Source organism: Rosa chinensis, chromosome 7, assembly GCF_002994745.2.
Source record: "Rosa chinensis cultivar Old Blush chromosome 7, RchiOBHm-V2, whole genome shotgun sequence".
NCBI lineage: Eukaryota > Viridiplantae > Streptophyta > Magnoliopsida > Rosales > Rosaceae > Rosa > Rosa chinensis.
The window spans coordinates 7174417-7245368 of NC_037094.1; the positions used below are offsets into that span (position 1 = coordinate 7174417).

Here is a 70952-nt window from a genome sequence, read left to right on the forward strand (position 1 = left end):
GCAATAATATGATTATTGGGGGCAATAATATAATTACCTAGTATTATTGGGGGGGGGGGTAATAAAATCAGACGCAGGAATCTGGTCATCGGAGTCCGGCAGTCGGATTCGGGATTCTGGTGACTGGTTGTTGGATTCCAGTCACTGGATGCCGGACTTGGGTCACCGGTCACAGGAGACCGCGGTCGGCCACTGGTCACCGGACCACAGCAAGGTGGAGGATGACTTCTCTCTCTAAGTGAGAAAGAAGGATATGGCAAAAAAAAGTCCCAAAAATAAATAAAAAGAATATAAAAAATTAATTGGGTATTAGGGAAATAATCCCTTATAGTGTTTTGAGTAAATGAGGTTAAAAAAATGTTAGTGGAGCAAGTAGACAATTTTTAAGCTGAAATTGGGTAAATGATCATTTCCCCGATGATTTATTTTGACGTCAGGTTGCCTTTATATAAGGGATAACTTACTTGGAGGATAAGTCGCCATTACTCCCGCTTTTATGATCGCATTTGCTTTCACACTTATGATGATAATTATTGTTGCATTGACGACGGTTAATCATGACTCATTTATGATGGTCATTCATCATGCATTCATAACTGTAAGCATTGTGCATAGTTATTATTATAATAATCACTGCATTCATGACTGAAATTTAACGCCGTACTAGCTACGAAGTTAATCGCCTTGCGGGTTGCAGGCCCAGCAAAAGTTGACCACTCCCACATTATAATTGAGCAAGAATCTAAGAGGGAACATCTGATACTGATCCTAAACCAAAGCATGCTTTTATGAGAAAACATGAAAAAAAGAAAATGGGTGTTCTTCTTGTTTGAGCCCAAAAGTATTTTTGGCAAGATCCCTTAGGGGGTTTAGCACAGCGGGCCAATACCTGCGGCCCAAAAATAAACTTACTTGGGTTTGGGTTACAGCTTCACTCATTCTGTGATCCATAAGGAAAGCAACTCCTTATTTGAGTCAATTAGCGGTGATCGAATAAGAAACTTCAATCAATAATCCTTCTATGGCAAGGAACAGTCGAAACTCTAGGTATAAATACCAGGTTTCAAGGACAAATACGACACAACTCTTCAATCAACTAATCTCAACGATTATTAAAGTCTCTCCGGAGCAAACCTACCTGCAACCCAGCGAAGCTAAAGATACGCTTTAGCAAACCTGTGCTTTCTCCAAACTTTCTAGTGATTGCTCTGCTCAACCTACAACGTTGAGTATCGATTCGGTGACGCAAAGAGATCACAACCAAAACCCTTACCCGTAAGGCAAGAAGTCTTTTTCCGAAAGGCATAGAAAAGAACCCTGTGACGAGATTGGTGCTCTCCTCGTCCACATCGTTTGATAAAGAAATCAGGTCAAGGGATTCTTCGACGACTACACCCCACGGTGCTGGCACGCCTACGTACACGCTCAAAAGAGACAGTTTGCACCCATACTGGTTTTGGAGTCAAACACTTCTAACCACCACTAGATCATGTACCTGTGTTCTCTGATCCAAACTTTTCTATGATTATTTTCTCAGCACATGTCAATTCTTTGGCATTTGATGGTACTAGGCCAAAGTAAATAGGCCAAGAAATCCTATCAGAAGCTACATGATGAAAAATGTTTTCTCAGATTAATTACCAATGACTGTAATTTCCATTGGGTACTTCACCACTGAAATTTGGGCAAATATATTAAAGTTTCTTTTTTGCTGAAAGGGGAGTAATTTTGATGTTAGTAAGTAGTCCATGCCATCTTGTCATCTAAGATGATATGTTGGTAGCAATCAACAAATAATTGGATGATCTTATAGACCAGAACCAGCAGAGGGGACCATGAATTGAAAAAACAAGGAACAAATAGGGAGACAACCATGTGGATCCGCTAGAATGAAATACAGTTGAGGTATGAGGGTTCATTTCATCAATTTGTCTTCTGGAGTCCCATCAAAAACACAACCAGCAAAGCAAATTTAATTTTATTGCCAACAAAATCTCCCACTAATTACAACATAAAACATTCCACCAACTACTGAGTTACTTCAAAAGCTAGGAGATGAAATAGCTAATTTTATTGTCACTCTCCAACTTCTTCCCTCTTCATGCTTTTGCTGTCAATTTAGAAACAGAGACATAGATTACTTAGGCTCTGCAAAGCTACTGATTAATCAGTTTTACTGATCCAATCTGACTTCCTTAAATTCTGTTGACCCAAAGGACAGGGTTGGTTGACCAAAAAAACAAAAAATGACAGTGTGGTTGGAGGAGAGGTGAAATTGGACCAATTCATTATTAAGTTGGAGCAGAGAGAAAGAGAGAACCCAAGGCCACCTCCAGTCCTCCACCATGATATTAATGAGTATTAGATCCATGTGATCATCTACCTTTTTTCTTCCAGGATCAAATGACCCTACCTCCATTTCTTTCTTTACAGAGCAAGCCCCCATTACAAGCAAAAGAGAAAGGTGAAAGGAACCCCCAAAGATAGAAGGAAAAAGACCTCACCTTTCAAAAGAAAAGCACCCACCCATTAGAACAAGACATGGAGGAGAAGATGATGATGACTACCAGTAGCAGCCCAGAAACTAGCACAAACGAAACCACTACCACTTCAACTTTCCCAAGCTGGAAACTGTACGAAAACCCATTTTATAATTCTCAACCTCAACATCAAAACCACTCAGAAAAACAACCACAATGCCAAATTAGCACCACCAAGAACCAACATTGCCTTCACCTCCCTATCTCTGCTCGGAAGCTCGCTGCTTCGTTCTGGGATCTCACATTTTTCAAACCCGTAATGGAGACTGAAATGGATTACACAAGAGCCCAGATCATGGAACTGAAAGCTGAGCTTGAATACGAGCGAAAGACGCGAAAGAAGTTGGAGGTGATCAACAAGAAGCTTGCCAAAGATTTGGGTGAGGAAAGGAGGGCGAGAGAAGCATTTGAGAATGTGTGTGAAGAACTGGCGAGAGAGATTTCAAGTCGAAATTCAGAGATTAATAGGATGAGGAAGGAAATGGATGAGGAGAGGAAGATGCTGAGAGTGGCTGAGGTGATTAGAGAAGAAAGAGTTCAGATGAAGCTCTCTGAGGCCAAGTTTCTTTTTGAAGAGAAAGTATTTGAGTTGAATTCCAAACCTATACGAAATGAGAAGTCTGCTGCTTGTGTTGACAATGATGACCCAATTTGTTCCAATGTGGTTAGGACTAATTCGAAGTCGGGGGCCTGCAGTGAAAATAGTGGTGGATTTTCGACAATGGCGATTCAGAGAAGGGCTTCACCGGAATCGGAGAATCCACACATAAAGAGAGGGATCAAGGGGTTTGTGGAATTTCCGAGAGTGGTTCGAGCAATTGGGTCCAAAAGTAGGCATTGGGGTACAAAGCTAGAGTGCCAGAAAGCTCAGCTGAGGATTCTACTGAAGCAAAAGAGCCCCATCAGATCCAATAGTCTCATTATCAGTTAGTTCCTCTTGTTAAGCCTCTGTCTTTGTTGATTAATTTGCTCTATGTTCTTCAGTGTATAATGTGTTCTATATCATCTTAAATATGATTTTAAACTTGTAAAAGTTGAAAGAGTACTGGAATGATGTTGAAATTTTGTGCTCAAGTGCATTTTTAGTGTATGCAATTACAAAAGTATTGTTTTGGATCCGATCAAGCGCGTTGAAAAAATTGTGCAAACTTTTATCTATATCTAAAGATACATACACATGCACATGCTTCATTCTTGTTCAGTTTGACTTTTGAAGAAATCTACACATGCTAGCTGAAGCATGCTTCAAAAGTTCAAATTATAGACGCAGCAAGTCTCCTTGTTCTAGGTGTTCTATAATCTATAGAACTTTGGAGTTGTTAGATTACCTCATTGAGTGGAGCACACCACGAACAATTTGCAATCCAACCGTTCCCACTACAGCACCGTAAAACATTCTTTCTAATTCCAAGTGAAAATAGAGGCCGGAGTAGTAATAGTTGGTTTTTACTTTTCTAAAAAGGGACCACGGATGCCTTATCAACTAGAACGGACCCTATACGCGGTGCATTGTTTCTGATCAATGGACCACATATGGTCCTTGTTCTGGCTACCAAACTTTCAGATCCAGATATGGGGGAAGAAAATCTGTAGGAATCTGTGTGTATTTTTGTGCTGTGATCAATAGTGTTTAGTTAGCGAGAATTGTCTAGTGTACTTCGGAGTATTAAAACTCTGGAGGCATGAAATATTAGATTAATTCAAAGTTTAAGGAATCTGAGGCAATTAATGTTCGTTGTTCCAGTCTAAATGTAGTGTGAGGCATTCTCCCTGTGATTTCAAATTTTCATAGGGATTGTTACCATCTTAGTGAAACATACTCGGTACTTGGGTTTAATCTCTGATTTGTTGAGTTCTTTATAGTCTTAGAAATGATTGCCATTGATTTATTAATTCTGGTGGGGATTAGAGAAAAGCCATAACATGATTGAAAACCATGAGCTTTGCCACCTTAGAAAAATGCTACAATCATTCCTTACAGAGCAAAAGATAGCGGCTCTGATATGCATTACACCCTGGAAATGGAATCTAAGCACAAAAACAAGTCTAGCCTAGCCTTTGAGGGTCCATAACTAACAAGTAACAACAATATATAAAGCAAAGAACCAAATAGACCTGGCAATAGGCAACAAGAGAATGTCTTTTATTACTAGCAGCCTCTCCCTTTGAACTTTCTCGTTAATCTTTTTTCTTTCTTCTCATCCCATACTGCAATGTCAGAACTTAACTGCTAATTTTGTAGATTGCTCTTTGAAGACACCTTTACTAGGAATATATAAAATGGTTTACCGACACATTCTCAAGACCATCTGTCTATCTATTTTCGTTATTCTAAAGATGAATTATGTTTCAGAAAACATCAATTTTTCATTGATATGTAGCGGTGGTAGCCTTTGAAGATTGTCCAGAACGTGAATTGCTCGTCATAAAGTATCTCTTTAAGTTGGGTAAACGAAAATGATTGATTATAAATATGCTTACGTTGTAGGAGAATAGAATTGTGTGTTTATCATTGATAATAGGAGCCCTTTAAATAGGGAGTTACAAGGTACCCAAAAGGTAATAGAATCCGATTACAATTGAATACCTAAAACACATTCCTATTACAACTCTAAACCCTAGTTTGTAGAGGCACACATTATGTCGATATCCTTCAACACTCCCCCTTGTGCCGCTCAAACTTGGTGATGACGCTTTGATTGTTGCCTCGTTAAAAACCTTGCCAGGTAACAAAAACGCTGTGGGACAAAAATAACCCTAGTCGAAGGACAAAAAGAGCACAACACGTCCTTCACTCTTCGAGATCGAACATGTAGACATCATGCCTCCTCCTGATGTCAATATCTCCCCCTGATTGCTACAATCATGGGAGTTCGGATAACTTTTTCAATCCGATGCTCTTCACATGTTTCTCGAAGGTGGATTTTGGTAACGACTTAGTAAATAAGTCCGCTACATTATCCTCTTATCGGATTTGGTTCACTTCAGTATTTAGAAGTGCTTGTTGTCATTTTGATGGAGGGGAGGAGGAGCACGGAAGGTGGCATTCTGCCTTGTGGGGTCCGATCCCACACTTCCGTCATCTCTTTTCTCTGTAGGGATAGAACAAGCCCATATCAATCGTACCTCTCAAATATCGAAAGATTGTCTTTATACCAATCTAATGGCGTTGCGTTGGCGTGGGGCTATGTCTAGCCAACAAGTTCATAATAATTGAGGTGTCCAGTCTTGTATTGTGCTAAGTACAATAATGCGCCTATTGTACATAAGTAAGCACTTCTGCTATTAACACGTCTTCGTCATCATCCCTGGGACGAAACGGATCCCTTTTAGGGCCAAGACTACCGACGACCATGGTGCATCTTTGACTTTATCAAAAATGTATCTTGACACGGTATACCAGTTCTGAATTTAGAAAAAACTGTGTTCTCCCAAGGTCATTCCTCTCAAACTCGGATTTCAGGTGTTTAGCGGTTTCCCTTAACTCTCAAGGGTTCCAATTATGTTTATCAACATAAACCGCGACCATTGCAAATCCGGAACTTGTCATGGAAACACGTGGGCATAGTTCATCATATCCCTTCCCAATCAAGTAGTCATTTTAGTGAGTATTTCAACCTCGTTGAAAATGCGCTCCGTGGTCTAGAGCCACTTGACTTGGGTAAATAAAGTCCACAAGAACCTTCATTATATTCCGTATCTAGATCCCCATAGAGATACGTAGTGACCACATTCGTAAGCTGCATGTTCAGTTATTTGGAAACTACCAAACTGACAAGGTAGTGGAGTGCAATGACATCCATTACGAGAGAATATGTCTTCTCATAGTCGATTCCAGGGCGTTGTGAGAAACCTTGCGCCATAAGGTGAGATTACCATCTCTTTTTCTCATCACGCTATCTAACGAAGACCTATTAATGTCAATAGGTTTTATGTTAGGAGGTGTTGGCATCTCAGGCCCGAAATCATTCCTCTTCGTTAGAGAATCCAATTCAACTTGGATCGCATCTTTCCATTTAGGCCAATTTTCTCTACGTTGGCATTCTTCAACGGAGTAAGGTTCGATGTCATTGGTCTCAATAATTCCACGTCCTCATGTACACTAGTGTAGTTCGTAGAGATCTCTATATTTTCAGGAATTGGTTCTAACATTGAGGCGTCCCCCAACGATGTCTCTCAGACATAACCATAATCCAAAATATTTTCATGAGACAGATTATGAGTATCAATGATCAATGGATCAATTTGTGCCAAACTCGCTCTCTTCTTATGGCGAGAATCCATCGAACCTATGGGTCTCCTACTCTCTCTAGCGGAACCCATGGCCTATGACGCCATTATGCCACCTTTGTGGCGTCACGATACCACCATCCATGGTAGTGGTGCAGTACCCATCTTCTCTGGGTGGCACCATGTCCTCTTGTGGGGACATCAATCCTTGCAGGCATGTTTGCAGCAGGTATATGTGATCTCGTCACTTTTAGGGGATCAAGATGAGACATAGTGGGGACAGACCACGACAATTCCTGTCGTTCCTGTTGAACATTGACGTTCTAATCTCCCCCTAACGACGGGAAGACTGTCTCATCAAAGTGACAATTCGCAAATCCAGCGAAATAGAGATCGCCTGTCAAGGGTTCTATATAGCGGACTTATAGTTGGAGACTCATATCCAACAAATATATGTATATGCATTCGTTACAATGACTCATGTTGATGCGCTGTGGCGGCGCAATTGGCACATGAACCGCACACTCAAATATGCATAAATACGAGATATTAAACTCGAACCCAGTCACTAGCTGTAACGCAAATAAAAGTTGAGTGACTGCTATGAGTCGTAGACGAATTAGCATAGCTGCATGTGATATTGCATAACCCAAGCGGAAATATTGGTGAGCATTACCAATGTCCGGGCTACCATCATAGTCATTTAATGGTGGCTTTTCCGCGAGACCAATTGGGTGTGCACATGGGAATATGATACTTGCTATCAATACCCAATGATATGCAATAGTCATCGAAAATTGTCGATGTAAACTCTCTAGCATTATCAAGTCAAATTGACTGAATGGGATGATCTGGGTAGTGAGCCTGTAGCCATATATTATGTGCTAGGAGTGTAGTATAAGCAGCATTACGAGTGGATAATGGCACAACACGTGACCAGCGTGTTTGCGTATCAACCAACACCATAAAACATCTATATGGTCTGCAAGTTGGTTGATCAAATCCATAGAATTCCCTTAGATTCTTTGTGAGAATGGAATTATTTCCTCAATCTCCTTTGCATAGGATGGTCTCAATCCTAAATAACAGGCTTTACAGAACGAAACATGGGCTTTATAATCAACCAATAAAGGTTTTGGTGAAGCCATAGTGTCATAATAGACTTGAGAAGTAGAGAGAGGAGTTTACGGCGTCAATTCCATGTATTTGCCGCAGGGGTAGGCGACACCGGCCATGTATGGCCTGTCTTTGCATAATCATGGCGCCATGAGGCGCATGTGCAGCTCCTCGAACCAATTCTTGGTTCTTACTTTTCTTCGTTCTAAAATTGGATGTCTGTGTAAAGTCTTTAATACACGGAACATCATGTCAAAGCCTATATGTGTCAAAATCCCATAAGTCGTCTCTCATGACATAGTTGGATTCAATAACTCAAATAGTGGTTGCATACAACCCACTAGAGCGACACATAAGTTTCTCTAATACTCGTTTATTGTCCGTAGTCATTAGAGGTGATGCAAAGGAACTCTGTCCATTCTCATAATGTTTTCCACATGAAAACCATTGGCTCTTATATAATAAAGTTCGAATTAAGGTATGTCCAAGACATTAAGTAAAAGAATTGACACTTTATTAATAGCCAATGATTACATCAAAGTTTCCAAAGTCTAATCCAAAATAAAATCAAAGTAAGACACATTGTAGTCACTCTATCCATTTGGTAACTCCAATCAAATATGACCAGGAAAGTAGAGAGAGATGTTGGTGGAGCAAGGCTCTCTTAAGTACCAATAATCTCAATGACTTTCCTAAACATCACATTTTATTGGGTCCGCCACATAAGAAAGAGTTCATACAATTGTCATTTATTGACTAAGGCAAATTGCCATTACAAAAGTTCTTGGAAAAATAAAAAGGACTAATCTAATCAAAGTCTGTTGCATCCATGTGCACTTCATCTTCAGCTTTGAAGTCCTCTATGGTGAGATTGACATCTCCACCATCTTCTTCTTCTTCTGCAAGGTACACTTCTTGCTCTCTCAGGTCCCTATATGCCCTGTATCTTGCAGCTAGTTCCTCACTTGCCTTGCATTTCTTGAACCAATGCTCAATTGATCCACATCGATGACACTCATCATTGCGGCTGCCTCCCTTTAATTGAGGTGCACGTTGTGCACGTTGCGGGCGTTCCCTAGGAGGGTTGGTGCCACCACCGCGACCCATTAAGCCACCATTATGGCTAAGGATACCACGACCCCCTCTCCCACGTGTGGCATTACCACCACGTGTATCCACACCAAACTTGCGGTTTCCTTCCTGGTTAGGGCGGTTATATGGGCTCATACGTCCCTCATGTCTCCCATTCTTAGGGTACCGCTCCTTGCGCCCTCCTTTAGGTGCATTATAATTCGCCTCATGAACGCTCTTAGTTCCAATGGGCCTTGAATTATAATTCCTCACGAGTATGTTATCATGTTTCTCGGCTACAGATATAATATTGATAAGCTGATGAAACCTCGTGATCCGTCCAGCATTGACTTCAGTACGGTATTGCTTTGATACCACAATGGCTGAAACAGGGAAGGTGGAGAGAGTTTTCTCAATTAGCTCTTGCTCTGTGACAGGTTGTCCACAAAATCTCAACATGGATTGTAAGCGAAAAGCCTCTGAATTATATTCAGCAACAGACTTGAAGTCAGCAAAGCGCAGATTGTTCCATTGAACCTTCAAGTCAGGGAGGAGGGAATCTTGGACATTGCCAAAACGCTCTTCTAGCGCTACCCATAGCTCTCTTGCATCCTTGATCGACATATACTCCAATCTGAGTGCCTTGTCCATATGGCGTCGCATCAAGATAACTGCTTGAGCATGCTTTGTAGATGTTCGGTTGAACACAAGATCTGGGTTAGGTGCCTGGATTATGGGTAATATTCCCTTGGAAGTGAGATGATTCTCAACATTGGTTACCCAACTGTGGTCATCTGAGCCTGTTGAGTCAAGCATGGGAAAGTCGAGTCTAGGTTCATTCGACATCCTGAAAATAAGAAGAGAAAATATATTAGTTTCGGAGTTAAACTTCCACGAAAACTAAAATAATAAGATTTCCGAGCTATGCTACCAAGAAATCAATTTCCAAGAATCTCTTTTGGATTAGACCAAACAATAATGTTTTAATATGGTCACAATTTGATGCTTACGGACGCTCTTAGTCCAAGCATTGTGAACGCTCTTAGTTCACACGAACACTTTTAGTTCGTTTAATTATGAACACTCTTAGTTCATACGAACACTCTTAGTTCGTTAAGCGTGAATCCCCACAATTCCGCTTTGTTAAATATCAAACTCATTTGGCAACATATATTCTAATATTTGCAGAAAATAAAAGGAATTTAAATACAAGAAAGCAGGAACTTTAATCGTAAAAACTTACTTGATAATTTGAAGTTTTGCTTCACGATTCTTTATACACGCGCGTGTTGATGCAGGCGTGTAGCTAAATTAGAATTGCTGTAATTTGGTTGGAAATTGGCAGTTGGTGGGCTGCCCTTCTCCCTTCCTCCTTTTTTCTTTTTCTTCCTCCTTTTTTTCTTTTTCTTTTCTTTTCTCTCCCTTTTTTTTTTCTCTCTGGGCCGGCCGGGTCCTTTCCTTTTCTTCTTTTCCTTTTTTTCTTGGGCCGGGTCCCTTCTTTTTCTGTTTTTTTTTTTTTCGGTCTTCCTCCTTCTTTTTTTCGCGACTTCCTCTGGTTCTTCTTCTTTCTTTCTTTCTTTCGTTCGTTCTTCTTCCTCTCTTCTGGTCTTCCTCTGGTTTTTCTTTCTTTCTATCGCAAGACAGGCAGGCGGGCTTTTGCAGGGACGTAGGCAGGCAGCTTCGGCAACGGGGCTTCTGGGCTGCTCGGCTGCAGGTCGGCCCGGCTGCTGGGATGGCTGCAGGTCGGGCTGCTGGGTTTGGCAAGGCGCGGGGCTGCTGGCAGCAGGTGTTGCGGGGCAGCAGTGGTGCCCAGCGTCTGGGCGCGGGGGAGCTGGGGAGGAGGCCGGGTGCGGCTGGGCAGCGGGGAGGCGAGCTGGACAGGGGACGTAGGCGTGTGTGGGCTGCTGCGGGGAGCTGGATGCGTGGGCTGCTGCTGGGTGCGTGAGTGCTGCAGTGAGGTTGGGTTGTGGCTGCGTTGAAGCTAGCAGGAAGCGTGGCAGGAGGCTAGGGCGGCTGAGTAGGCTGCAGGCTTTGCAGTGAGGCTGCTTGGGGCAGGAGGCTGCTTAGGGTTTTTTTTCTTTTTTTTTTCTGAAGCTAGGGTTAGAACTCGTGCTGATAACGTGTTGTAGGAGAATAGAATTGTGTGTTTATCATTGATAATATGAGCCCTTCAAATAGGGAGTTACAAGGTACCCAAAAGGTAATAGAATCCGATTACAATTGAATACCTAAAACACATTCCTATTACAACTCTAAACCCTAGTTTGTATGTAGAGGCACACATTATGTCGATATCCTTCAACAGCTTATGCCCGAACCAAGCTAGTTTATTGATCTGGCATGAATCTATCTCGACACTAGCCCTTTGGATTATGTGATGGGCCGGCCTCAACACGACCCGAAGCCTCATTACAATCAGTTGAGAGTATTCAAATACTCCGTGGATAACAGAAGGTACTCTTGGTACCGAAAGCATTGACAAAGGTTCTGTCTACGTGATTTGAGCTCACACATCACTCCAAAGTGGTGCCTTTGATTTGATGACAGCCATACCAGCACCACACATAACTGCTCAATGAAGACATAACCAATTTCTCAATGAATTTATCACCAGGGAGTACTCTGGATTCATGTATGTAATATCTTGTGAAGACTGACAACTACATTCATACCACGAATCAAAATAAAATCTCATGTCTTTATGATGATGACAATTACAGTATCAGTCCAGATAGAGTGCAAGTAAAACCAATTCTGTAAAAGCATGGAGTTCTATCCACTTTGCCAAACGCAAATTGGTACCACACTCACCAGTCTAATTATTTGTTCATCTACTTTCTACTCCTTTAACAGCTGTATCTCTTCGAAATGAAATTCAGAAATCGTACTTTACATTCATCTGAAATATTAACTCTGCCATATTGCCAGTTTAAGTAATTACCTCCTTCATCAAACTCGGTGGCATTATGTATCTCTCATTCTCTCTCCCTTAAACCCTAAACCCTAATCTAATATACCAAATTGGGTTTGCTAAGATTAGATGGCTGAATAAGTTGTTTTGCTCTGGTCCGGTAGTCCACATCAGAGAAACAGAGACATGTATGATTGGCATCCACCCAGATTACAGATCAGATTAACCAAAAACCACCCTATTAATTAATCATAGAACATTCTCCCTTCCAAGATTGTAAGTCCAAATCCAAAGTCTTACATTCTCATTACCAAAGCTAAATTAATGCATTCATTCATGGGGTCCAAATTTCTTGTAGGAATTAGTTACTGCATCAACATCTCAATTCTCAACAGCCTTTGGTCCCCAAACCTCCACATAAACCCTAGGGGTCCCACAGAGTTAACGTCGTTAAAGACCATCAGTCACTCAGTCAAGCTTAGTCAAAGTACTGAACAAAGTGAAGGACTGAGAACCAATGAGGCTTTGTGTTTGCTATGAAAACCAAGAGGCAGTACTAATCTCTAACCAATCGTCCAATCCTATGCAGTGGCGACTATAATCCACTATATTTGGGAGCTAATGGTGTTAGACATGACATGAAGTAAACGTTTATGTCTCTGTGTCTGTGCAGTGCCAGCTACTTTGTACTAGTTCTTTGTCCTTATTGCATAAAAGGAACAAATGTTGGACGCTTGGGAAGCAAAGGAAACCGCCACACTATAGCAAAACCCACTAGACTAGAAGAGCAATAGCAGAAATCAAAACAGTGTGAGAAAGTTGGAGTGTCAAATAAGATAGAGTAAGAGTGTTGTTGAAGCTGTTTCCTTTTTGGGGTTTTTGGTTGGAGAAGTGAGTGAGAAAGGTAGCATCTTTCTGACTATATATCATGAAGAGTAGGAGAAATGGGTTTGTGGAAACAGAAACAGAGTGTTGTGATATTGGGTTGGGTTTGATGATGGAAACCCATCACCAATCATTTCCTTGTAAGAAGATGAATCAGATGGTGACGGTGATGCCTCATCATGAGCCTCAATTTTGCAGTGGTGGTTTTGATGGAGAAACAGCTAGTAGTAATAGTACACCTTTGTTTTATAACACAAGCAACAACAACAACCCAGGGATTACTGATATATACAATGCTGCCTCCTCTGATTTTGGTTCAGTTGTGGTGCCAAAGAATCTGCAGCAGCCTTACTACTCTGATAGTTTGTCTTTCAGTTCCTCAGGTAAAGTTCCTTTCTTTTCACTAAGCCAATCTTTGATTGCACATGTGGTGTTTGCTTTAATGTTTCAGCTAGTACATGGGTAGAAAGTAGAATCTTTTTGACGAACATGTTCTGGTCTTTGTGGGTTTTGATCAGTAGGTGGAATGGTGAATGTGAATGTTAGAATTCCTTTTACTCCAGCTCAGAGAGAAGAGCTTGAGACACAGACTGTGATTTACAAGTATATCATGGCATGCCTCCCTGTCCCTCAACAGTTAATTCTTTCCATCACCAACAATCCATCACCAAATGGTAAATCTTTTGTGCTCTTTCTTCAATTTTTTGTTTCTTTGCTTGTCTCTGTTCTATAAAGCTGGGGAAGAAGAATGATGGGTTTTGTATTTCTTTTTGTTAGGAGCAAGAGACTCATCAAGAACAAGAGGAGTGAGAGACATGTTGGTGGGATTTTCTAGGAGCTTGGATCCAGAGCCATGGAGGTGTAAGAGAACCGATGGTAAGAAATGGAGGTGCTCCAGAGACATAGCTCCTGATCAGAAATATTGTGAGAGACACTGCCACAAAAGACGTTCAAGAAAGCATGTGGAATCAATCCCCAACTTACTCAACAACAAGAATGCTAACATGCTAAATCCAAAGCCTTCATCTTTCAAGAATAACAATCAAACTCCATTTTCAAGTTCCATGGTGACTCCTGCTGCTGCATCACATGGCCAACCCAGGTGGGTTAAATATTCAAGTTTTCAATTCTCTTAATTCCCTACTGAAACTTATGACCAGATGCCATTAATTCTATACTATTTTATTGCTTGTTCTTATCTATTTGCATTTAAATGTGTCAATGTGATGTGGGTCTTTACTATATATTTTTGTTTGGGGTAATAAATGTACTTTTTGTCCCTGACTGTGAAGAGCATTGGACTGGTTCGTGAATGGAGAAAGCGCCTCTGTTGCTGTTTCTAACCAAGAATGGGAGCAATTGATGCCATTCAAGTTGGGTTTGAACAGCCACACCAGCAAGCGTGACACAGATGTGGATTTTCCAAAGCAACAAAATGAGAGCTCACTCAATTTGTATGGGGGTGGTAGCCAAGGTCTGCAGAGTCAGAGGTCACATGACTATTTGGGAGGAGCTTTAAATTCAAATCAGGCACAACAGACAAGGCATTTCATTGATGCTTGGTCCACTGAGAGAGATGGTAATGGCATTGATGAGCTTGGCCAGAGGAAGAGGGGCTCTGTTGCATTAAACCAGAAGCTGCCCCTTTCATCCCTCACTCTATCAATGTCTGGTGAGAATAGTGAAGCCAATGAAGAAAATGGAAATAGGCAAATGGGTGTTGGGGTTTTCGGTTCAGAGAGGCAGAATGTAACATGGATGAGCCCACTTTCATGGATGAGCTCAACACCTGGTGGACCTTTGGCTGAAGCTTTGTGCCTTGGCATTGCCAGTTCCACAAGAGCAACAACAGCCTCTAATGGCTGTAGAAGCTCAAACGCAGATGTTAGACAAGAATTTGATTTGATTAACTAAAATCAAGCAAAGGCACTTTTACACCAAAATGGTAGAGGTTTGAGTTTTGCGGAGAAGTCGGAAGAAAAGAAAAAATGAAACTGTTTTGATTCATTTTGTTGCCTGCATCCAATAGGAGGTTGCCAGTTGATTACCTTTAGTGTACTTTTCTGTATTTTGTTTAGAGAAAGATGAAAAGAAAGTGCACCTGACATATGACTTGCGAGTTTTAACCATATTTGAAGTTTCACAATAGGATTTTTCATTCTGATGCCACTACCAGCTAGGGTGTTCTATGACATTGAATTGCCATAGCCAAAGTTAGTGATGCTGAAAATAAACATCAATATATAGGTTTTCGACTTTTGATACACGTATAAAACATAACCAGAATGAAACCCAGGATGTAACAATGAACAGTGATTTTCCCCAACATAACCACTGAAATCTGAAGAAGCAGGACACTTACAGAAATGAAGCTCATCTATGCAAATCGTTTGCCCACCCCATCATGGATCTTCTGGGCCTCAAGCAAAGGCCTGATTGTAGAGGTCCTCTCCATTTATAAAAATACTAGGATGGATAACGTTTAAGCCTAGAGGAGGGTGAATAGATTTTGATGAAAATTATGCTCAATTTTAACTTGAATAAAATTACCAAACTGCAGTAACTGTAGGGCTGGGCTCGGGCCCTGCCCGTGAAAAATTTGAAAGGCCAGAGCCTAAATTGAAAATTTTCTGGCCGGGCCCAAATTGTGTGTTTTAAGTTCTGGGAACGAGTTAGGACCGACTCGTTTTCTAAGGGTTTCGCCGTTTCGGGCCGAAAGATGCTCCCCAGAAAAAAAAAATTAAAAAATTAAAAAATCTACCTCCAACCAAGGAGCACCAAATCAGAACAAACCAGATTTCGTTACTCATTGAACAATTTGAAGAAGACGAGTTGAGCAGCTTCTAATCTCCTCGTCATCTCCAATCAAGGAGATGTAAATTTCAATGCTTGAAGCCCTAATTAATTGAAATTCGAAAGGAAAAGCTTGGGATCGGGTGTAAAATTGGCTCAGAGGAGTGAGAATTCCTTTGTACCTACAATTGATTATGTGAGAAGAAGGAAGAGAGATGATAGGAAGAGAAAGCGGAAGAAAGAAAAATTGAAAAAGAATGAAGGTCTGAAGGAGGAAAAGAAGAAACACATGGAGAAGAATGGAGAAATATAAGAACAAAGGGGGAGACAGCCTAATACTTAATTAAAATACGGGCCCATCGGGCTTTTTCTTTTTCATTTCTTTAGGCCCGGGCCTGAACCGTTTCATACTATTTTCAGGCCTAGCTTTGTAACACTGGTAAAAAAAATTTAAAAGCCCGGACCGTTCAGGCCGGTTTCGGGTTTTCGGGCTAAATGCCCAGCCCTAGCAGTAAGGGATTGTAGATGCCTATCAATCCTTGCGACCCAGATTTTGTGTTTTCAAAAATAATCGTGAAGAGAGCAGCACACAATCAAAAGGCACAGCGGAAATAAATAACTCAAACACAAGAGATTTGCTTATGCAGTAAAACCCTCAAATCGAGGTAAACAACTGCGGGTTTTAACTCTTGAAGGCCAAGTGTAAAGCCACTCACTAGATGAATATGAACAAACAAATATGAACTTACAACCAACACAAATAGCTCTGAACTCGAATATTTCTGACTAGACTCCTCTAGACGGCTGCACGAACACCACATTGTTTTTCTCCACCTTCAGAACAGCTTCCACTCGTCTCTCTAACTTTGACACATGAACTATGCACGACACTTCCTCCCAACTGATCTCGTGGGGTTCTCGGACGTGCAAATGATATGAATCATATGAGAGTGTTTGATTGACTTATCAATTCACTTCAACATGAAACAAGTGAATTAATAGTTCTCAATGAAACTCATGAGTTTTTCTATGAATGAAAAAAAAAAAAAAACTCTCTCAACTAACAATGGATGCACAATATAATCTTCAGAAGCGTCCAAGAAAGAAAATATTTTTCTCCTATTTGTATGCACAGCCAACATCCCAAGACATCAAGAGAATTTAAAACTTTTTACCTAATTGATTTCTATTAGGAAAGAAATATTCCTAAAGAATATCTAGGTAATAAAAACTGATTTTCATCCCTAAATAAGATGTTATGCATAACTAACCAAATCAATCAAATAAAATGCAATCCTATAAATTAGACATATGATTGATTTCAATTTGAAACTCGTCCATAATGGTAAACTAACATTAATCACGCACAACTACCTTTCAGACTACTTCGGGATTGAAACACAGTTTTCAATCTCTTCATGCAATCACACAAGAAACAACCATGCTATATGAGATGCAATGAATGAATTACCTTTTCAGAAAATCATCTAGGATCAGCTGGGGTCTTTTTTTTGTTTTTTGAGAAAAGCGGGCAAACGTGCCCACTATTTTATTAAAAAGATAGTACAAGTAATGAAGGGGACAAAACCTGACCTCCCAAATCTTACAATTCTCTAACTAGAGATGAGAAACAAATGCTGACTTAATTGTGCATGCATGCCAAACCAACAGCAGCTCCTTGTCCTTGGGTTCCATAGTACAGTTGTTCCTTTAAAGCCATAAAAAAACCTGCGCTGCCTCTTAAGAATTAAAGCATGGAATGAAACTGGGAGCAGTGGTTGACAATTGCGAGATACCAAGAATAGAGCAAATAGAAACGTCCACATGTTTATTGTAGGGATGGAAGGAATGCATAGCAGATTCCTTGAATAATCCCAGAAGATGACGTTGGGCATCCAACACATTAAAATCCTCACCTTCAAAACGCAGCAGATTCCTAGTAATCCAAATATACCAAATTAGGCTGCAAGTTACCAGAAACCAAAGCTGATGTTTATGCTTAGAGAGAGCAGAAACAGAAGCTCCAAAAAAACACGTCCTCAAGAGCATTCCAAGGGGAGAAAGGATGAGAAAAAAGAAGGCAAACCAATTTCCATAACTCCACAACTCGAGGACAGCGTAGAAGAAGATGCACATCCGACTTGGCATGACTACCACATAAAGTGCAACGAGATGGGAGGGAAAAACCTTGCCGTTGTAAAGCATCATCGGTTAGTAATTGGCCATGAAGAGCCTTCCAAACAACAAGACTTCTGCGTGGTTGAATTGTTTTGTCCCAGATAACCTTACCCCAATTTTGACGATCAATATGATTTGAAAAGAACATAAAGGCTTCCTTAGCTGTTAGAATTCCTAAGGAGGATCTTGGCCATAAAAGTGAGTCAGACATGTCTTCCATAGGCAAAGCAATTTGATGCATTTTCTCTGCAACTTGAGGGAATGAAGCAATAAAATCTGTCGGGAAAACCCAGTGTGAATCCACAATAAACTCGTGCACCTTGGCTTGAAGAGGAACAGGACCACTTGCTCCAATAGTAGAAGCCAGAGGCTCACCCACTGTTCTAACCTTGGCTTGTGATTCAATCGCTTTAGTCTTTACTTCAAATACTCACACAGTTCTAACCTTGGCTTGTGATTCAATCGCTTTAGTCTTTACTTCAAATACTCACACAGTTCTAACCTAGGCCTAAGACTCATTGTTTTGTATAGGGAATTCCAATACACAAAATTCTTATACTAACAATTTATATTCTTATGAACCTGAAGCAAGGCCTGATTGTAGAGGTACGCCCCATTTACATTCTTCTGAACATCAAGCAAGGACTGATTGTAGAGATCCGCCCCATTTAGAATATTTTGGACCTCAAGTACGGCCTGATTGTACAGGTCCGCCCCATGTTTCTTCTTCTTTTGGTCCTTGAGGCCAGTTGAGTCCCTTTTATTGCTTCGTCTTTTGGTCGTTGAGGCCGACCACATCCAATATCTCTTTAACAATCTTCTCGATAAAATCAGATTCATACCTGTCAATTTGAAAACATATACAAAAAATATGTGATCAGATGTGTGTGTGTGTTTGTATAGGTGATTAACCAATGATATTTTCTTGAAGAATGTATTGTAGTATTTCACATACCCGTCCACATAAGTCCATCCAGACAAATTTGCTACTTGTGTAAGAGCTGCCTTCCATCTGGGGACCTTGTCCTTGTTGTATTTCACCCTGGCAAGGGCTTGACCAAAACTACCAGTTTGATGTCGTACATGTGCAGGATCCACTTTGTAAAAAACTGGGATAACAATCTGCTGCTTTGATTTTTGACATTCAAGGATCTTAACAAGTTCATCCAAGCACCAACTTGACAAAGCGTAGTTTTCAGAGCATATAACCACAGAAATCTTTGAAACTTCTATTGCACGAAAAAGTGCTGCTGATATGTTTTCTCCTCTCTTGAGTGTATGATCATCAAAGAAAGTCTTGATTTTCTCTCTATCTAAAGCCTTGTACATCATGTGTGCCTGGACGAGTGAGAGAACTAGAGGAAGAAGAGGCTTCTTTGTAGGCCATATTTTGAAGGGAAGATCCGAGTTCTTACATTACTTTTCAGACAACTAAAATCTCTCAAAAGAGTTTTAAGCCAGTCTTTCATGCTTGGCCCTATATATGCGCTTGGCAGTTTCATCTACCATGTGAACTGAAATAAAGACAGTCCATCACAATTCTCTATCTCAAATTATCTCTTCTTCCTCTTCTAGAGACACCACCCAAACAGAGTTTGACTTCAGCTGTGTCCGCCTTTTCAGAAAGGAAGGAGCCCTCTCCTAACTCCTAATGTTCTCTTTGGAAAGATTAGCTAATTAGGTGTCATGTTTCATTCTAACCCTCACAGCTAGGCCACGTTCACGCTTATTTGCAAGAGCACAAAACGTTGTGATTCCATTCACCTCCGTCTAAGTTTAAGCAACGACCCATTGTTAGCGTGAATCACTCTTCTCCCCAAATCAAGAGTGATTCACCAATCTTAATTGAGTCCTGATTGTATGCTCTGTTCATAATTGTATTTAACGTAGAATCCTTCTCATAGTCAACTCTGTGTGTGTGTCTCTGTTCATAATTGTATTTAATGTAGAATCATGGGTTAAATACTGTTTACTCTCTAAACTTTTATTGAAAAAATACTTCAGTCCCTCACCTTTTAATTTGATAAGTTTACTCCTTCATCTCTCAATTTCTCACCCAATAGGTCCAATCTGTTAACTTACCGTTAAATTATCCGTTAAGTGGCTAATCCTTTGATGTTAACTCAGTTTCGTGGGACTCATTTCAGAAACAAATACCTATTATAGCCCTGACTTCCTCTCTATTTTTTTTTTCAATTATTTTATTGTTCTTTTTTTTTTCTTTTTCTAAGAGCACCAAAATGGAAGCCCAGAAATCCTCCTCCATCACTTCCGACGACCGGACCGCCGACTCCCCCCTCCGCTACCTCTCCCCCATGCGATCGGACGCCCACGACCCCTTCGAAAACCCGCTCTACACCTCCCTGGATCTATCCCCAAGCCGACAACTCCAATTCCTGAATCTCTCACCCAAATCCTTCTCTCCCCTTTATTCAATCACCACAGTCCTCTTCTCCACCTCCACCTCTGCTATCGATTTCCTCCACTTCTACACCACCTCCACCTCCGCTGTCCCACTTCTAGACCTCCGTCGTTGAACTGCACCACAAACCTCCCCACAGAAAACCCACATAGCAAAAACCAAACAAACACTATAAACCAAACCCACATAGCAGAAAAGATCGAATTTTTCACAAATCAAACATGTTTCTCACAAGAGAGACTCTTTTTTCTTGAAACCCAGATCAAGAACGCTCACGAAGATCTGCAACGATGGGGACAAGGGTTTTGGGCGGCGGAGCAGTGGTGGAGGTGGTAGATTCGAACATTACCAGAACTTATCGGAAACCAAGTGTGATAGATTCGCCGGAAAGTTGAACTTGCACTTGAAAGTTTGACATTCGAGAAAAGGATGATGACCCCTGACGCTGAAAGGGATTGATGATGGTGGGTTGCAGGGTGCGAGGGCAGTTGAGGTCGTCCGCCGCCAATAGCCTCTCCGATATGCTCTTTGTCGAGCCCCTGCAAATTCCTCTCTCTAATGTTGGAGTAATTGCTCAAACTTGGAGATGATGGGTGTTCTGCATACAGATTTGAAGCTTGGAGATGGTAGTGTTCTGCTTCATATTGATTTGGTTGCAGGAAAGCGGCGATTAGGTGGCTTTGCTCTTTCTTGATTGTGAACGATTGCCCTGACCTTGAGGATGTTCCGTATCTGAAGTGATGGTGGTGGAGGTGGCGAAGGCAGTGGCGAGGATGGGGTTGGAGTGCTGTAGCGATGGGGAGGGGGAGAAGAGATGAACAAGAAAAAAAAAACAAGAAGAAGATAAAGAATACATATAAATATAAATAATAATAAAAAAGAATAAATTAAAAAAAAAGGAAGTGAGGGTAGAATAGACATTTTAGCAGGAAAGGAATTGCCACGTTAGCTACTAACGGAGGTTTTGGACGGAGTCTAACGAAAATGACCTATTGGTCCAAAATCTGAGAGCACAAGGACTAAACGTGTGAAATTAAAAGGTCAGGGACTGAAGTGTTTTTTAGTTCAAAGCTCAACGAATAAACAGTATTTAACCCTAGAATCATTCTCATAGTCAACTCTGTGTGAGTGTGTGTGTGTGTCTATATATATATATATATATATATATATATATATATATATATAGATCCTATCTAGAGTGAGGCCTCGCTCTAAAATTAAAGAATTAAAGTGCGAGGTTGGAGTTTAGGGTCACTTTTCGGTCTCATATCCACATCTCAACCATTCAGTTTTTAGGTATTAATTTATAGATCATCTCTGCAAAATTTCAGCCAAATTAATGATCTTTATAAGGTATCTAACTCGCTTAAACCAATGGACGGACTGAATCTGTCCAACCTGAACCGTACTAGCTTTAAGGCAGTTATCAATGCTTTAATGACCATCAATTTGGCTGAAATTTTACAAACATGATCTATACATTAGTACCTAAAAACTGAACAGTCGAGATATGGATATGAGACCGAAAAGTGACCATAAACTCCAACCTCGCACTTTAATTTCAGAGTGAGGCCTCGCTCTGGATAGGATCTATATATACAGATTTGCTCACCTAAGGGACAGTTTTAAAGGACTATAAGGGACAAATGCATCTCAACCACATGTATTAAATATAAAAACAGAAATTATAACAACTTAAAACTGTGCATTTATTTTCAGCCGTCAGATTCACTTGTCCCTTACAGTCCCTTAAAAACTGTCTCTTAGGTGAGCAGGCTATATATATATATATATATATATATATATATATATCAATTGTAATATATAGATCCCACATGAGAAAAATGAGACCTTGCATATGAGTTTATAATGGTTTGGGCCACTTCATCCATTGTCAATTGGTTTTGGATGTGAACCCAACATTATTTTATCATGATATCATAGCAGGTTATTGATTACACGTATTTCTATGCACATAATTGCACTCTAAACACGTTAATTAAACTAATCCTTAAGTCAATTATTATGTAATTAATCCATTTTTATTTATTTTGTAGAAAATAAGCGGAGTCACAAATATCGGAAGAAAATGGGGCAAAATCGGAGCAAATAATGAAGAAATTGAGAAAATAAGAATTTATGTTAATTAATTATTCTTCTCATTAACTAATCATTGGATAATGATTAATTAATAGAAATTTTATCATCAGAGTATCATCTCATCACGTGCAGCATGCAACAATTAAACAATTATTTGTTTAATCAAGTTGAGCAACTTAGAAGATGACAAGTGGCTGCAATAAAATTATACATTATGGGTTAATTATGAGAACGGGCTGCAACGTTTCTTTCTTTTCTTTTCCCCCACGCACGCCAGCTCGGTTGCACGTGCCCATTTCTTGGTGAATAGCAGACCTCATCCTATCTTCTCTTTCTTGGATTCATCGAGACCAGAGATATATATACTCTCATCTATCCCTTCTATCCCATCAACCCTTCTACAGCAGCCGCACTACACCAAAATAGGGGGCAGCCTTTGGGCTGCTCTCATCCTCTTCTCCCATCCTCTTCTCCTCCATTTTCCATATTTTCTTTAGTTTTATTTTAGGGTCTTTCTAAATGTACCCAACAAATTATTTATATCAAATAATATTTAATTAAACCCAGCTAAATTCGCTAAAATACCCTCATCTTACAAAATGTTCAAGTCTCTTTGCCTGCAATTGATCCTCCAATGCTTCCTTTTCTCTCTTCAAATTATCATTTTCAGCTCTTAGTCTTTCAACTTCTCCAGTGTCCTCAAGAAGAAGTGTTTCCTTATTGCTTTCATATTCAGTTGTTGTGGTCTCCATCGGATCACTGTTACCATTGCCATTGACAGTATCAATTTGATTGGCCATCATCAATTGCTTTCATATTCAGTTGTTGTGGTTTCCATCGGATCACTGCTACCATTGCCATTGACAGTATCAATTTGATTGGCCATCATCAATTGTTTTCCCCAGTTATCATCAACTTTATCCATAAGGACTTGGAAGATCTGACGACATATCATCAAACCATTTCCATTTGTAACATCGTGCGTTGCCCTTATCCAATGATTTGTTGTTTTCTTCTTTCAGTGCCTCTACAACTAGCAAATCCTCTTCCCTTGGCCATCTATAATTCTCATCTATTGGTGGTTCTTCATCAATTTCAGAAGTTCCCAGTAAACACACCCAGCAATTCAGAGCCTCGGTTTCGTTGTGTTGGGTGCCTGGGTATAAGATTTTGGAAGAAAAAATTCTGGGCAAATGTTTAGCGATGGGGGCTTAATGGGAAAATGAGTAAAATTTATTTATATATTTTTAATATAAATAGATTGCTGGGTGTAGATAGATTTCTGCTGGGTACATTTAGAAACACCCTTGTTTTAGGGATTTGAAGGATTTACTCACCCAAACCTTCAAGAATTCATCAAAGGCTTCTACCTCTACAATATTCAAGACTTGGGTAATTGTGGGAGTTGTAATTCAAGACTAGTCATGCTAGCTTTTTAGCTATTTGTGATTATTCTTGTTTTCTCCTACACTTCTATACTCTTTTCCCTTTGAATTTTGTATCTTTGATGTTCATAATTATGGGTTGTGAGTAATTTCCTTGTTGGGGGTTAGGGTTGTGTCCCTAACCCAAATTTTGTGTAAAAGATGTTTAATTTAATGTAATGATGCAATTTTCATATGATGGATGCTTATATCTATTTTTGTTGGGTTAAAATGCATGTCTAGGAGCCTAGTCAACTCTAGAGTGTGTATTTTGAGCATATGTAGGACGGAGTTAGAGGCTTGACCCCCTCTAATCCCTAAGCTAGAAACCTTCAATTTCGTATTCGAGGGGTTATAAGCATGGTGATTTACACCCGTTCCGTGATTGCGCGGGCGGGTCACTTAGTACTCTAATTCCTCGATATCTACGCCTCTCGATGTGAATTATTGACCCTTGAACCGGCTCTAATTCATGTCAAGTGAGTTCCTACGGCTCTTGAACCGGAGTAGGAATACCATGAAATGGAATTTCAGTCCTTGAGCCTTGAACCGCCTTGGATACGACTACCGCCAAAGTAGTGATTTGCATCTACATTATATTAGCTTCCAACAAATAGAATTTGGGTGAACCTCCCTAACACCCGGCATTCCCATTTATTTGGTTACACTTTTATTAATTTATTTTCATTTTTATTAATTGCTTTACATTTCATTACATTTTGTTAATCTAAAATCATCTCTCAAAATATTGAACTCCAACTCATTGTAAATATTCATCACTAGGCTCTTAGTTTTGATTAGGATTTGGTGAAAATCAAAGCCGAGCATTACTAAGGCTTGGTGCCTTAGATTAACATTTTTATTTATTTTCTTTTTCTTTTTTTTTGTTTTCTAAGTGTCTTTATTTTCGATTACCCAAGGATTGTGGGTTAGCCACTAATCCCCGTGGTATGATAAACTTTGGGCATAATATTTCTCTATCTTGACAATGATACGTACGCTTGCGTAAATTTGTATCAAGTCAGTTATCCTACGTGTGGATGTCTCATGGCCACACGAGCTACGTGTCACCCAAAGTTGTCCACGTGTATGGCTTGAAAATTAGTCATGCAGGGGCGTGTTGAGAATATATAGAGCCCACATGAGAAAAATTGGATCATGCCTTTGGGTTTATAAGGGTTTGGGACCCCAGATCCATGTTTTGTAGGTATTAAGATATGCATCAGAAAATGTTTTCGTGCCGTTAACAGTTGGACGTGGTATTAGAGATTTTACCAATGCAACTAGCAGGTATTTTCATGGGTGCTCAAATTTATTCGGCCAGATTTGCTTTACATGTATGCAAATATCTTCTATTGTTTTTCTCCGGAGACACTCAATCTATAGCTTCCGCTCAAAATTTATATGACCTGTCAAATGTAGCACGATATGGACATGTATTTTATAATTTAGTTCTTCTTTTTCAGTCACTATTCTAGCTTGGAAGTTGCTTCACAATATTTCAAATGTGGGGCTGATAAGATCTCCATCAGAAGTGATGTAGTTTATGCTGCAGAAGAATATTTAAGAACTCAATTGTCTTAGGCTCATTGGTGCATTTGCTCTTATACTAAAATATTTTTTATGTAGAAATGGTCAAGATCAGTGTGCTATAGGCTATAGCTTAAATAAAAAATGTAAACCGATACATATGCATGGTTATTAAAATTTGAGACTAATACATTATTGCAGAAAAATATGTAGCAAAAGTCAACTGCTGATTGATATAAACTTTTTTCTTTCACCAAGTCACCATGGGTGATAAAATATCTGGGGTCCCAAACCTTTATAAAGTATAAACTCATAGGCAAGGTTCAATTTTTCTCATGTGAGATCTATATATTCTCAACACGCCCCCTCATGACTATTTTGACCATTTCTACGTAAAAAAAAATATTTTAGTATAAGAGCAAATGCACCAATGAACCTAAGGCAATTGCTGATTTGCCTATTAAATTGGTACTTCTAGTCTACTATTCATTCTAAATTGGCAATTGCCTATAGTCACACAATGCACCAATTAAAGACAATTTCTATCAATTCAATATTCATTAATTAATTTACTTATATATGAACAAAACTAAATTTGTAATTTGATATATTAATTAATCTTAAATGATAATAATGGTATACTAATTAATCTATCCATTTAATAATGACAAAGTATTTATGAGAATTTGAACGGTAACATTTGACAAAATAATTAATGATATTTAATAAGATTCAAAAAAGATGGGCAATTATAAATAAATTATTGTTGAAATAATGGATAATTCGAGCACTTGCTTTAGTGGTTCAGAGGCTTTGTTCAAAATTTGACTGAGAGGGAGGGAGTCGACTCTCTACTGAATCAATTTTTTCCAAACTTGAAGCCAAGTTTCTTTTCAGACCAAAAAGGATCAGAAGAGGACGTCCGCAATGTAGCAAAAGTGCGGACGTCCATGCTTTCGCCACAATTAGGCACCAACGGCTAGCATTGCTCTTGCCAAACGGAGACCATGGGCACCCAAATAACGTCACCATGAAGATGAAGGCCAAGGTGATCGAGGTCGAAGGTCTGAGCGGCAAGCTCACTTGAAACTTCAAGCCCGATCAAGATCGAACGCCGATAAGTCCATCGGCAAGAAGAAGCGCTTGATCGAGGCCTGGTCTCCATTCGACAAGAGCACTTTTGCTGCACTGCAGAAGTTTGCCTCAAAATGCTCCCACACACACACACACACACACACACACATATATATATATATATATATATATGTCAAGAGAGAACCATTGATCTTTTAGCTTTCTATGCAAGAATTGTGTTTATAAAAAAATAAAAAAATCAACCAAATCCATAAGGGGACTGAAATTCACATTCTCTAATTTATAATTCATACTCTCTATTTTCTATTTTGGTCAAAATTATCATAAAAAGACTGAATTGTCATTTTAAAGAATCATTTGTGAGACCCAATTAGCATCTCTCTACATTACATTAAATTGATTTTACTTTGAATATAAAACAAATAATTAAAAAAAAATTTTGATTTGCTCAAAATTATCATAAAAAGACTGATTTGTCATTTAAGAATCATTTGTGGGACTCAATTTTCGATCACATATCAGCATCTCTCTACATTACATTAAAGAGAAATTCTTAGGTGGAGGTTTCTCTACCACGTGGCTTTAGGGCCACCCAATCAAAAGAAAGAAAATTTTTCTTTTTTTTCGAAACTGCCCTTGCTCCCTAAATGTACAATACCCAAAAGACCCCTCTGCTGGGCAGTGATTGGTCTGCCGCACAACGTGGCGGTGCAGGTGCCCCACACAAGTCTTTCTCTACATTAAATTGATGTTACTTTGAATATAAAAAATAAATAAAAAACTGAGTCGATCATATCTATATAATTTTCTGGGTAACTAGGGAGAAGATTTCTTCTGCATGAAAGAAGGTCCCCTTAAGCGCTTGCTTGTTTTGCAGTCTAAGCGGTACTAGTTTAAGATTTAGTTTGGGATTGTTGTGCTGTGAATCAATTTTAAATTTGCTGTAAGAGGAAGCGCTTCTGATTTTGTTGTGACAAGAAGCAGCTGAGTGTTTGGTAAATTGTTTTGGAAAGTGCTGTGAGAACAAAAAACAATTTCTTAGTGCTTGGTAAACTGTGAGTAAAAAGTACTTTGACGGTTTATAATTACTAAAAATGACATAAATGTTGAAAATACCCAAATAAATACCACTAAATAAAAATTATGTTCATAATTCTTCTTATATTTTCCATTGATTTTTCCTTCTTCTTTTTTTGAGTGTATCTCTCATTAAGGGACCAGCCCAAAGAAACAAGGAATGAATTACCCAAAAAAAAAACAACAACAAATAAGCTTAGAAACAAGAGATCCGAACATAAAACAAAAAAGAAGACCATTATCCCTCCTAAATCACAAGTCCATAACGATCAGGGCAGAAGGAAAAAAAGCCAAATAGCCAATTTCATCTTCATCTTGTTGATTTTTCCTCGTGATCTACCTTTCCACTCCGTTTCTTCGCTCAATTTCATTTACCCATATTTGTTTCCCCTTCTTTTTTTCACTTTCTCTCTCTTCACTCTCATGAATTCTGGATCTATGCTTTGTTTTGGGTTTTGAAATTTAACGATAGTGAGATGCTGTGATGATTATGTCGAGTTTGTTCCCAGATGGGAATGGGATTTTGAGTCGGGTTTTCATCTTACAGGTGCCATTATGTGATTCTGAGTTTCTTTTCTAGGCATTTTGAGATGGTTTTTGTGATATCAATTTCGATGTTGATGAGCTCTTGAGATATGGAGATGGGTCTGAGTCTACTTTGCTGATTGATTTTGATAGTTTGGGATTATGGGTCAGATGTTTTACCTCTTCAAAATTGGGAGATGATGCTTTCTTGAATTTTAGTGAAGAGAAAGAGGAAGAGACAGAGGTGCTATAGATGAGGCTGTCGAGATCTTTGCAGATGGAAGAGTGCGAGAGAGAAGGATGTAAAATTGAGAAAAGCATGAGGACAATTCGGATATTCATCAAAATTTCATTTAGTCTTCCTCGTCCAGAGTTGATTCCCACAGAAGTTGAAATTAAAAGCTAAGAATTGTGGCTTCTTCAATTCGGTGGTTGGGAGAAGTGCTTCGAGTCAGAAGCTGATTCTCCATAATTTACCAAACACCACCAAACAATATCAGAAATGCTTTTGAGGTCAAAAGCATTTTCAAAATTAGTCCCAAACTGGACCTAAATGTTCTTAAGTCGTTGAGCATATGCCTATATGCTGATCAAGGGGGTTATGGGTACATAGAAATAAAATGTGACCCAATGGATGAGCCCACTTTCATGGATATTTTAGTGTTCTTTTTTGTATTTTGATAAAAGAACTATGAAAAAGAAAAGTCTAATTGTAGACGTCAGCTTCTTCTATATTCTTCTAGAGCCAAAGCAAGGTCTAATTGTAGACGTCTTCCTTCTTTGTTTTCTTTTAGAGCGGTAGCGGATCCAGGATTTCAAGTTCGAGTGGGCTAGAACAAAAAATGTATTTTTTTTCATGCTAAAAGCACGGAAATTTCAAAATGATATATTGAGTTTTATTTTTAATACCTGTATGATATTTATTTTATTAATTACCAACTATAAATAAATGAATTTAGAGAAATGCAGCTCATTTACCATACTCAATCCTATTATGAAAAAGAATAGATAAAACTGGAAACAGTTTCATGTATAACTAGTAAAAACAATAAAAGTAGAAAAAAAGAAAATGAAAATTAGTAAAAGAAGAAAGAAAGAAAAGGAAAATAAGAAGAAAAAAAAGAAGGAAGAAACTGACACCACTAGTGATCGAACCCAAGTGTGTGTATATATATATCTGTGTGTGTGTGTAAGACTATTAGAGAAATTTGGGTTGGGCTACAGCCTAGACAGCCTTCTACATGGATCCGCCCTTGTTTTGGAGTCGAAGCAATGTCTTATTGTAGATGTCCGCCTCCTCTGATTCCTTCTGGAGCCGAAGTAATGTCTTGTTGTAGACGTCCGCCTCCTCTGATTCCTTCTGGAGCCGAAGTAATGTCTTGTTGTAGACATCCGCATCCTGTGATTCCTTCTGGAGCCGAAGGAAAGTCTTGTTGTAGACGTCTGCCTCTTCTGATTCCTTCTGGAGCCGAAGGAAGGTCTTGTTGTAGACATCCGCCTCCTCTGATTCCTTTTGGAGTCGAAGGAAGGTCTTGTTGTAGACGTCTGCCCCATCTATATTCTTCTGGAGCTTAAGCAAAGTCTGATTGTAAACGTTGGCCCAATTGTTGTTCTTCGTTTGGTCATTGAGACCGGTTAAATCTGTTTTTTTGTTTTGGTGGTTGAGGCTGGCCACATCTTCTTTCTTCTTATAGTTGTCGAGGCCAACCACATCTAATATCTCTTTAACAATTTTCTCAATAAAATCAGATTCATATCTGCCGATTTAAAAAAAAACATATAAAATATTCAATCCATCAACATTTTTATGCATATTAAAATAATGAAATATATATATATATATATATATATATATGTGTGTGTGTGAGTGTCATATACATATATATGTCTATATATATATGGCATTTTTAGTGAGGGTTTCCTGTTTTTTGCCATTTTAAGGAATTGCTTATTATACCAACTTTACCGTTCAGTTTTTAAGTCTATATGAGTGGATCACTTTTGTAAATTTTCAACTAAATTGATAATCGTTAAGGCATTCATAACTGTGATTTACAATTATAAACATAAACGGTTCAGATTAGACAGATTTGGTTCGTGTATTGATTTAATCTGGTTTGAAATTTTAATGTTTAGCAACTTAGATTTGGTTCGTGTATTGATTTAATCTGGTTTGAAATTTTAATGTTTAGCAACTTAACTGAAAATTTGCAACAGTGATATATTGAAGAAGTCTTAATAACTTAACGGTCGAGATGCCGATATGTGATCTAAAAATGGGTCACTCAAAGAATATCTTAAAATAATAATAAATAAAAAAATTGATCCCTTATATATATATATATATATATATATAAAGGCTTTCTATCAAGCGATCACTTCTTTTGTCTAATTATATAGAACTTATGAGACCATTTTTTTTTATCACATATCGGCATCTTGACTGTTTAGTTTTAGGTCTCCATGAGCTGGCAACTTCTGCAAAATTTCAATCAAATTGCTAATTATTTAGGTACCAAACTAGATAAAATCAATTGACAAACCAAATCTATTCAACCTGAACCACTCATGTATATAATGGTGAATCACAATTGTAAATGCCTTAATGATTTTAGATAAAAAAAAATTACAAAATTAGTCTATTTACGGAGACTTAAAAACTAAATAAGAAATGCTCATATGTGATAGGAAAAAAAAAGTCCTACAAATTATCCTTTAAAATGAAAAACAAAAAATGGATCCCGAGTGAAAATACGTGTGTTCTCCTTTAGAAAACAACCACATCTTCATATTACCTTTACAAAATATGAGAATATACGTCAATTTCTAAAATCTTTAAATTTCTTGTATTTAACATACCCGTCCACATAAGTCCATCCAGACAAATTTGCTACTTGTGTAAGAGCTATCCTCCATCCGGGGACCTTGTCCTCGTTGTATTTCAAGACGGTAAGGGCCTGACCAAAACTACCAATTTGATGTCGTACATGTGCTGGATCCACTTTGTAAAATACTGGAATAACAATCTGCTGCTTTGATTTTTGACATTCAAGGATCTTGACGAGTTCATCCAAGCACCAACTTGACGAAGCGTAGTTTTCAGAGCATATCACCACAGAAATCCTTGAAACTTCAATTGCGTGAAGAAGTGCTGCTGATATGTTCTCTCCTCTCTTGAGCGTACGATCATCAAAGAAAGTCTTGATTTTCTCTCTATCTAAAGCCTTGTACAGATTATATGTAAAACCGGAGCGCGTATCTGTACCTCTAAAACTCAAAAACACATCATGTCTGCATGAAGGGGTGAGAGAACCAGAGGAAGAAGAGGCTCCATTACAGGCCATATTTGGAAGCGATAGATCGATCTAAGAGTTCTTAGATTGCTTTGCATACAACTAAAATTTTTCAGAGAGTTGTAAGCGAGCCTCGATCTCCTTCATCTGGAGACCAAGCCTCTTTTTTGTAATCACCAGCCAAAGAGAGTTGACTTCAGCTATACTAGTCTGTCATGATTCATTCTGACCCTAACAGCTAGCCCACACGTTCATTCTTATGCTCAAAAAATGGTGTGATTCCATTCACTCCAGGCGACTTTGTCAAAGAAAAAAGTTTATATATTAGTAACTCTAGATTAATTTAGATTCACCATATTTATTTTATGTAATTGTCTGGGTTAATGGGGAGAAGACTTTATTGCATGCAATGTATTAGCCTGAAATTTTAATAATCACGAGTACTAGTGTATATTTTTAATTCAATTCACGTTATAGCACACTGATCTTGACTATTTCTGTACGACCACTTGCAAATTACTGAAGCCTATTCAATACACAATTACACAGCGAATTAGATGACCATTTTCTAAAAACTCCTCTTGATCGAGCTAGTGTGCTATATTGGCAATGCCAAAACGTAATGCACAACCCAAGCTTTGATCTCGTCGCCAGCTACAACTGAGAGAGGAATGGAGATTTACTGATCCAATATCCTAGCAGTTCTACTGGGTTTGGAACTTTGGATATAGGACATTGTCAGAGATCAAGAGGGACCTAGAAAACCGCCTCTTAATATCGGGACTCAACATGAGGTTCTATTGTTCTAAGACATGGTCAAGTACTCAAGTTCATAAAAGACATTAGTGTTTCAAAATACGACTAAAAGTCTAAAACCAATAATTAGTTTTTTTGATAAAATATTTGAAATTAATGTAACATTTATTCATAAGAAAGTTTCTCTCTTTTTATCTTTTTGCGTGTTCAATAGAACCTTTTTTAGTGTTCTTTTCTGTATTTTGTTAAGAGACAGATGAAAAGAAAGTGCACCTGACATATGACTTGTGAGTCATGACATACTTGAAATTTCACGCAATGGTTACTTGCAGTGGGTCTGCAGCAATCCCAGAGAAAGGTCGCTGCCTTTATGATACTGTTCGTCCATAACAGATAGATGCAATATAAAGGTTCTTCGCCCCCTTCTCCCTGACATGTGTACTAGGAAAAGCAGAAGTACGAAGTGTCTCCTGCGGTTCATCTTGAGGCTTCTTCCTTGGCACACTGAGAACAAAAGCGGCCTGATCACACGTGCTGCAGTTGCTGTTATACGATATCCAGAATTCCATCGCTGATGTCTTCCTTCATTAGGATAACGGAAATCTAGTTCAACAACTTGGTCTGAATAATTAGAACCCCGAGACATAACAATGGCCCATAAACTTCCTGCAGCGGCCATTGACGTAACAAAAAAGCCCTCTTTCCACTTTTTGTTAATCCACTTAAAGGGAAATGTATCACTGACTATATATGACTGCTTTATAAAATTTGTACCCTTGGACATTACTACTAATGAACTCCCATTAGTAGCTCCGCTAATGCACTAATGTAATAGTTTTTCTCCCACAGCTCCATTATCCATTCCTTGTGAAGACAAGTCGGAGCAAGTTCGTAAACTTGGGAAGTGAAACCAGTGCCTGCATCCATAATCAAGGCCCACAAATTTTGAGAAGAAGCCACACTGCTAATATATAAACCATCCTCATTTCCTTTCTCAATATGCTGAGCAAGCCTTGTAACAGCTACATTATAGTGATACCTTTGCTGCATCGGTCTCCGACCATTATAAACACTGGTCCATTGTGATGCTGGCATACCCATTCTAATTCTCTTCTTCGGTTGTTCATCATCTTCCTCCATTGTCAATCTTCCTCTCTTACGACCAACCAGATTGATAAGCTTCTGTGCACCCACTACACCAAAAACAGTCTTTTACCACCCACATTGTGCTCCGTAAATACCCTTTTATAGCGCACAAAAATAGGCTGTAAATGACGGAGCCGTAAAAGACATTCCTCTTTAACGGCATTCATAAGCAGGCCATAATTGTGCATCCAAGTAGGCCATAAAAGACATTCCTCTATAATCCAATTTGATTTATGGGATGGTTGCACGCCGTGAATGTCAAGAAAGCACGCCGTAAATGACCTGTATGACCACTTATTTACGGCGCACTAGGCATGCCGTAAAAGACTCTATTCACGGCCTACAACGAACGCCGTAAAAGACCTTTTATGACACACTTTTGCATGCCATAAAAGAAGTAGTTGCCCAATTTTTTAAGGCCCAATTTGCACGCTGTAAAAAGCTTTTCTGTCAATTTTGATATGTCATTCACGATGCACATAACCTGCCATAAAAGTCTTTGTGGCAAAAAGGTTTCCTGGTTGCTCATAATCGAAAAATGATCAACTAACAAAATGACTTGAGCAAAAATAATATTAACCTCAAAGTATAGGTGAATCAGCATATATATCATAGATAATAGAAAGGGTTTTAACAAACTTTTTATATCCAATCTGCTACAGACCAAGTACAATTTCTAGCAAACTTGAGTTTAAACTTATGTTAAGAATATAGCATATTACAAAATATACTACATCATCTTTTGAACATTTAACCATCCAAATGCACATTCTCTCAATTGACCATCACTTTGAGCACTTTATCATCAGTAGGGCATGTTAACAGAAACCTCAAAAGGTGGAAGTCCCTGTTATGAATGTAAAACACAGTTAATAATAAATGAAAGCAAGTACTCAGCAAACTATCTAATAGCAGATGACCATCTTAGTTAAACATACATATGAAGATGTCAATTTTTCTGTAACAGTAACAAGTTCAATTATCCAATACTTCACAACAACTTTTCCGAAAACAATCAATGACATAAAAACACAAAATACACAACAAACACTAAAAGAGAGAGTATCCATAGTGCTTTTCCATTCCTCCAATCACACCAAAAGTAAAACTCCAACTCTCAACTTAGGCAACGATATATAATACATCAGTATTAGGCAGATCTCAAAAAGTTTCAGGGAATAAGAAAGAATAAAATTGGTCGAGAATTCATACCAAGTGCGAGAAGCAGGGCCGTAAGACATGGGATGCAAGTTCAGGTAATAAACCAACCAGTCTCAACTATGAACAACTGCTTTCAGCATCCAATTTATCTACTCTGATTAAAAGCAATGATCACCAAACTAGTTAAATAAAACCAAGTTCCGAAATGGATTGAAAGAGTCATAGGTAGCCTTTTCATCAATTAATAGAACAAAACGACAAATAACCAAAATCAAAAGAATGGGGCGTACGTGTATGTATTTATATATATATATATATATATATATATATATATATATATATAGACACACACACACACATGATTATACCTAGGTGGGAAGTAGGTAATTATGAATCTAGTGCAGTGCATATATGCCAAAGAACGGAAAAAACTTTTATGCCATGCATCACCATGAGAAGGATGGTAGTCTGAAAACCCAACAACGAATTCAATACCTTCAAAATTTGCACCAGGAAAAGAAACGGCATGCTTGATCTCTATTAAGCTTTACAACAAAGTTTCAAGTATCCAATACTTCCAGTAATCAACCATTTACTTGAATCAAACCTCTCACCACGAGGCCAAATCATTGATGTGCATCTGTTCATATATAAACATGTATATACAATTATATATATGTACGCTTAATTATAGATATAGAAATACATGGAGCTATTTAGTAAACCAAGATCAGTAATTGAAAAGCAAATACCAGCTAAGATGAAGATCACTTACAGGTAACGTAGACTAAGCAAACTCAATCCAAATCCCCACCAATCTTTTAGCCTAAGACAAATATATGAATTCCATTAGTACTTAGTGTTAACTCCCAGATTTCATTACCAATTAAATTGCCCAAAATGGGATTCATTTGAAACTCTTAAAATGATAGGAATCCCATAAACCCAAAACTTGAATTAATCACTCGTGTCTGAAGCAAAACATATTGACATGAAGCTAGCAACAATAAAACGAGAAAGAAAGAAACCCACCTGAAAGTTGAAAAGTTTTTTTTTTTTTTTTTGTTACGAGAAAGTTGAAAAGGGTATGGGAGTTCCTCTGGTGACTGCGAAGCCCCGCTGAGGCAGTTCAAACCATCTAGCAAGTGATCTTGAGCCAAATTGCAAAAAGATAGAAGAAATCAAAATCCCACCTGATGAGAAAAGATAAACAAAATAAAAAGGGTCAAATACTGTTTAGTACCCTGTGGTTTGAGTCCAACATCAATTCAGTCCCTCGACTTTTAATTTCATCAAAAACACCCTGCATTTATCAAATCTCATCTAAAAGGTCCTTCCGTCAATAATCGGTCAATTGGAGCCGTTAACTCGCTGACGAGGCATGCCATGTCAGATCATGTGGGCCCACCTATCAGGCAAAATTCCAAAATTGCCCCTGCCTCTCTCCCAGCTCCAGAAGAGCTCTGCTTTGGCTAGAAACTCTGCATCTTCTCTCTGTTTCTGCATCGAGCCCCCAATCTCCCCCCTCCACCGCTCCCAACAACAACAATCCCGGATACGTTGTCGTTTTTGGGATTTTTTAAAATCACAAATGAACATAATATAATGAAAGAAAAGCATCAACACAACATTGAATTAGTCTCCTAATTACCAACACTATTCAAAATAACAAACAAAACTTTCCCAATCCATAAAACCAATTCTCAAATGAAACGAAAGCACCAACTCTTACATTGACATTTCGAAGTTGAACCCTTTTCAAAAGCTGATTTGCAGTTGAAGGTGTATAAGTTTTGGGTGGACATCTTTGCTTAAACCCCACCTCACTCTCAGTAAACCTTCTGAAATTATTCCCAGGAACTTCAACCCTTAAACCCTCCTTCAAAAACCCCATATTCAATCCAGACCTAACCTTATTACTATACCCAACACTCTCCTCTTCTTAGTGATACCACTCCGTTTGCGCTTTCGATTCTTCATCGAAGAAATTAGCACCAGAATAGTCATCGGAGACCGAATCGAGGCTCTCCTCGTCGCCGTCGTCGACGTCCATGTCGCTGCTCAGGCACGACAGAGCCACCAAGCTGTGAGGCGCGAGCAGATCTGCGCTTTCGATTCTTCATCGAAGAAATTAGCACCAGAATAGTCATCGGAGACCGAATCGAGGCTCTCCTCGTCGCCGTCGTCGACGTCCATGTCGCTGCTCAGGCACGACGGAGCCACCAAGCTGTGAGGCGCGAGCAGATCTGCGCTTTCGATTCTTCATCGAAGAAATTAGCACCAGAATAGTCATCAAAGACCGAATCGAGGCTCTCCTCATCGCCGTCGTCAACGTCCATGTCACTGCTCAGGCACGACGGAGCCACCAAGCTGTGAGGCGCGAGCAGACCGGTGTGGAACTGCAGTGGAGGCAAAGCATGGCAGGAGGTATTGGAGCTGAAGAGTAATGGGGACTTGGGAAAACGGTCGGAGGTGAGCTTCTCGGCGAGCGGCGATCGAATTTACGGCGGCAGAGGCGGCGGTGGTTGTTTCGATAAGTCTAGGTCTGATCCCTGCAAGAAATCAAAAGCAGAAATTGGAGTCAAAGATGGAAACTTTGTGTGGTTTTTGGAAAAAGGGACAAGGTTAGGGTTACGATTTTGGGGGTTGTTGTTGTTGGGAGCGGGGGAGGGGGGAGATTATGGGCTCGATGCGGAGGCAGGCATAATTATGCAGAAACAGAGAGAAGATGCAGAGTTTCTAGCCAAAGCAGAGCTCTTCTGGAGCTGGGAGAGAAGCAGGGGCAATTTTGGAATTTTGCCTGATAGGTGGGGCCCACATGATCTGACATGACATGCCTCGTCAGCGAGTTAACGGCTCTAATTGATGGATTATTGACGGAAGGACCTATTAGATGAGATTTGATAAATGCAGGGGTGTTTTTGATGAAATTAAAAGTTGAGGGACTGAATTGATGTTGGACTCAAACCACAGGGTATTAAACAGTATTTAGCCCAAATAAAAAAGTTAGAAATCTTACCACTGGCCAAATATAAATTTCATCATTCAATTCATAATCCAAAATCCAATCTAATCATCTATTTGAATGAAGAGAACCAAAACTATAAGTAATGTATGAATGAAGTAGATGTGTGTATGGGTGCATATACACACACACACACACACACACACATATATATATATATATATATATGTATAGTGCAACGTACAAAAATTGAAAGCTACAGCTATATATATATATATATATATATATATATATATGAATATGTATAGTGCAACGTACAAAATTGAAAGCTACATCAATATTTTCATATCATTATATATATATATATATATATATATATATATATATATATATATATATAGAGCTATTCAATAAACCAAGATCAGTAATTGAAAAGCAAACACCAGCTAAGATTAAGATCACTTACAGGTATGTAGACTAAGCAAACTCCACCCAAATCTCAACCAACCTTTCAGCCTAAGACAAATATATGAATTCCATTAGTACTCAGCGTTAACTCCCAAATACATGAGAGAATCAAGGTATATAACAGTATCAATAAACATGAGACTCGTCTAAAGCTCATTCACGACCTTTCCCATTACATATAGAAGCCACACAATACTATGTCAAGTATAACCATTGGAAAATATAGACCATGCTGGACCCAACATGGGAACATATAATGCCACAATAGTACTATCTTGTTAGATAATGACGACCAGTATACAACCATGGAAGTAATTGCTATCTTTCATAACCAAAAGACAACTGAATACTCATGTCTCAAAACTGAAAATGGTAAAAACAATTGATGGATAACTTCTGACTCGGTGACTTTATTAAATACATTTCTTTTCTATCTCAAAGTATGCTTGAAGAGGAATCTTATATATCATGAAACAGCAGCCCACCATCATTCACATGCATAAAGCAATATAATTTCAAAAGATCAGAATGTGGCAATATCAAGAAAAAGATAACTATTACTACAAACATTGACAAAATTATTGCCAATGGTATGGTTATGAGAAATTGAACACAGCATGCATCACCATCATAAAGATGGTTTTCCAGAATTTGCCTGTGATTACAACCTTACCTTAATGAGGATGTTAAATGTACATAAAAATCGAGAAAGGGAATTAGTGTCACTAAGCCGAGAAGACTACTCGATAGAAGAAAAGAACTCCTTGTTTCCAGTCACCATAGCAATCCACTCCGATCAGCTATCAACTTTACTATAATTATTTTCATCTGTTCTTGTTTTTACCTGTTCTTTTTCACTCTTAACTTCAGTTTCTTGCTTTTGATTCCTTTAGGAATAAATAACTTGAGGACAAAACAAATACTTAACTTGAACAAAAGAAAGATTACAACTCAAGTGCTTCTGGTTTATGGGGTGCTGAATTTTCTTGCTAGGAATGGTTATATTGAAATTTGTGTGACTTTAGGCTCTTCAGGAATTATTATACCTTTTGTATTGACAGAATGTTCAAGCCAAGTGATTTGCTCCTAAAATGAGAATAAATTTTTTGGGTTTAATTGTGTCTTGGACACTTTCAAATAGATTGCTTAAACAAAAGAAAGATGAGAACTTTAGAGCTTCTGTTCATTGGGTACTGAGTTTAAGGCCGATTTATCATCTTGTTCATATGAACCCATTACCTAATCAGTCTGTTAGGACTCTGAGTTTTCCACCATTTTGATTCGTTCATATATAAACGGGTATATACAATTATATATATGTACGATTAATTATAGATATAGAAATACATGGAGCTATTCAATAAACCAAGATCAGTAATTGAAAAGCAAACACCAGCTAAGATGAAGTTCACTTACATGTATGTGGACTAAGCAAACTCCATCCAAATCCCAACCAACCTTTCAGCCTAAGACAGATATATGAATTCCATTAGTACTCAGCGTTAACTCCCAGATTTCATTACCAATTAAACTGCCCAAAATGGGATTCTTTAGAAACCAAATGATAGAAATCCCATAAACCCAAACCAAGAATTAATCAATCGTGTCTGAAGCAAAACATAATGAAACCATACTAAGGATATTAGAGCACGATTGATTAATTCAATAGTGCAGTCTCTCCTCTTTTCCCCAATTCGCTACCTCTGCTTGATCCCTGTAATATTGAACACAACTCAATAGACCCAGAATAGGATTTGATTCCCCGAAATGAAACTATAAAGTCCCACTAAGGCTTAGAACAGTCAACATTGATCAAAATTAAACTCTCAAATGTAGGTACAGATAGTCAAACCAACAAACTAGGCAAACTAAGCAGACAAGAAGCCTTCCCACAATTCAAAAGATGAAAGCTGAAATAATAAGTGAAAAAAATTGTACCTTGATTTGGGGAGAGAAAAAAAAAACCCACATAGCAAATGAGCAAGAGAAGGCCAAAGTTCTCAACTTTCTCCAAATGGGTTTCATAAACCTCAAGACCCGGATTCCGGTGGCCCGAATCTCCAAGAGCGGTGATCAATCACTTCAATGTTCTTTAATTTGGAGCTCAATCGATCCACGGCATCTCGATGAAAGGTGGTGAGAGGTGGCTGGCGACTCGGTGGAGATCCACTGAATAGCAACTCTGCGGTGGGAAGAGACATAGAGGGAAGAGATAGGGAAGAGATGGAAAATTGAGGTCTGTCGGGGAGAGAGAAAAGTTTTGTTTTATGAAATGAAAAAAAAAATAGAATTAGAAAGTGTAGAGGGAAGAGATGGGGGGAAATAAAAACTTTGGTGAAAATTTCGCTCCTTATAGTTTTACGGCACACATTAATGCATGCTGTAAAAAGCTACATTAAAAACCACATTAACTGCGCACATTCTTGCAGGCTGTAAAAGATAACACTATTACGGCGTGCATCAATGCATGCCATAAAAGACCAAATAAAAATTGACATTAACGGCGTGCATCAATGCATGCCATAAAAGATCAAATGAAAATTGACATTAACGGCATGCATCTAATGCACGCCGTAAAAGACTATATCAGAAAGGGTATTCAGGGCATGCCGTGAAAGTGCGCCGTAAATGTATGTCTATTACGGCACTCATTGATGCACGCCGTAAAATGTGCACGGTAAAAGAGTCATTTTCTTGTAGTGACCCTCTGATATCAGGATTTGAACTTATAGTCCCATCAAATAGTGATATACATTTTGCGTAATTAGGCTCTTCATCAAACTTCAAGTTCACTACATGTTCAACAAATTGTCTAAAACGGAGTGGACAGAAAGAACACAAGGTCTCTGGAGACATTGCCATCTTCTTCTTGCAAACAAGGAATCCTTTATTCTCTCCCTGGTATCCTTGCCAGGGGAGACGACCAAATGAAAGAATTAAAAATAAATAATAAATAATAAATAAAATCCTGATATGGGTCTCATGTAAACATTTATTATTTATTTTTAATTCTTTTTGTCAGAGGGGAAAGACGGAAATACCATCCCTGCAATATATTTTCAGACAGGGCTTACAATTGGAAGTTTGGAACGATCTAAACTATGTGAATCTTAAATCTTATTCTCAATTTGATTTCTATAAGATTCAAAAATTTATTTGTTCATATTGTTTTATAAGTTTTTTTTTTTATCTAATTTGCAGTTTCTGCTACTCAAACTTTTTGTTTGGGACCCTAGTTAATCATATTATGGGTTAAATTCTACCATCCTTGCTCATTAGCAAATCAAAATTTCAGGCTCTAGGTTTTGATTGTTTTTTCCCCCAATATGTGTTACTATTTAAGCAGTGCAAGACAATGACTTATTTAGTTCAAAAGCCGTGATTTAGTGAGATGATACAATCTTTTCAACCCGCATTCTATATCAATGTCAACATAATAATATTATTGTTTTAGTTGCTTTCTCTATTTGTCACGAGAAAGATGAAAGAACGTGCATCTAACTTATGAGCATACTATTTACAAAAGCCAGAACAGGGGAAAAATAACCTAGAGAATGCGCTGCACGCGCTAGGGTCAGAGGAAAGCTTGTCGCCATCTTCTCTTGTTCTCCTCCGGCTGCGCTGCGGTGTTGACGCAGGCCTCTGGCCCCACGCGGCATGCGTCAGGTGTGGTCGGACGGGATTTGGGATCAGGGATTTGGTCTAGTGATCGGAGAATGAGGCAGAGTTGGTCCAAGCTTGTTGGATCTCAGTTTGTGGCGGTGACTGCACGGGGAGGGGGTGCGCGGCAGTAAGGGGTTTCCCACTCTGTGGCGTCAATCAAGCTTTCGGGTCTTGTAGCAGGGATTAAGGAGGACGACGGTGGGTTTGGAATGGACGATAGTGGGTGTCCAATTTCTAGTGTTCTCGTTATCAGGGATTTGGGCACTCGAGTTTTGGGGCTGAGTTGGTGGAGGTTCGCAGCTGCTGATTCTCTATCGGAAGTGTTTGTTCGACGGTGGCCGGGGTCGGAGAGCAGCGGCGGAGCGACGATCTGGGAGATGGGAAGGTAGCGGTGGTGCTGCAGCAACTGTCTTGGGCTGGATCCAATAATTGGGCCCTTTTTGCCCTAATTCGATTGTGGGTCTGTCCTAGGTCTAGTGGTTTTTGGGCATTGGGCTTCACCCTGGGCCCATTAAGGTTAAAGAAATTGTTGTTTATTATTTATGTTATTTAATATGTTTGCGCTTTATGCGAGCAATAAGTCTCTACAGTAGTTGTGTAGGGCTAGTCGGGCTATGTGCCTATGTATGCCCTCAAAGTGCCTTATCTGCTCTAGGTAGGGGGCGAGCTTTTTGCTTCGTCAAATGGTCGCTACCACCTAGTGGCAGGGTGAAGCTAAGTGTCTTCGGATTTCTCCGACGGAAACATAGTGGGAAAGCTGAGATTATAGTAATTATGCTACGTTGTAATCGGGTTACATATCGAGTTATCTTTCTGTTATGTCACTGCTATGTCAAAGCAAATGGAGTAGCTAATAGTTCACTCTTTACTAGTTGGTGCTTGTTAGAATACATGTCTTCTGTAAGATTTCTGATATTATTTTTGGAAATACTCTAGATGCTTATTGTAATCAGGGGTTTAGGCTCAATGTCCCCCCCCCTCCCCCCCCCCCCCCCTTGTATTCGACAGTTTCATTAATCAAGGCTTGAGGGCAGCCGCACCAGCCTTTGTTAAAAAAAAAAAAAAAAAAAAAAAAAACTTATGAGCATACTTGAAATTTTATGATCTCAATTTAATGTATCAACTAAGTCGTTGTTTTATGATATTGAATTGCCATTAATAAAACCAATCTACAAAAACCAAATATATGAGTAATAGCTTTGTGAGCTTTATATTGAATTGCCATTAATAAAACCAATCTACAAAAACCAAATTAATAAAAACATATGTAACAGCTTTGTGAGCTTTTTAGCCACAAATTTGGCAAAGCACCATTCAATTTTTTCTACAACCAGCTAGGACACCTGAAAACCCTTTTAGTTCCTTCCACATCCAACACCAATTGAGCAATTCCTTTGCAGCGAGAACATTCCAAGAGCCTCTGGTCCTTACAACCCTCACAGAGAGACCCAATTATTCTCTTCGGAAGCCTTCAACAAACTCGTCCCTGCGCCTCTCGTTCGACCCTACATACTTTAAAACTTTAAACACTTCCTTAGACCCACCCACACATCTTCCCTTGTGAAACAATCTTGGAGGCACCCGGCCATTCTTTTTTTCCTCTCAATGATTTCCACAACTCGTGTTTGAATTCGTCGTAGATAGACATGTCACGCTCGGAAAACACCACTCCGAGGTGTTGTATAACCACGCGCACCTTATTGCACTCGTAATAAGCAGGCGCATAGTCGGTCATTGTATACAGAACCAACTTGTTTTTTGCACCTGGTGGGCATATTCTTTTGCAACGATCGAGTTGCAGGCTCATGCCATTGGTACCTTTCTTGACGCCATCCTTGCCAGTTGGTGGGTTTGAGGGGCTTTTCAGCTTTTGAATGGCGTCCACCTATTGCTGCGATGAGGGAGGGCTTGAGGTGCTTTTGGGATTTTGAACGACCTCTACCTCTTGCTGTTATGAGGAAGGGTGACAGGACCCACCCCGAATTTCACCCCGAAATCAGAAGTGGCCCCGCAGGGCCCACCTTAGAAGAAATTCTATCAAAAAAAATTGGCGAAACTTCCCCCTAAAAATGGACTACCCAAAACCTGTAGGAAAAACATTACACTTCTAAACCATCCATCCTTATTCTCCTGGAGCCACCCTGCTCCCCAAATCACAACATTCTCTAATTCAGAATACACAAATCTCAACTTAATAACATTAATTCCACGGTTATCAGAGCAATTCTAAAACAAAAGGTATACTAGAATAAAAGTAAAGAGGGTGAAGGATCGATAGATCCTACAATGCGGAAGCAGTGACAACTATGCCTCAACCCGTGTACGCCCGACCTCAACTAATTTCGCCTGCAAAAGGGGCATTTGAAACCGAAGGGTCCAAGGGAAAGTATTGAAAAACACGTTAGTGTGAGTGGACAAAAATAAGTAATCAAGATAATTTAAATGAAGCAAACTAGAATACTTTCCCACGTATTTAAACTTGTAAAACCTCGATGCATGCAACGTTTATAAAATTTTATTTCTTAAAATCAGGAAATTGGAAACTGGAAACTGTAAATCAAACCCGCTGAGTATCGTATCATCGGACTAGACCCCGCTAGCCCAGAAATAATATAAAAGTAGGGGAAGAAGATAGCCATACGAATGAGCCTCCCAAGCTAAAGTACTCCCTTATACTCCCGTTATATACCCACACGCCACTAAGTGTAGCGATTAGGATACTGGGCTTCAGCATTACTGTCACAAAGACAGTAACCAGCCCCACAAAGGCGGACGGGCTTCGGTGATCCCATCACCTCGCCACAAAGGCGGACATCAATGCTAGCATGATAAATAATCACCCAAAGTATAGCAAAAGAAATCCGAAAACCACATAAATCCATAAAGCTTCCCCAAATTCTCACAGTAAGTTGAAAATATCATCGACGTGTCCCACACGCCAAAAGTATCTCAAATCAATAACAGAATGGCAAGAAATAATAATAAATCATAATTTCCATAAATCGAAACAAAACCAATTCCCCTGAAAATCTCATTTCCGATAATATTCTAGAAATCTCCAAAACTCGACGAATAAAATATAATACTAAATTCCGGAAATCAGCTCGAAAAGTAGCTCTTCGAAATTTAACATGAATCATAAACCAAAATGATAATTGATATAAATCATAATCTTCATAAATCAACAATGCAAGCAAACCCATAAGATATCTCGAAATCAATTTCCCACAAGCAAATTATAGCAAAATGATAAAATGATAAACAAATAAGTAAATCATTATTTCGGGAAAATAATTGCATGCATCAATTCTTAAAATCAAAAGTCCACTCACATTGATTCAATTTCAATAACCGTCAACTTATCCATCTCAAGTTAAGAGCTCGGAAATTCCTCCGTTCAGTCATTTTCGATATTGAGCTTTCATTCTATCTCAAGTAGTCACGGTCGAGTCCTTAATAAAATCTTTAAGTCCAATTTGTAATTTATTAACAATGGAAACTTCCTTAAGTAACCAAACGTGTTAAATTCACCAATCTACTCTGAATTGATAATTACGGGTAACCATTTCCGAATAATCCACTTAATAAAGTAAACTCATTCGGAATATGGTAATTACACTATTTCCAAGTTATAATTCAGGTTAACCATTCGACCTTTTTACTTAGCCTTTAAACCTTAAATGTAAGATTCATTATCACCATTTCCAAATGATTCTGTCCTTATGGTAATTCCCGGATATGGTAGTATTAGAATATTCCAATTGGCAACTCGTTTCATTAATCTTCATCGAACAATCGATTTAACTTGCTCAAATAAAATTTGTCATTCTCACTAACAATTTCCTCTCAACATCAATTTCAATATTCAGTTACTTGCCAAACTCGTCAAAACCGATCCATTCAATATTCACCAATACCTTAATTATTTGGCCAAACTACTTACCACTTCTAGTAAGACATTTCCACAATGGTAAACAATTCGTCACTTCCTAACTTTGCACAAGCATAACACCATCGAAAATATATTTGAAACCATTCTAATTGCAAACCAATAACTCCATCAATTCAACAATTTGATCAAACCAATTATAGCAATTATAAGGTCACCGAACCCAGTCCCTTACCAATTCTTCATCTCCAATCAGAGGGCCAATTCTAAATAAGTGTAGTCCTCCACCACCAATAACCATTCTAACTCCTAGCAATAACAACACAATTTAATATCAATCTTCAACCAATTTTATATCTCAAAATAGAGTTCCTGATTCTTACCTTCCTTCATTATACATCAAAATGAACCAATGCTCATTCTTTTCTCCAAAAACTTCAGAACACATAATCAAAACTAATAAAGGTGGCCTGGAAATCCGGTGGCGGAGCCACGGTGGTCCACACTGCAGTGGCAGCGAGTGTGGCGATTCTGGCCGAAACAAAGGTCGGGACCAAAGGGTTTTGAAGAATGAGGAGGCTCTGATTCCAATTATGGTGGTCGTACAGCTCGAGTGGCTGGAAACGATGAATTGATACTTGCAGAATCCCAGATTCCAGCGACAACTTGTACGGCCTCGTCCTGCATCTATAGGTGACGGAACCTCTGGGTTTTCTTCTCCCTTGCTCGCTGAGTGTAGCGGTGATGGTGGTGTGGTAAAGGGGATGACTGGAAACCGGTGAGGGTTGTGGAACAGTGGCATTGCAGGTTTGGAGGTCGAGTGCAGTGACTGGAACGTCTTGATCGACTGCAAAACGACTGGGTCTTGGTCGGGTTTGTGTTATGGTTCAAATGGTGGTGGCGGTGTAGCGTGGTAGTGGCCGAAAGTGGCGATTTCGGCGAGAGCAGAGAGATGAGGAAGGAAAAGAGAGAGATTAGTCCCATGCGGCCAAGGAGGAAGAGAGAGAAGGAGAAAAGAGAAAAATGAAGGAAATCCTAGGGTTTTCTCCTTTATATACCTGACTTAGCGAAAAGTCAGTTTTGGCCTTTACAAATTTCCGATAACTTCAAAGTAGAAATAAACTTCCATAGACTGTAACTAATTCATACGAATTTTGATTCTTGCGTGCCGCATGTCCACGAACTCGGTTTAACGTCCTCTACAACTTTTGTGAAGAAAATTTTCTCACTTGACGAACGAAAAAAAAAAGTCAACTTTTAGGGCCCTCCCCCAAAAGTATCGAAACGAGGTTAAAAGTGAAAGTAAATGTCGTTTACCGTCCGAATGACCAGTAAACGGGAAAATTAGGGTACGGGATGTAACAAAGGGCTTGAGGTGCTTTTTGGATTTTGAACGGCATCCACCTATTTCGGCAGTGGAGGAAATGAGGATCGGTGACCATCCACGACGTTGGTGCCAGTCACATCTGGAGACGTATTCTTTAATGCTCGGATTACACCAAGAGCAATCTCTTTGTGTAACATCCCCGACCTCCAATTTTTTTTTAAATAAACCAGATTTTTTTCAGTGGAAAGGAAAATTGTTTTGCCCCAAAACACCAATTCGTTCAGAATTCAATTAAATTGAGAAACAACTATACCAAGAAATAGATCTTAATGAGAGGACGAACTTTGCTCACCTCTTGTACAACCAACCGGCACCGGAATACCCAAATCTTTCGAGCTTTAATACTTCTTCCTCGCCTAGAAAACCAATACTGAAGATAGAACCGCGATGAGGAGAGAAATAGAATGAGATGGGTGCGTCACCACCTCGTGGCTGGACGGATGATTTTCGATAGAAACCCATTGTGGGTCGTCGAGTCACCGAAAGGAGTCAGAAGCCTTGAAGCTTCTGGAGCTCTCCTCCCATCATTGATTTGATCTCCAGCTTTATATAGTTCTCCATTAATTGATTTTCAATGGCTGTGATCAAGCGGCGGTTAATTTCAATGGCCCAGATTTACACCACGAAATTTCCCTTTTATTATTTTTATTTTTATTTTTTTTTATTACCTCGGGTATTACAAACCCACCCGCTTAAAAAAATTCGTCCTTGAAATTTAGAATAGTATAGCATAATCCGAACTCTATAGTTAGAAGATAGCTCTTGATCTAAGTGAACCACTCATCCAAGCAGTACTTTAATTTCTTGCATAACTGACATTTTAGTTTCCAATTACTAATATTATCGAGAGAGCGAACACTCTTAAGGGCATATTTTGCCCGTCCAATAATTTTAAGGACTCTGTTTTCAATGTTAACACAAACTTATGATGCCATGTATATTGCATCACCTATATGTCTTACATAGTTTGTTTTTAGTCTACAGAAATATGGATTGTCTCTATTTCTTCTCAATAAATTAGTTTAATAGGAAAAGCATGTAAAACTTGTTCCAGTAATTCTAGCTAGTCTATATGCGATCAGTACCCTTGCAGGCTTGCATTTGCATATAAACATCATGCTTTCTCATCCATCCTTGTAAACTACATCATTGTACGACACAAACATTGTATGCCATTATCTTATTCTGTGTTGTTCATGCGGTACAGAGCATGACATCTCCTAAACATAGCCCCTATTCCAAATTATTCACACTAGTGGCGAAAGGAGCAAACTCTGAGTCATAATTCAAAATGCAACTGGATATTAGAATTGCATTTTGTTCCTTTGAAAATTAATAGTTGGATATGTTGTAAAACAGAAAAATTTCTGAGAGAGAGAGAGAGTTTGGACACAGAGAATCAGATTGTGTGTCATATTCATCTCACCATGAGGAGCCTTATATAGGACTACATGGTGTGCACAAAAGGGTAATGCTTAATTACAATCCAATCACTCCTACAATTACAACCTATCAATCACCAATCTATAGGGATAGGCACCTATTACTCATCATCTATTTACATGATTATCCACAAATATTTACAACACTCCCCCTTGGATATTCCATGTCAATAGTGTTGCATAGGCTGAGCGCTTCTAAGTTGCCTCGTCAAAAACCTTGCCAAGTAATAAAAACCCTGTGGGAAAAAAAACAATTTTGGTCGAAGGAGAAAAAGAGCACAACGCGCTTGAGTGTGGAGTGGCAGTATCACAGCTTTAGAGATAGGTGAAGTCTTCTTATCAGCACCATAAGTAAGTAGTATGTCTACGAGAGGGATGCATTAGAGTTGCTACACCAAAACCTTGCCCAGTAAACCCAGTGGGAGAAACCCGTGGTCGAAGGGAAAAGATGAGCAAATGCATATATGTCAAATCAAAGCATCTTCAGGATGTACTATAATTGGGGTGACCATGCTAAAGATGTGCCTCGTTAAAACCTTGCCAGGTAACAAAACCCAGTGGGACAAAATAACCCTGGACGAAGGACAAAAAGAGTACACGATGGTCAAGTGGGTATGCTTCAGGATACTCCCCCTGATTTTGACTCCCCCTGAAAATTACATGTTAGGTAATTCAGATAGTTTACGTAGACCAATACCTTGAACATGCTTCTGGAATGTAGACTTTGGTAGTGACTTGGTAAAGAGGTCTACATGACTGTCTTCAGATCAAATCTGCTTAACATCAATCTTCTGATGCTCTTGTTGTTGCTGATTGAAGGAGAACTTCGGTACAATATGTTTGGTGTTGTCTCCTTTGATGAAACTCATCTTTATCTGCTCTATGTAAGCAGCATTATCCTCGTAGATAATGGTTGGTTCATCAGTGGTGGAATACAGTCCACATGTGCTTCGAACATGCTTTGTAACGGCTTTCAGCCATGTACATTCACATACTGCTTCGTGAAGAGCTAGTATCTCAGCATGATTCGAAGAGGTAGCAACAAGTGTCTATTTCATAGACCTCCAAGAAATTGCAGTATTCCCAATGGTAAAGACATAACCAATCTGGGGACATGCCTTGTGCGGGTCTGATAGATAGTCTATATCAGCATATCCAACAAGGCGAGCATCATTCTGAGGATCAAGGGGGTTTGATCCATTCCTTGATGCATAGGGATAGAATAAGCCAATATCCGATGTACCTCTAAGGTAGTGAAAAATGTCTTTTATGCCATTCCGGTGGCTGCGTGTTGGCGCAGAGCTATATCTAGCTAACAAGTTCACATCGAATGAGATGTCTTGTCTAGGGAATTAAGCCAAGTACAATAATGCGCCTATTGCACTTAGATATGGGACTTCTGATACCAATATCTCTTCGTTATCATCTGCAGGACGATACGGTTCTCTCTAGACTTTAGACGACCATGGGTGCGCTTGCTTTTATCCTCATTAAATCATCTTAACATCTTCTGGATGTAATTTGGTTGATGGACCAAAATTTCATCTGCACTGTGCTCGGGCTCCAGGTCGAGACAATAATTTGTTCTCCCAAGGCCTTTCATCTCAAATTCCAACTTCAGGTGCTTTGCGGTTTCCTTGATCTCTTCAGGAGTATCGATCAAATTCATGTCATTGACATAGACCGCCACAATTCTAAACTAGGAACTTGTTTCCTTAATAAACACGCATGGGCATAGTTTATTATTCACATATCCCATCCCAATTAAATATTCACTTAGACGGTTATACCACCTCCGTTTGGATTGTTTCAATCCATAAAGTGAACGCCTCAAAACTAATGAAGAGCGTGTTTCGTGGTCTAGAACTATTTGCATCTGGTATATTAAGTCCTTCTGGAACTTTTATGTATATTTCTGTGTCGTGATCCCCATAGAGATAAGCTGTGACCACATTCATAAGCTGCATATTCAGTTTTTTGGAAACTACCAAACTGAAAAGGTAGTGGAACGTTATGACGTCCATTACGGGAGAATACGTCTCCTCGTAATCAACCACAGGGCGTTGAGAAAATTATTGTGCCACTAGACGAGTCTTTTGTATCACAATCTCGTTTTTCTCATTACGCTTCCTTACAAATACCCATTTAAATTCTACGGGTTTAATATGGGGAGGTGTAGGAACAACATGTCCAAACACCTTTCTCTTTGTCAAGGAATCTATTTTGACCTGTATTGCTTATTTCCTTGTTAGCAAGTCGTCTTTTCATTGATATTGATCAACAAAGCAAGGTTCGAGGTCATTGCTTATTATATTTTCGGTGGCCACCGCAAATACTAATATATCATCGATGATGATCTCATTCCAATTCCAAATCTCACTAAATTTTACCGAGATTTCTCTATTCTCGGGAGTGGGTTCAAATGTTGGAGCGTCCCCCAACATAGTCTCTTCTAGGACATACCCATAATCAATGTTCTAAAAATCGGCCTAGGCGGCAAGGAACCGCTCCGATTTTGGCCTAGGCGTTTCCCTTAGGCGCTGGGCTTCTAGGCGGCCGCCTAGGCGGGCTAGGCGGGCTAGGCGGTGGTGCTAGGCGGGGACTAGGCGGGCTAGGCGGTTCTAGGCGGAGCCTAGGCGGTCATAAACCCTAATTTATTCTATATTTTGACTATTTTTATATTTATAATTAATTTTTAGACTTTAAATATTGTCATTTATATTATTATATGTCATTAAAATAATTTAAAAATTATTAAAAAAAAACCGCCTAGTCCCCGCCTAGGCCCCTAGGCGCTAGTCCCTGGGTCACCGCCCGACTAGCGCCTAGCGTTTTTTAGAACCTTGCCCATAATCCGGATTTATCTCGTGAGATGAATCAGTTTGAGATTGCGATGTCAAGAGGATTCGTTTGTGCCAAGTTTACCCTCTTCTGGGGATAAGAATCCTTCGAACCTAATGGTCTACCTCACTTCTGAGCAGGGACATATGACTGGTTAGCCGCCATGGTCGTACCTCGTCCATCTGGGACGACACATCCTACAGGGACGTCTATCCTTGCAGGCACATTTGCAGCAGGTATATATGATCTCGTCACTTTAGCTAGATCAGAGAAAACGTCTGGCATATTTTGGGCTACACTCTGTACATCTAGAATTCTCCGCACTTCATTATCACATTGTGCGGTTTGGGGATCAAGATGAGACATAGTGGCATAGTGTACAATGTGCTAGGCTAATGCATGATGTGGCTGGGTTCGAATCCCAGGAGCAGCAAAATCCCTTTTCTTTTTGCTTGTTTTTTAATTGGTATGCACTATATGGTACTACTGGACCAAATGCTTCAAATCCAAGAATCCTAACCTTTTTTTTTTCTTTTCCAACCAAACAATCCAAAGCCAAATAAACCAAGACACATAAACGAATATATATAAATATGTATATACCAAATATTAGGGTTCATGCATCATGGTGATTGTTCATATTCAATCATTAGGCTCAATAAACATGAATATGAAATTAGATTTTGGAAAACATTACTTGATGAAGAACGGATGAATCTTCAGCTTATGTGTGCAGAACTGAGAAGGTTGTGTTCTCAGCCAATCCAAGAACTATTCACCTCTTCTGGTAGGAAATCCCGAATCTCAAAGCTATTCGATCCAAATCTTAGAGCTAGTCGTGAACACGGAGCAGATTCTCTTCTGAACAGCTTCCACTTAAAATGGTGTATAGGTCTCAAAACGACTCCAATATGGCTGAAATTTGGAGGTCAAAGAGAAGAGGCAGAGACGAACAACTTTGATGAAGGAAAGTTTTTGATCTGACGTCCTGATCAAGAGGTTTCGGGGCGTGCAAACAGGCTGCAGCAGGGGGGTTTTTTTTTTTTCTTGGCTAGAGCTTTGGTTAGAGCTTCGTGCTGATAACGTGTTGTAAAACAGAAAAATTTTTGAGAGAGAGAGAGAGAGTTTGGACACAGAGAATCAGATTGTGTGTCATATTCATCTCACCATGAGGAGCCTTATATAGGACTACATGGTGTGCACAAAAGGGTAATGCTTAATTACAATCCAATCACTCCTACAATTACAACCTATCAATCACCAATCTATAGGGATAGGCACCTATTACTCATCATCTATTTACATGATTATCCACAAATATTTACAACAGGATATGCATTTTACCACAGAACTCCGGTTTGCCATAAGCAACCATTGTTCTCATACCGTTTACTGCCAATTACATTCATTAAAGCTACCACTAATTATGGATCATCTTCAGCTACTTTACCCAAAGCCTTAGGCATATTAAGAAGCTATGAAACTTCCCAAGGAGCCAACTCAAATAATCAACATATTTAATCATACTTATTCTTGTAACACTGACCATATCTTCATGGTATCATTTTCCATTATGCCAAACACAGCTAACAGATCCAATAGATTCATCAAAACTGAAAATAATTGAGTTGTCCATTGCATTCTTTGGTTATTCTCACAATTACCTTTTCTTTCATATCAGAACACATCATCATCTTTGACAATTATTTGATCCAAATAGCCAAGTCCAATGTGTTCATCGAGTTTGGCCATTGGCAACATTCATTCAGCATGCTTCTTTTGAATTTGTCAAATAAAAATCTCTTTCTTTACTCTTTTTCCCTGTTAGAGCCCACTGCTTGCATTAAGGCCACCGAGCACACCCCGTACTAAGAGGATTCCCAATTGGGGGTCTTTCACCCTAGAGAGGCACAATCCCTACTTAATTATCCTCTCGAATCCACGAGCCCCAATCGGGTTTAGGGTATTTCACCTAAGAGAACTCGATCCCTCCTTACTTATATCTCGGGCCTAACCGGATCAAATTATTAGAGCTCCAATCATTCTTTACATTCAATTGGATTTTGCCATTGTTCTCAAACTCATTTGATATCAAGGTATAATTGAATAAAAGAACATACTTACAACTGTAAAAGTAGTATAGAAACTAAGGGGAGGAATTTACCTGAATATATCTGCTTCCCAGAGATTACTGCGACCTTTTGAGGCTTCCAGTTCCGCGTACTGACTCATTACATATAATTTACATATATAAACATAATTTACTGCATCATTTTGAGGCTCCGATCTGCCCAAGCATACTCTTCGAAGAATATAACGATCGAAATCCTTGACCGTTCTATTCCGTTCATGATATCTGCTGCTGATTTCTTCTTTCCTTTCCAGTGCACATCTATGAAGATCTTAATCTCCCTCCTACCTAAAGACTTCTCTAAACGATCAACAAAATCACGTATATATAAACCTTCAAAGTTCAAAAAGACATCATATCTCCATATATGGGTGGAAGAAGAAGAAGAAGAAGAGGAAGAGGAAGAGGAAGAGGCTCCCTAATCGGCCATATTTTGCCGAAAATTCTAGTGTACTTGTGGGTATCTCATACCCACATTTACAAAAGTGACAACAAATTTGTTGTCAGAGTGGTAATGTTGAGTCCTATTTTGTGTAATTTTAATTCTAATAATAATAATTACACCTCTTATGACATTGTTACAAGCTTTTGAACAAATTCGTTGTCAATGTTGTAATTTTTGTTTAAATATATGTAAATAGTGTAAATGAATATGGTAACTTTTGTTCTCAATGTTGCAATTTTGGTTCAAATAATTGTAATTTTTTGTTCAAATAGTTGTAAATGAGTGTATGAGATACCCACAAGTACCATAGCTTGTCTCATATTTTGCATTTCAGACTTAAAACTACGAAATAGGTCAATGAGTTGGGAATTAATGGAGGATGGGGTTTATATATATTGTTAAGCATCTAGATATTAGATACATAATGCGCGTTCCCTACTAATTAATTAAGTACCTAGCTTCCATGATACGATGTGAACGTAAAAGACTAAATACTACTTAACAGTAAGTACGAAAATGATCTAAAGTATGCCATTTCTATTGTAATCAGACATCTAATTGGTCCAGTACAAATATATTGGCTTGTTCCGCCTTTAATTTAGATTCAAACAATTCTGGTTTATCTGTATGTACTTAGGAGTCTAGTGCAGCTGCTAAAATAGATAAAAAACTAAACATGCATCCTCTCCAAAATAGCTACGGAATCATAATAAAGAGTCTGCTAAAGATGCTCTAAACACCTTAACAACTCTAAATTAATTATACTTTAGATCATTTTTATACTTACTGTTAAGTAGTATTTAGTGTTTTACGTTCACATCGTATCATGGAAGCTAGGTACTTAATTAATTAGTAGTGAACACGCATTATGTATCTAATATCTAGATGCTTAACAATATATATATATATATATATATATATATATAGATATAGACCCCATCCTCCATTAATATAGACCCCATCCTCCATTAATTCCCAACTCATTGACCTATTTCGTAGTTTTAAGTAGGCCTGGGATCAGTTTGGCTCGGCTCGGTAACATGCCTATACCGATACCGATACCGAGTTTATAGTCGGTTCGGTTCGGGACGCCGTAAACTCAGCTGCCATACCGATTAGGCCCGAATCCGATCGGTTCGGTACCAATCGGTACCACCTGCTTTGAATAGCAAAATTTCCAGAAACCTGAAAAAATGCAATTTTGTAAAATTTCAAATCAAATCAACAGAATCCCAAATTCAAATCAAGCTACACAATCATGCTGCTACACAATCCCAAATTCAAATCAAGCTACACAATCATGAAAACAGAAAAATCTGAGAAAGTGAGAGACTTACTCCCAGTTTTCCCATCGATTCGGAGTGGGAGGCTTGAAGAATCGAGTTGAAGAAACGAGTTGAAGAATCGATTCCTCGATGGAGGGCAGAGAGGAGTGAGAGAAGAGCGACAGCTTCCGATCTTCGATGGAGTAGAGGAGTGAGAGAAGAGCGAGAGCCTTCGAGTCTTCGATGGAGGAGACTTGGATCGAGTAGGTAGAGCTGTTGTTTCGGTCTCGGTTCTTCGAGAGGCTGAGAGTCTTCGATGGAGGTAAGCAGAGAGGAGTGAGACTGTGAGAGTGAGAGGCTGAGAGTCTTCGATGGAGGAGAGCAGAGAGGAGTGAGACTGCGAGAGTGAGAGGTTGAGAGGTTGGGAGTCTTCGATGGAGGAGAGAGGCTCGATTTAGGGTTTGGGTGAGTTTGAGAAATGAGAACGGCAGAAGTAGAACGCGTTTAGCAGTTTAGGGCTGAAATCAACGACAAGTCGTGCGTCCTATTAGAAAATCGGGTCGGGTCGGTCAAAACGGTATGTATTTGACCCATACCGAGGCCGACCCGTTTACATGCTATTCAGTTTGGGTCGGGTCGGTATTGTGTGGAATTGAAGTTGCAGACCGACCCGATCGGTATCGGCCCGGATCGGTCGGATTCCGTCTCGGTTTTTCGGTATGCAATTCCCAGGCCTAGTTTTAAGTCTGAAATGCAAAATATGAAGTCATTTGATAAATTTCTTCTTCTTCTTTTTTTTTTTTATTATTATTATTATTATTATTATTATTATTATTATTATTATTAGAGTGGATTAATCAATAGAGATCTAAATCAAGCATCTCCATATGCAGGGGAGAAAATGTGTGAATTCTGCTAGGACTACATCGTGATATTTCACATTAATTCTCACTGATGCACATTATGCTGCTAACAATGTTACAATCAAACAAACATAAATCGACTTGAGCTACACTAGCTACTTTCAAGTTGGTCTACAGCTCGCGCAAATCACTGAGCCCTTTCCTTTGCAATGAGAACACTGCTGGAACCCTGTTTCTCCACAATCTTTACATGAAGTCGACGACGAATTATGTTGAAGAACCTGGCAAAACCAGCCCTCCTCTAAAAGCTTAAACACGTCCTCAGACCCACCCACATATCTTCCCTTGACAAACAATCTTGGAGGCATCGTAGCTTCTCTTCCTTTGTCAATCATCAGCTCCCTCAACTCTTTGAGGTAACCTTCATGCTCCCATGAAACGTCAAGCTCGGAAAACATCACCCCGAGGTTTGTCAGTGCCGCTCGCACGTCATTGCACGCCTGGTAAGTCCTCAACACCGCTCCCAGCGATGTTGTATAGAGGACTATCTTGTCTCTTCCACCCGGTGGACATATACTCTCGAGCTGACCAAATGTGTGCTTGGTTATTAACAGCTTTCTATATGCCAGCGGTTTCACCCGTGGCGGAGTCGGGGGAGGCGGGGGAGGATTAGCTTGGGATATGTCCTGAACAATCTCTTCGATTAATTGCATCTCGTTCCTGTCAGTTTAAAGGCCAGCCTTATGAAGTTGTAGATGAAGTGATGAACTATATAAGAAAGATCGACTAGTTTTCGTCTAACAAAAATTCTTTGTAACATACCCGTCTTCTTTCAAAGGCCAGCCTGCTAAACTTGCTGCTTCTGTAAGTACTGCCCTCCATCTTTCGACCTTCTCCTTGTTATCTTGGAATTTCTTTTCGTGCTTAGCAAGTGCTTCATCAAAACTACCCTCTTGCTTTCTGATTTCCGATGGATCCACTTTGTAAAAAACAGACATAAACTTTTGTTTGTTTGTTTTTCTACATTCCAGGATTGTAACAAGTTCGTCCAAGCACCAATTTGACGAAGCAAAGTTTGTGGAGAATATAATGACAGAAATCCTTGATGTTTCTATTGCTTTCAGAAGTGCTCCTGATATATCTTCTCCTTTTCTTAGCTTATCATCTATAAAGGTCTTAATTTTCTTCTGAATCAAGGCATCGTACAAATGATCTCTGAAATTTCCTCGTGTATCATCACCTCTAAAACTCAAAAATACATCATTATAATAATAGTTGAAAGATGAAGAGGAAGAACCTCTCTGATTGGCCATATAATGTTGATCTTTGTAATGCATAAGAGCTATTAATTTGGATTTCAGACAACTAATTAAACACCTCTCCATTTCAAGTGCTTAATCATTTATCAAGTAATTAATTAGTGGCCAAAGATACTAAGTGTCGTGTTTGAATAGCCTAGGCTACAGATGTGGTGTATGGATATATACCATTAACCTCCATACATTGCCATGAACGTATTGGAACAATCAAATGTTGAAACAAAAAAAATTATAAGTCACAAGTCACACTTTATTTAGTATTTCTCATCAAAATTTGACGTTCATATCTGTTAATATTAAAGCCTGACTTGACCGTTTCAATCTAATCTAATTCGTGCGGAATGGAATTAGTATAATACGTTGTAAACTATGAGAAGCAATACTAGTAAAATACACGCTGGCTAGGACACTGATCTTGATTATTTTTGTAATAAATTTTCTAATATTAGTCCGGCGAATAAGTTTTAGCCACCATGCCAAGTAGATGCGGATTTGCATGACATCTTTAGCTTACAGCTAGCTAGCATAACAATTCTATCTAAAAATTGTTTTACTTTACGTTGTTTCAGAGAAGGGTGATTGACTTAATTTATCTATGGCATGGTACACCTTCAGAGAATAATTATTAGGACATGTAGTTTAGCAATGTATCATGAAGCATGATGCATGAGGTATGAGGTATAAGTAAATAAATAACAGAATCATAAAAACTTAAAAGAAAAAACCACATCATGTGACAAGAAGGGGCATTGGGGCAACAAGATTTTGGTGAATCCTCAAGTACTCAAGCCACCAAAGGCAGGTAGAAGTTGAGCTATGGCCCAACCCAATTGTCCTAAAACAAGAATCCTGCACTCAAAGATTAGGTTCTTATGGTTCAGAAGAAACAAGTATTAATTGCATGGAGTAATTCCTACAGAGAACTAGATTCACACTGATCATCATTTTCATTTCCGTCATTGTTGTAACCACCTTAAGTCAGTGGTTGAACATGGAGAAATTTCTCCCCCTAGGCTATCAGTGTAAGTAGACAAGTTCTCCCTTCCATAGTACCCATTTTGCACACTCTTGAAGCTAGGACTTCTCAAGCTATGTGACTCAGGGGCCGGGTACGAAAGCCGTTTCTTGGCCGAACCAACCCGGTCTCTATCTGGTGTCGATGGCCTTGACCGTGGTGCACTTAGAGATCGAGCCTTGGCCTTTGCAGACTCGGTTGCAGCCATGTAATTAGGCACTGAACCAATGACATTATTAGTAACCCCATTTGAGCCCACTCCATATCTACACATACCGCCCCTGAAACAGTAAGCAGAGCCCAAGTTTGGTGTGTGTGCTGCTGAAGAGCATCTTGGACTAGCTGAACGCACGTTTAGCGATCTGGGTTTTGAAGGAGAGGGTGTTGCAGGTGAGTGGCTGAGAGAGATGTTCATGTTATTGTAATGTGATTTGTGCAAAGGTGAAGCCATTGCAGCATTTGGGTTTGGCTGTTTTTGGTGTTGGGATGAAATGTAAGGCCTGGAAGTGTCCATTTCAACAGTTTTTATGGAGTCTCTTTTGTCGGTTGATGCTCTGTAATTTTCCCAATTTTTTGTAGCCATCCACCGATCAAGCCATTTTGTTCTCTCTTCTAGCTCTGCTTCGTCCCCTACAGATGGGTGTCTTCTAGGCCTCCATATCTGAAATTTGGAGAAATTTAGCTTCTTGTTCTTGAGCAAATATTTTCAAGTATTCGGAAAAAAAAAAAAAAACATGTCAAACCTGGTGAGAAAAAGCATAAGCAAGTGCTTTTTCACGTTTTAAAGAAGCTTCCTTTCGATTTTGCAACAAGAATTGGTCAACTCCTTCACTCACTTTCTCTCTAGACTGTGATACAAAAGCCAGTTAAGACAGTTAGTTACTTACTATGATCAATTAATTCATGCTATACTAAAGTAGTGAAGTGCTAAAGGCTGCAGCAACTTACAATCGACCTTCTGTCGCGAATTTCTTGAAGGTATCTGCACTCCCATAGGCTCATGTCTGTTTCGGAAAACATGGAGTTTCTGCCTCCTTCATGTGAAAGCCTGGCTCTTTCGTTCCGAACCTGATCTTGAACTCGAACCAGAGCTTGCATGCACTTCAGTGTCAATTTTGCTTGCTTTCGAACATTGTGACCTCTCACTAAAGCTTGGAGCTTTACAAGCCCCTTAAGCGCACGCAGAGCTCTCCTCGCCTAAAATAAAAAAAATAACATTAATTAACCACCTTCATGTAAGTAATTTCATGATCTTAAATTCAAGTTTTGTATATGACTATATGGTACTTACTAAGTAACCTCTGAAAGCTGTTTGAATGAGTGTAGCAGCATAATGCTCTTTGACAAAATTGTTCGGCCTAGTGAGACGAACAATTTCTACTGCCGCTTGGGCAGTTGCAACAGCTGCTTCTGCCGCAGCTGCAGTGGCTACGGCCACAGCAATTGCATGTTTTTGGTCAGCAGCCAAAACAGGAGTCACAGCTATGGTTGTTTCTGTCTTTGTTGCTTCACATTGTTGAACATGTGTAATAGGCTTTCGGAATAGCCATCTTCTCTTCTCTCTCTTCTGCATGCACAAACCCAAAAATGAGCATACAAAAAAGGAGTCAATTCAAACAATCAAACTAAGTACATTGTTACTTATTTACCTTTTCTTCCTCTTCTGGTTCATGGTCTTCTCTTCTTCGGCTGCTCTTTTGGTCATGATCCTTGGACGGAGACCTGAAGACTCTTTTGACTATAGTCAACCATGAAGTACTACCACTTTTCTTTCCCATTCAAGTGATTGAGCAAAGTTTCAGCACCAGAGGGAATGAAGCTTATGAATGCAAAAAATGAGAGATTGAAGAGGCTAAGTAGCTAGAGCGTTTAATCTGCTTTGATGGATGAGAGAGATAATAGAGAGAGAAGAGACGTGATGTTTGTCTGTTTGTAAGAAGAATCAAGTACGAGCTCCGATATATCTGTGAAGGAACAGCAATGGTGTTTTCTAGTGGCATGCGCTATAACTAATGGAGGGTGTCAGACATTTGCCAAAATCTATGCAAAGCAATAGGGTTGAGAATTGAGATGGTGAATTGAACTAGACGCAGAGAGAGATGGAGAGGGTTTTAATGTAAGAGGAAGAATCCAAAGTCCGAGTAAAAAAAGAACAGTATTTTTGTGATTGATCAAAGCCTCAAAACGCTTTAAATAAGACTGACGCGAACCAAATGGTTTCACGTGTTGTGGACAACAAACGGACGAGGGAGAAGGTGAGCATTGTAGCCATGAATGTGATAATAGAGAAGTCATAAGGAGGAGAGAGGTCACACGACTGCTGGGTTTATAAGTATTTGTTTGGTGGTGGTGTCCTGGTCCTCGAAGACCATGCACCAACTAAGATAAAGGCCAGCCCGTATTTGTATTCATAGGTAAAATAAAAGCATCAGAGTTGGCTTCATTCCCCAGCATTACCAGTCAAACTAGTTTGATTTGATTCTCTCTGGTCAACTTTCTTAATTAGATTTTAGTAAATTGAGAGCAACCACCATCCTTGATCCTTCCAAACTTTCCCGGTAACATTTCTTATTTCTAAATCACTGGTTAAGTATATATCCTTTATACGTTGTAAGTTTCTGATTTAAAGACAATACCCTCTCTAGGGTTTGAGAGAACGCCGCCCCCATGGGTGGACGGTTCTGCAACTTTCTCCATCTCCAATGGAGATCAATGTTGGCACATCCCTTGCTGTCGTATTCCTCGAGTGCAGTGCATACCGTCTCTTCTTTTCTTCCAGTTTGCTTTTCAAAGTAGTGGTCTACGACTCCTCTTGCAGCGATGGATCGTGATATGTTCCCTTTCTCTTGGGTCTTTACAACCTGGGATTCAAGATTTTGTTCGATTTGGGCAAGTGGTCGGCAACCTTTTGCTAGGAAATCGGAGTTGTTGGGTCGGATCCGGATCTGGGATTCAGGGACTATGAAGATTTCTTGGAATTTTGACCGTGAGGTTGGGTGGCGGAGGCATCTGGCTGCACGCCTCATTTATGAGGATTCCCGTCCAACTTTGCATCAGCCTTTCCGGCGGCGGTCCTGGTTGCACTAGATGCTGAGGTCGGGATCTTTGGAGCCGAAATGTTGGAGCGCTTGGGTCAACAAATTGCTATGGGTTTCTCCTTCCAAGGTCGGCTTTGCCTTGTCAAAGATGTAGCGGTGCGGTGCGGTAGGGCGGCTTTGCGGATCTGAAAGGGTGGACGGACGTCAGGCTAAAGCCAGGGTGCCCAAGTACTTGGGTGCCCATATCAGTTTAAGTGGGGCCTGGGCCTTTATCACTTTTGACCCGTTAGATTTGATTTTGGATTCGGACCAGATTTTGATCCGTATTTGGGACCCGGGTCACATTCAAATCCGGATTTTGGATCTGAAACAGCTGCTCAAATTGATCTGGTATTTATTTTGGTTCTTGGGAGTTCGTTTGCTAATTTTTTTAGTTTTTGACACCATCGATTACTTTTGAACTCCCGGTGAGTGAATCACCGGTTACGGTTACTATTATATTTATACTGCTCTCGTGACATATGCAGTGCAGCGATATCGTCCGACATCAAGTCACATGGTTACCTTTCATTTTAGATGCGTCTGTGCATCTTGCTATCCTTTATTGTTTTCCTACTTTATAGATGCGTCTGTGCATCTTGTTATGTTTTCTTGTTTTTCTTTCGATGCTTTTGCATCGCTCCATGTACTTCTCAGTTTCACTTACTATAGTTTGTCGTCTTTCCCTTAAAAAAAAAAGTATATATCCTTGTAAATATTGACACTATTATTAAGAATCATTTAGTCATCAAGTTATTGTACAATAGATAGACAAATCGTCCTAAAAATCTAACTATTACTAACCTCGTTCTTCAACAGGAAGATTACAATAAAGAACCGAAATGTAGTGTCCATTCGGATAGGACAATATTACTTTGGAGAACCTTAAACCCCGGCATGTCTAGGGTTCAATGTCAATTAGATATATAGTTTGCCACTAAAGACCCCGACATCGCAGCAACATAAACCATCGATGTCAACACAATTATGTGGTTGGTATGGTGAAGGGAAACTAATGATATAAACACTAAAATTGGAAACCCTTCTTCTTCCTCCCTTCTCTTTTACTTCTTATCTTCCCCTTCTTGGATATAAGTATCGAGTTCAACTGAGTTAGTGAGTTATCAATCGTGAGAACCGCTAACTGATCATTCCCATAATTTTTCCCATTGAATTCAAAAATTGATCGCTAGCTAAGAACATTTTTAACAGAATCTCTATTTTGGCTCCTTAGCTATTTTAGATAACGTGTTTAGCTTTGTATTTATTTTAGCAGCTGCACCAGACTCCTAAGTGACTCTCTATTATAACTTTTAGCCATCTCGCTTCTAAATATTGAAAGCGAGATGAGGTTCTCTATAATTTAAAACATTCCTTTTGAATTACTTAATGTAATTTATAAATATATTTAAACTATTTAATATTCTTTTAAAAAATAATATAAATTCAAAATTATCTAAAATAGAGAGCACGGATAGAGAAGTATTTATAAAGTGACTAGTCAAAATGACTTTTTAACTACTTTAACTAAAATTTAATTCAAAAATGACTAATATTGCTAAAAATGCTTTAATAAATTTCTAAAATCTATGTGGACCAACTTCATGTCAGTGTCACATCAATGAATCGCTCCTTGATAATGGCCGGACGTCTCACCTGTCAGATAACGCCAAGCCCAAACTAAACACACTTTCTTGGTTACTACTTGGAATTTGCAGTGAAAACTCAGCCCAACTTATCTTACAAAAGAGAACAAAAATGAAATTCCAGCCCAGTTAGTTTTTCTTAAAGGAACAGAAACGTTTTACCAAGCAGTGAATAATAATCTCTGGGCAACCTTCAGGATTCAGTGAACCCAGTGGAGAACTAGAAACTCAGATGCAAAACATAGTTGTCTACTCAACAACAATTAAAAGTTTGAAACTGTTTCCAATAGCAATTGAAAAAGTGTGGAAGCAGTCAAGCAGTAGTTCCAGGTACAACACAAATTTTACCATTTCACAAATCATTGTCCTTTTAAATTTTAATGTTGGAAAGGAGGACCATCCTTTCCTGTGTTCCACTTCAATCCTCAGTAAAATTCAAACACAAATCAGACAAAAAAAAATCTCAAAATAGAAAAGCTTCTGAAGCAATAGCAGGCACACATCTAACTCAACACCAGCCTTTATTCTGGACAGATTTTCCACTGAGATCGAGCTAGAAGACAAGTTCCTATGAAATTTCACTGAAAAGGGAAATGTAAGATATGATTTATGTCAAGCAAGGCATTAGCAAACAAGGTATTGTGAGCTTAGGTGAAAGCATTCGTGATCTAGAGGAGTTCCAGCTTGTTTGTAGAAAACAAAGAAGTAGCAGCAAATTTTTAGTCTCAAACTATCAGAATTTGCTAACCAAATTCAAATGGCCTCACTAATCTGTGCCACCGGACTTCAGGATTCATCACTGTGGTATGAATTATCTAGTAAAAACGGAGGAGAGTACAATAGAACATAAAAGTAATGACAAGTCAGTGTCGACTAAATTTCTGTTTGGAGGTTTTCTCTAGATACGTATGGCAAATGGTTATCCTCCCAGTCTTTGATACCTAACCAATGACCAAATCAGAGATTCTGTTACTTGCTAATTCATCTTCTCAAGGTCAGCAATTCTCTAGATTCAGAATGTGTTTTCTCAAATGATAAACAAGCTGAATCTTCACACTAGTTCGTACAAGGGAAGAGCTATTTAGCCCGCTATATAGATTTCTCAAATCCAGAGCACATTGAGAGGTTGAAAGAGTCTATCACAGAACAATAATTCTCAAACGATTGAATGAGCCTGTAATGTCACAATACATTGATCATCTCACAAGATCAGACCTCATTATAAAAAGATACGGAGTGAAACTCTAACATCCTCATTTTACAAACTATAAATGAGTGTCTGTGTCCATTAATCAGAGGCCGAAAAACTATGAACACTGACGTAAACTTCCAAGAGCTTGTAATCTATTGCCCACTCATTGAAGTAGATCAATCCACAAAAACTCATTAGGCCCCAAATTCCGAAGATTCTCGGGAATTCTGTCCCAGTTTCAGTCACTCCGTTCTTTCCATGTAATTTAACCTGGCATTATGAATCAATAGTTCTATGATGGAAAAGCCTGCTCCTTTATCTCTCTAATTGTTTGTTCATGTATTTTAAACCTATGCATTGTTGAAGCAAATAGAAGATCTTCCCAAACCGCAACAGACATATATAAACAGATAAAAAAAAAAGAGAGAGAGTCATATTTTCCAGAAACTCAAGAAGAGTCCCCAATATCTTACTGTAATAGACAGAATTCAGAAACATCTTACAAAACCCAAGCTTTGAGCTTTCTGCTTCATCAGAAAAAATCAGCTACAAATTGGGCAGAGCACCAACCCATTCTCATTACACTCGGGACACCTCACGACCACCGTGCCGCCGCCTCCCTGCCTCTGCCCCACCACCACCTCCTCTTTCACCACCAGCACCATCTTTGAACTCCCATTGCACTGAAAACACGGCAAGAATTTCGCTTCTCCGCACCCTTCGCAAACCGACCCGGCCCGCTTCTTGGGCAGACCTTCTAGAATCTCCCCCAACAACCCCTCCTCCACAATCTTCAACACCTCCTCGGATCCACCCACATATCTTCCCTTCACAAACAACCTCGGCGGCACCGCCGCGTCTCTGCCTTTCCCCTCCATCAAGTCATTCAGCTCTTCTCGGAATCCGCGATCCATCGACACGTCACGCTCGCAGACCATCACGCCGAGATTCTCCACCGCCGCCCGGACCGCATTGCACGCCTCGAAAGTCTTCCGCACTCCCCGCAACGACGTCGTATACAGCACCAGTTTATTCTCTCCCCCCGGCGGGCATATACTCTCGAACCGGTCGAGCGGGCCTTTGACTAAAACAGACCGGTTCGGGTTGGAGTTCTCTTTATCCGCGGTTTTCGGGGTCCGAATCGAGAAGGGTTTCGGCGGCGGGAGCGGCGAGAACCGGAAGCTGTCGGCGTCGAGGCCGGCCATGAGCTCCCATGAGTTGATGACTTCCGGGTCGGACCGGAGGGGCTTCGGGTCGGACCAGAGCGATCTGGGCTCCGACAGGGAGCTGGGGAAGATGGAACCCAATGTGAATCGAGAAGGTGGGGTGGTGGGAGGGGGTGGGGGGTCGAGGGTGAGGAGGCCGTAGGTGGAGGAGGTGAGGGAGACGATGTGGTGGCTCAAGGCGGAGCTGCCGAGCTGGGAGAAGTCGTCGTCGTGGTTGAATAGATTGGAAGAAACGCAGCCCATGTTGGTGTTGCTTTTCTCGAACTCTGAGCTCAAAGTGTGGAGGAGTGAGAGTGAAGCAGAAGAAGAAGAAAGGAGGAAGAGACAAGAGGTTGGGATATAGTATACAACGAGGAGGACTTTAATTTAATAATTTAAATTAATAAAAAATTGTGAGGAATTGGGGGGTTCAAGTTCAATTTTGAAATCAGGTGGGGGACTGTAGACACGAGCGTTTAGCGCTAAAATTTAATTCAAAATTTATTGCACAAGGGGAGTTGAGAGGCTCTCCCAATTATTGCGTTACTTGTGCCAACACGATGTTGCCTTTTCCAGTCCAACGCTTTTCTCGGGTCTCGCAACTTGGGCCTATGGCCCTCAAAATGGGCCGATAAATTTGGGCTTTATTTTTATTACAATTTTTTTTTTTTAGGACCGAAGGCTCTCTTGGAATTTTAGTTGACACCACGGTTACTTTAGCATTCGAACCGAGGTCTATGCACAAATCTAACACAACCTACATCTGGCAATGAAAATAAAATATTTTTTACACAGCAGAATATTGATAAGTTGATATGAGTTCTTTCAAATCCAGTAAGACTTTGTTCTCAAATACTTAATCTTCTTCTAATTTGTCCATTTTTCTTGATTGGGAGTTGTAATGTTGATTACTGAACGTTTCTGAACATAGGAGGTTCTTGTTTGTTACTCTTTTGGGGCTAGTCAAGGCCCGACCCTGTCCAATGGCTGGCTTGGCGACAACCCAGGGCCCAAGTGAGGGGGGGGGGGCACAATTTTTTTTTTTTTATTTAAGGTTATATATATATATATATATATAGTCTATGTCGACGGTAAACGAAAAAAATATTTGCTTTGTTCCCAAACGCAGTGTCTTCTCTACTCTTCTCTTCTCTTCTCATCTCCTCACTTCGAAGTCGTTTTCTCTTCTCCTCACTTCGAAATGGTTTTCCCTTCTCCTCACTTTGAGAATTGTACACACAATTATAGCAGAAGAATTTCAAGAGTCTCTTAACTCTCTCTAAAACTTTAAAAACAAACAAATTTCTCTTTAAATATTGGTTTCAATGGTTTTTCAATCAAGCAATTTATTTTCATCATCTGTCACCTCCTCTCAATCTTTCTCTCCTATATTTTGCTCTTCTTCTATGGTGATCAAACACAAGTTTTGACATTCCATCGATTTAGGCTGCAATAGATATCAAAATAGGTATAATTAAATTGGGTGTTCTTCAAATTTTCTTTTATGGTGGTATTCTTCAATTTTTAAATTCGTTGAAATTTTGGACATTAGAAGTTCTATTACTGACATTTTGTGGTATTTGTTGATTATTCTAACAACAATTGTGATCTCAAAATCTCGACTGTACCATCACCGCCAATGTTTAATTTGCAGCTTTCAACGTCCTTAAGCCAGGTCTATTTGTATAAAATTTATTTACCAAAGAAAAAAACAACACTCACACACAGCTATAGGTTGGAAAAGTATATATGGTACCACTTGGGATAAATTACAATCTTCTATTATTAATTAGTTAATAATCTCTCAACACCCTTCAGCAAAATTTTGTACGTTGCAGAGACAATTCCAGCAAGACCCAAATGCTTTGGTTATAAGATAGAGATCATGTGCATATATATGTACAGAAATCTCTATATCCACTCCTTTTTTTGTCCGATCCATTTATTGTCATCACCATAACTACAAAATTTAGATATCTTTCATACGAAGCTTCATGGTTGTTGTGCAAATAATGTGCTTAACATATCATATTATGAAATTTGAATCAATATTAGGAAATTTGAACAAAATTTTATTAAATTAATACGTGGACAAGATGATCCATTACTTTCTGGGTAGGGTTTGTCGGTAATTTTTTTTTTTTTTATCTCTTCTTAATTTTAACCCTAAATAGAGTTTATTTGGCTGTGGTTGACATAGAAATCTAGCTAGCTAGTTTTTTCGATTCGATGTCTTTCGGTGATTCGGTCAATCAAGAATAAGTAAAATATTAATTCTTTCAAATTTTATTTTATTTTATTTTTTTATAAGTCTTTCAACTACAGTACTGTTCAAAATTTTCAACGACAAGATCATGCCTCTCATTGTACGAAATGGAAATCTAATGACCGATCATAAGCTAGTCGTTTAAAACATAATTTGACAAATACTTTATGATCAAAGAGATACGATTTTCCTGTACTTTCCTTGTCAGTTTATACAAATATCGTAATATTCTCTCAACTTCCTGTACGTCCCTGAAGAATGCAACTGGTATAACCGTATTAGGGATACTCGATCTTCTTCTTCATATATATACCAGTCGCTTTGCAGTTCTAGCTAGTATCACGCAAAAAGCCACTTTGCATCAAGCACATGATACTGGTTTTGATAGTTTGAACTAGGGTTTGATGAATTAACTAGGATCATAAAAGTTCCCCGGAATAAGTTGGATGAGCAGTTTGGAGTCTTCTTCAACCTAAAAGTAAAAACTTCTCAGATCTAGGGATCTTTCTGCTCAGATCAATCAAAAACTTCAGACCGTCAGTGTCTGCCTACAGATCCATATATAATGGGTAGACAGTATAAATCAGTTATATATATATATATATATATCTATCTTGTCAATATATTAATAACTCAGACCAGAAAAGAGCATTACATATCCTCTATCTACCATCTCTGGGTAGATAGAGAGTTTGTGGTATACCACATCGATACATAGATTAAATCCGATCATTTGACGATACTCATGCTCACTTATTCAATAAAGCCTATAAACTATGTAACAATGACAAGTAAATAGGCAAGTTCAAATGAAAAACAAACTAAATTTTCTCCTTGCCCTTAACACTAGGGCTCGGAGGTTTACCCAGACAAATAACACTTAGCACATCTTCAGTAGTCACCTTCGTTGTCTTGGAGGGATTCTTGTTCTTTGATTCTAGAGGTCGTCCCTTCTTCTTCTTGGTTGACATTGAGCTTGCCTTAGGAATCAGAATGCCTTCAGGAGCTTCGACCAAGCCAAGAGATTTAGCAGAAAATTTAGTATGAAACTCCGGGACTTTCTGCTTCTTAGGGAGCTCAGAGTTGTTTTTTGATGCTTTATCTAGCAAAAACTTGAGTTTCTTTAGGGAAGGTGGCCTGCCGCGTTTCAAGTCAAACGACATCCCTTCAAAAGGAACTAGCGCTAGAGCATTCGCACTAGTACCTTCAGTACAAGCCTCTGCAATTCTAGTCTCCAAATCTGTTTGCCGAATAATAATTGGTTTTCGAGGCTTATTGCTATCAAAGGATCCAAATAGATTACGTGCTATAGGAGGTAGGATTGGGGTTTGTATACCCTGAAATTTAAAAGCGCCATTGACAAACCTGTTATCAGCAAAGCCCAGGAAAGGTTTCGGCAATGGGAGGCGCAAATGCTCCTTCTCCCAAGAAGACTTGTTCGGTGAAACCATCTGACAAACTCCCTTGTCATGGTAAATTAGATTGCATCGTTTGCATTTACCAATCAAGTTTTCGAAGAAAAAATCAATCTCGGCCACAACTCCAGGAGCAAGCTTTAGGGTTTTTTTTTTCTGGAAGAAGGGTTTGGAGATTTCATGTGTAACATGAACCCTAATTTTTCCCGAAGTGTCGAAAAGTTTCCGGTCGATCTCCTGATACTTCCCAGCAATGGAGGCGACATTCATGATCATCTGCAACTCTTCCAGCGCGGGTGGAATATTGTTGATTCTCACCCAAAAGTATAAGGTTTCAAGCTGTACAGATTGAGGAGCAAGAAAACCATCATAGTCTTGGATGACCACGGGAGCTTTGTTGAAATACCAAGGTCCCCTCTGAGTACCTTGTTTCGATCCTTACGATGATCAAAAGTGAACACATACTGGTTTGGAGGCCGATCTTGTACCTTGAACGATCCATCTACGACTCAGATGCGTCGAAAGTGACGCTGCAGATCCATGCTACTGCATGCTTTCCTCGTCAATGGACGAGCCAATAAGAAAGCCTGAGACCCTCCCTTGGTGGTTCCACTCCCCATGTGGGAGATATCAATAACATCTCCCCCAGCAGAGCAAGAGAGGCAGCACATGTGGCCTTGACATCTTCAATGGAGGTCTTTTTCCCGGAAGAGGAGGAGGAGGGGGTCGCCATGAGTAAGCGACAATAGGGTTTTGGTATTAGAGCGCGGCAGCGAGCAGCGCTAGGGTTTTTTTGAAAACCTTATAGATATACAGACATGTGTATGGCAGAACTCTTTTATTACACAGTATAAATCATTTGGGTCAAGTCAACATGCGTTTAATAAGTTTTTCATCACATTAAAGAAAGATTAGATTCAATGATTATGCTAATTAAAGGACTAACTCCGACAAATTTGATTGATCGATTCCTCTCAGCCCGGACAAGATCATCCTCCTGCCAAGACTCAAGAATACCAAGTTAAGAGTATCAAGACAGTAAAGCATTAATAGGTAGCAGCAACATCATCGGTCTCTGCTGCTGCTAAAATCCAAATTAATATCCGTGTACAAACACGGGGAGTATTCAGAGCACCGCCGTGCACTTGCACCAACACAAATAAATGGTTAGATTGCATTAAATGCACTTTTTGTTTATTAAAAATAAAGTTGATAATAAATATCAAGGGTTGAGATTATTTTATAAGGATTGGGTCACTTGCACCGTCGGTGCATAGAATAATTTCCAGTACACATACTTAGAAAATTATATCCTCCCCCCAAATACTTGGCCCTGGGCCTTTTGGTTCTTAACTGGCTTTTATTCTAGGATTTAAACCCATTAATACGGTTGATATTAATTTACCCCACATGGAAAAAAGTTACTGACTCCAACGCATCAACCTCCCATTAATTCCATATTGATGATGTAATGGAACTAATTCAATTTCTTAGCTTACTCATGGCATGGCCAAACATTTTTTTAAGTCGAACATGTAACTTTAGTGATTGAAAATGTTTATTCATGGCTAAACATTCATTTTATGAGTAATATTTGTTAAAATTTCACACTCAATATTACAATTTACATTGTATGTTTTCTTTTTTAAATATTAAATTTTGTCTTTTTATAGTGTATATTGTAAAATATGTAATGTTAAATCCTAAAAAAGAAAATATGAAATTCCCCTATAAATATTGATTTGCATAACTGTATTCTAGATTACAAGGTCGACTTACAGAGAGGGGAATACCAGCCCCGCACAGTGGAAGAAGTACCATGGACCACTATTTTTCATGAGACAATGGCCACATGAAAATATACGCTTAATTAAATTCCATGTGATTTTCATGGTCGCTCTTATCTTATCTTTATTGGTAAAAAAAAGGTGGCCAGCTTTATCAACATCATCCTCTTTTCTGGTACTTTCGTTAGGTGGAGGTTTGAAATTACTGGGTTCCTCACTATTAATAGAGTAATAGACTCAACAATAACCAATTGATTCGTTGGAATAACGACCTCTTACCAATATTATTATTACCGCAAATTGAACCAGTTATATGCTGCATTAGAGCATCTCCAACAGTAGAATTTATTTTTTAGTTAAATTTAGCTAAACTTGTGAAATATAGCTATTGATTTAACAATGTTGCTCCATCAATGAT

At 39.1% G+C, this 70952-nt stretch overlaps 7 protein-coding genes and 1 pseudogene across 8 annotated transcripts; 2 read left to right on the top strand and 6 right to left on the bottom strand.

The window, feature by feature from the left end:
- The first annotated feature begins 2361 nt into the window (after positions 1-2361).
- On the top strand, positions 2362-3658 carry LOC112179207 (protein BRANCHLESS TRICHOME). The gene has a single exon (XM_024317545.2). It carries the CDS (start codon positions 2542-2544, stop codon positions 3469-3471), a length of 930 nt encoding a protein of 309 aa, XP_024173313.1. The 5' UTR covers positions 2362-2541; the 3' UTR covers positions 3472-3658.
- Positions 3659-12625: 8967 nt separating this feature from the next.
- On the top strand, positions 12626-14860 carry LOC112180043 (growth-regulating factor 8). Of its 2 annotated transcripts, none has more exons than XM_024318542.2 (4): positions 12626-13136; positions 13272-13427; positions 13531-13855; positions 14046-14860. In XM_024318542.2, the coding sequence occupies exons 1-4, from the start codon at positions 12797-12799 to the stop codon at positions 14665-14667; spliced, it is 1443 nt and encodes a 480-aa protein (XP_024174310.1). In that variant the 5' UTR covers positions 12626-12796; the 3' UTR covers positions 14668-14860. The 2 variants fall into 2 exon arrangements, with proteins under 2 accessions (XP_024174310.1, XP_024174311.1); XM_024318543.2 differs by having other exon boundaries at positions 13275-13427.
- A 3624-nt stretch (positions 14861-18484) lies between these two features.
- LOC112177318 (disease resistance protein RUN1-like) lies at positions 18485-19056 on the bottom strand. The gene is made up of 2 exons (XM_024315616.1): positions 18680-19056; positions 18485-18566 (listed from the first exon to the last, which is right to left on the bottom strand). The coding sequence occupies exons 1-2, from the start codon at positions 19054-19056 to the stop codon at positions 18485-18487; spliced, it is 459 nt and encodes a 152-aa protein (XP_024171384.1).
- A 9666-nt stretch (positions 19057-28722) lies between these two features.
- On the bottom strand, positions 28723-31475 carry LOC112179477 (disease resistance protein RUN1-like). Its single transcript, XM_024317893.2, has 2 exons — positions 30757-31475; positions 28723-29654 (listed from the first exon to the last, which is right to left on the bottom strand). The coding sequence occupies exons 1-2, from the start codon at positions 31239-31241 to the stop codon at positions 29135-29137; spliced, it is 1005 nt and encodes a 334-aa protein (XP_024173661.1). The 5' UTR covers positions 31242-31475; the 3' UTR covers positions 28723-29134.
- An 839-nt stretch (positions 31476-32314) lies between these two features.
- Positions 32315-43084, bottom strand: LOC112177320 (annotated as a pseudogene).
- Positions 43085-55773: 12689 nt separating this feature from the next.
- LOC112181002 (disease resistance protein RLM3) lies at positions 55774-56925 on the bottom strand. Its single transcript, XM_024319611.2, has 2 exons — positions 56435-56925; positions 55774-56332 (listed from the first exon to the last, which is right to left on the bottom strand). Exons 1-2 carry the CDS (start codon positions 56923-56925, stop codon positions 55774-55776), a joined length of 1050 nt encoding a protein of 349 aa, XP_024175379.2.
- Positions 56926-57688: 763 nt separating this feature from the next.
- Positions 57689-60469, bottom strand: LOC112180657 (protein IQ-DOMAIN 1). Its single transcript, XM_024319219.2, has 5 exons — positions 59596-60469; positions 59238-59513; positions 58895-59143; positions 58690-58794; positions 57689-58607 (listed from the first exon to the last, which is right to left on the bottom strand). The coding sequence occupies exons 1-5, from the start codon at positions 59722-59724 to the stop codon at positions 57888-57890; spliced, it is 1479 nt and encodes a 492-aa protein (XP_024174987.1). The 5' UTR covers positions 59725-60469; the 3' UTR covers positions 57689-57887.
- A 3335-nt stretch (positions 60470-63804) lies between these two features.
- On the bottom strand, positions 63805-65430 carry LOC112179934 (uncharacterized protein At5g39865). Its single transcript, XM_024318425.2, has one exon. The coding sequence runs from the start codon at positions 65328-65330 to the stop codon at positions 64404-64406; it is 927 nt and encodes a 308-aa protein (XP_024174193.1). The 5' UTR covers positions 65331-65430; the 3' UTR covers positions 63805-64403.
- Positions 65431-70952: the final 5522 nt, after the last annotated feature.

Excerpts from the sequence above, each read along its gene's own strand:
- LOC112179207 (XM_024317545.2), top strand. The coding sequence starts at position 2,542 with ATGGAGGAGAAGATGATGATGACTACCAGTAGCAGCCCAGAAACTAGC.
- LOC112179477 (XM_024317893.2), bottom strand. The coding sequence starts at position 31,241 with ATGGCCTGTAATGGAGCCTCTTCTTCCTCTGGTTCTCTCACCCCTTCA. Across the intron at positions 29,655-30,756 it reads GGATGGACTTATGTGGACGG|ATATGAATCTGATTTTATTG; the intron begins GTATGTTAAATA and ends TTAAATCGGCAG.
- LOC112180043 (XM_024318542.2), top strand. The coding sequence starts at position 12,797 with ATGAAGAGTAGGAGAAATGGGTTTGTGGAAACAGAAACAGAGTGTTGT. Across the intron at positions 13,137-13,271 it reads TTTGTCTTTCAGTTCCTCAG|TAGGTGGAATGGTGAATGTG; the intron begins GTAAAGTTCCTT and ends GGTTTTGATCAG. Across the intron at positions 13,856-14,045 it reads GCATCACATGGCCAACCCAG|AGCATTGGACTGGTTCGTGA; the intron begins GTGGGTTAAATA and ends CTGACTGTGAAG.
- LOC112180657 (XM_024319219.2), bottom strand. The coding sequence starts at position 59,724 with ATGGGAAAGAAAAGTGGTAGTACTTCATGGTTGACTATAGTCAAAAGA. Across the intron at positions 58,795-58,894 it reads TTCGCGACAGAAGGTCGATT|TCTAGAGAGAAAGTGAGTGA; the intron begins GTAAGTTGCTGC and ends TTTGTATCACAG. Across the intron at positions 58,608-58,689 it reads CTTATGCTTTTTCTCACCAG|ATATGGAGGCCTAGAAGACA; the intron begins GTTTGACATGTT and ends TCCAAATTTCAG.
- LOC112181002 (XM_024319611.2), bottom strand. The coding sequence starts at position 56,925 with ATGGCCAATCAGAGAGGTTCTTCCTCTTCATCTTTCAACTATTATTAT. Across the intron at positions 56,333-56,434 it reads TGGCCTTTGAAAGAAGACGG|GAACGAGATGCAATTAATCG; the intron begins GTATGTTACAAA and ends TTAAACTGACAG.
- LOC112179934 (XM_024318425.2), bottom strand. The coding sequence starts at position 65,330 with ATGGGCTGCGTTTCTTCCAATCTATTCAACCACGACGACGACTTCTCC.
- LOC112177318 (XM_024315616.1), bottom strand. The coding sequence starts at position 19,056 with ATGATGTACAAGGCTTTAGATAGAGAGAAAATCAAGACTTTCTTTGAT. Across the intron at positions 18,567-18,679 it reads GGATGGACTTATGTGGACGG|GTATGAATCTGATTTTATCG; the intron begins GTATGTGAAATA and ends TCAAATTGACAG.